At 42.1% G+C, this 72,089-nt stretch overlaps 1 protein-coding gene across 1 annotated transcript; it reads left to right on the forward strand.

The window, feature by feature from the left end:
* The first annotated feature begins 16,661 nt into the window (after window positions 1–16,661).
* On the forward strand, window positions 16,662–53,285 carry LOC111954006 (patched domain-containing protein 1). Its single transcript, XM_023973490.3, has 3 exons — window positions 16,662–17,502; window positions 19,920–20,400; window positions 51,004–53,285. Exons 1-3 carry the CDS (start codon window positions 16,903–16,905, stop codon window positions 52,683–52,685), a joined length of 2,763 nt encoding a protein of 920 aa, XP_023829258.1. The 5' UTR covers window positions 16,662–16,902; the 3' UTR covers window positions 52,686–53,285.
* The last annotated feature ends 18,804 nt before the right edge of the window (window positions 53,286–72,089 follow it).

A 72,089-nucleotide genomic window follows, 5' to 3' on the forward strand; every position in this document is an offset into this window, starting at 1 on the left:
TTTGAGGCTATATAGGGTTTGTTTACTCTGTTAATTGTAGTAAAACAAGCTTATATTTGGGGTTTTGATGGGGTACGACAGTTGAACTAAGCTTATGAGGCATTTACAGTATACGTTATATTCTTCAAGAATAAATGGGTACATATCATTCATTTATAAGTCCAAACATGTATGCAGCAACTGCATATTGCCCCTTTAGAGGAAAACAGTGTGTACTGTACTTCCAACGTATGTAAGTACAGTTGCGGCCAAATATATTGGCACACTAGCACTTTTCTACAATTATTCAATATTTCTTCTAAAATAAGTTGAAATTACATTTTCTAAATTGAATCATTTGATTTAACATTGCAGAACAAATTTTATTTTGTAAACTTCATTTTACAATATTAATTTAGAAAATAAATACTAAAGGTATTAGCAAAATTATTGGCACCCTGGAGCTAGTAAATGCAGAAAAATGCTTCTTGTAGCCAACAATGAGCTTACTGCACCTTTCTACTGGCAATTTGTCCCACTCTTCAGCAGCAAGCTTCTCTAATTCGTCAATGTTTGAGGGGTGCCCTCCACCAACTGCTGTTGTCAGATCTCGCTATAGGTTTTGGATGTGATTCAGATATGGACTATTCACTGGCCACTCCAGAACAGTCCAACGTTTCTTCTTTGAACCATTCCAGGGAGACCCAGTTTTTGGACACTGGGTTGAACATTGGACTCCAAAACACCTTGATAATCTGCTGATTTCATGATCCCTTGCGCATGCTCAAGGCCCCCAGTACCAGAGGCAGCAATGCAACCCCACAGCATTAAACCCATGATTGATTGTAGAGAGGATGTCCTTTTCATTGAATGCTTCAGTTGGTCGTCCTTAGAGTCATGTATAAAATGCCCAGTTGCCCATTATTTTGGCTACCATGGCTGGAAGAAGAGATCTCAGTGACTTTGAAAGAGGGGTCTCAAAGGAGCATAGGGTGTGTGTGTGTGTGTGTGTGTGTGTGTGTGTGTGTGTGTGTGTGTGTGTGTGTGCGCGCGCGCGTCAGTCACCAGATCTCAAACCAACTTGAACACTTATTGGAGATTCTGGAGAGGCACCTGAGACAGCGTTTTCCAACACCATCAACAAAACAGCCAATGGTGGAATTTTCTCGTGGAAGAATGAACCACAGACCACTGTCTGTGGTTCAACAAATGCTAAATCATCTCTCAACACACACCATTGTGATGTACTTTACAATATGCTTGACAAAACCAACCTCCCTCTTGAGAGTGACCGTTATCTTTCATAGAACTCCACAACAAAGGAGAACAATCTGTGCTTCAGTGTGTAAACGTGTGTACACTCTCTCTCTCTCTCTCTCTGTGTGTGTGGGGATTTTGATGAATAGTGGTGATTATTTGTGAGAGCCTTAAGAGTGGTTTACGGGATTACAGGCCATCACGGGGGTGGAAGACGATCACTGAGGCAGAAAATAACTTTCAGAAGGAGTCTCCATTTAAATAATACACAACGCAGACAAACAAGACCTTACAGGCCCAGGGTGCTACGTTGAACAAAGATCATTGTGGACAGCTAGGAACAAAATAAACCCCACTGCTGGTTTCCAACAAGAAATATAAAGCAGAAAAAAAACAATTCCATGTTTCAAATCAAAGGAAACACTTGCAACAAGGAGCTGGTCTGGTTGTCACTGAATTGGAGTCACAGCTGAAATTAGATAACTGTCCAATACTGTTAAAGAAGTCAAAAAATATATATACTGCAATAACTGCAGAATTACAACTGGCTGCCTTGAATGGCATCGGTATGCCTTGTATGTAAGAAACCTATATGCAAGACTTGCTATCATTCATTCATCCAATGCAGATCAGCATGCAACAACTCCTATTACGATATGGTTAAATTCACTCTAGAGTAAGATGGAGAACCTTTCCTTTCCCAGTTTTGTTTGTGCATTAACGTCTTCTCTGATGTTATTGTGACTATTTATTTCAGGTGCATGACTTCACTGCCATGATGGATGCCTTGCTGCACTTTTCAATGCTGTGCTTTTTTTTATGTGGACTTTGGTGAATACATCACCACATTTGATCCTTTCTCTTATAAGTGTGAGTGAAAAGAGTTGAATGAAAAGAGTCATTAGTGTGAAGCAAGGTAGGCTAGAGGATTGTGTTACACTCTTTCACAACACCATTCATCAGAAAGCTTTACACAATCAATTCATTACTTTGTTGACGTGGCGGGACTGGGATTGAGTGAATGGCGAGTTAGCTCACATTAGCCTACAGGTATTACATGACATATTTTATCATATTGCAGCAACTAGGGCGGTCTCTGCGAATTAAGCTTACACTCTATCCACTTGAGATGTTTTCCTTTCACTCATTATAACAGTAATGTGCATGTGACCATCCCACTGACTTTGATGGGAATGATTTTTAAAGGAAACACTTGTCACATATTCAAAGGCAACAAGGAACTGGTCTGGCCAGTCACTGAGGGGAACAATAGTGAATATGTTCTCGAAGGAGAGGGCATAGTGCACAATGCAATGCATAGCACACAAGGAACAAACATGACTTTATTAGCCACTGCGACCTGGACTCAGGGGTAGACGTAACATAGTAKATTTAAATCTGGGACACTGAAATGAATAAATGTTACGTATGGTATGTATTCATTTGTGGATGTCCATCATCCATTTCTTATGATATGTTACAAATTACAATTGGTATGATACTGCATGTTACGAATTACAATTGGTATGATATGTTATGGATTGCAATTCGTACAATATGTTACGAATTTGCAATATGTATGATATGTTATGAATTCCAATTTGTTGTGACTAATGTTAGCTAGGCTAAGGGGTTAGAGTTAGGAGTTAAGGTTAGGGGTTAGGGTTAATGGTTAAAATTAGGGTTAATGTTAGGGGAAGGGTTAGCTAACATGTTAAGTAGTTGCAAAGTAGTGAAAAAGTATTTGCAAAGTTGCTAATTAGCTAAAATGCTAAAGTTGTCCGTGATGAGATTTGAATACCAACTATTGGGTTTCTAGACTTAGCGTTATACATCCACCTGATCAACCACCATTCTTTCGTTTTTGCCTTAATTAACCTTCTGTCTTATCTAACCAAACATAACAGAAATTAGGAATGAGTTGCCTCTGCCTATAAAAAAAACGTCCTCTCTGGACAGCTTTAAAAAATAAAGTAAAAATATGTTTGATGTCCTCTGTGCCCATATGAATAACCCCTATGATGTAACTGGAATGATGACATAGATGTTCTTCTTTTATGTTTTTGTTTTATTATTTCACTGCCATACTGTGTTCGATCTTGTATAGCCATCTTGTCTCAAGAGGACCACAATGGAAATAAGTCCCAGACTTTATTGTGTGCTATCCTCGATGATTTTATTCATGTGCATGTATGGCTTTTAAGTTTTATGTGTGTTTGTTTTTTAAAATGGTCGAATAATAAACTAAACTAAACTAAACATTTRATACTAATTTGATAATCCCGGATTTCAGTTTACTATGTTACGTCTAGCCTATGAGACTACGCTGGTCAACAATATGTCAATGTGAATAAAAAGAAGGGAAGCACTGCAAGGGTACATCTTTGTGGATCTTTGTAGATAGCAGGTGCTCCTTGGAGGAAAAAATGTCATCAAAAGAAAGGTGGACCAAGGCACTCTTCATATAATACAAATGCCTTTATGTGTATGGCATGTTCAATGAAACATTTTTTTTTAAACTCCAACACGTTAGGGAGTACTCCCTGACAAAGGCCATGCAGCCGAACAACCTGGTCTCGTAATATTCTGTATGTAAATCCGAGAACACTCCATTTAATATGATATGTTACATTTTGTATGGTATGTATTAATTTGTGCATGTCCATCATCCATTTCGTATGATATGTTACAAAATACTATTTGTATGATATGTTATGAATTGTAATTCGTACAATATGTTACACATTTGCAGTACGTATGATATGTTATGGATTGTAGCGTACAAATAAAGCCATTTTAATTATATGAAGAGTGCCTTATCCGTATTTTCTTTTTAATACGTCAATGTGTCTTTGAATGTGTGTAGCCTAGTGGAGTTACAGCTAGAGTCATGCAAYGATGCAGAGTTCACTGGGGTACCTTCCCAGGCTTAGTCATCTCCTTCATGGATAGGCCTTTTCCCATGTATCCTGGCCGGGGACTCTACAGTGAGCATAGACCTCGTGGGGCATTTAAGCCCTGAACAGCACCTGACAGGCAGCATTGTCTCACAGGCTGCGTGCCTGTGAGACAAGGCTTAGCAAGCTCACTTAGCTAGCTAGTCTCGTAAGCTAGTTAGCTAGGTAGTCTTGTTAGCTAGTTAGCTAGCTAGTTAGCTAGTTATCTATGCTGGTTGTTAGCTTGCATAACTGATATGTGTATAATTATAAGGGACACTTCATGTTTAATGGATAATATTTACATTTACAGAGCTCCATTCCTGACAGGCTGATCAGATTAGCTTTCAGCATCAGAGCTTGATCAGATTCAATAGCAGCCTTAGAGGCTGACAAGTCAGGATGCTGCCTTGTAGGCTGTTTCATAAGCAAAGCTCCTTGAAGGCATATTAGCAGTCAAAGTGCCTTATAGGCTGATGCATATCTGATCCAGTGGGTGAGCTCTATTCCTGAAAGGCTGATCAGAGTCAATAGCAGCCTCAGAGGCTCAAAAGTCAGGATGCTGCCATTCATGGTTCAATGTCTGCCAGCTCCCTATGCCAGACTAGACAGGTCTCTACGCAGCATGCATGTAGCAGCCATTGACAGAGAGCAAGAGTGCTGTGTGCCCAGTGGCTGCCATAGAGACACACAACAACACAGTAAACGCACGTAGCCCAGTCAGCACAGGCAACCTGCCCAACCTCAACATGCCGCAGGCCCCTTAGAAGACAAGCCCACCTAGCCCCTCCTCAACCCCTTTCTCTGGGCTCAACCTCACTCTCTCCTACTCTGTAGGTCCCCCACACACCAAGGTGACTGAGTTTTTACAATCACTTAAGCAAACACCTATCTTTATTTGTACTGCTGCTACAGTAGGCTTCAACACTTTCAAACTCCCTTCAACACTCAAGCTCAAATACTTGAACACTCTCCAGCTCTTTACGCTCCCTATGGTTCCCTATGCCTGCATGTTCTATGCCTGCATGTTCTATTGGAATGGATGATTCAGGGGTACGACTGGCTACAGCTTCTTTCGACATTACTTCTCACACTGTGTCTCATTGCTTTCCAGACACCGGCAACCTGTTATTGGCTGTTTGTGAATCATTGTTCTACAAGGGGAATCACATAATACCTCTTTGGGGTCTTTATTGAAAAGAAGACATTTGGCGTTTCTCAAAATGTATACTACCGTGCTCCGGAGCACGCAAATTGGAGCATGGTTGGGTCGGAGTATGAGTCCAAATCTAAGTATGCGAAACGGAGCGACGGAGGGCACTCTCAAAAGTGTACCCCGTTTGTACATATTTTAAGCATGCATTGATTCAAGCTTCAACTGAAAGTATGCAAAGAAATATAACGCAACCACATAAAAAATTATGCAACATTTCTTTAAATAAATGGCGGCCATTATTTGAGCTAAAGCGAGAGAAAATACACTCCGACTTCAAAATAAAATGTTGCCTATTCACACCTCATACGTTAATAAATACATGTGTTAATTTTGATATGTTTACCTGCCTACGTACTGTAGATCGCAAGCCCATAATAAGTCAATTGGGCTAACTGGCTAATTACTAATACTGTTAGCCAGCCAGATAGCCACAAATAATTGTTAGCTTGCTACCCACGAAGAATTAACGTCTATCTTGAATAACATTAGTTTTAGGTGTTTTTTTCCTGTTAAACTATCTGGTTAGCTACATTATTTTTACGATTCACATATAGCTAGCTGATAGTTATTAAGTAAAACATTTATTTTGTGTGTATCTTGTTTTGTCTCTATTGCCATTGTTGTCCTGGCTGGAAGATGGTTCAGTGAATGGGGTACTGTAAGTCCATAGTTTTAAGTCAATAGGGCTAACTGGCTAGCTATCTAGCCACAAAAAAAATTGTAGCGACCCTCAAAAAATGTACAGTGGGGAGAACAAGTATTTGAAACACTGCCGATTTTGCAGGTTTTCCTACTTACAAAGCATGTAGAGGTCTGTAATTTTTATCATAGGTACACTTCAACTGTGAGTGACGGAATCTAAAACAAAAATCCAGAAAATCACATTGTATGATTTTTAAGTAATTAATTAGCATTTTATTGCATGACATAAGTATTTGATCACCTACCAACCAGTAAGAATTCCAGCTCTCACAGACCTGTTAGTTTTTCTTTAAGAAGCCCTCCTGTTCTCCACTCATTATCTGTATTAACTGCACCTGTTTGAACTCGTTACCTGTATAAAAGACACCTGTCCACACACTCAATCAAACAGACTCCAACCTCTCCACAAGGCCAAGACCAGAGAGCTGTGTAAGGACATCAGGGATAAAATTGTAGACCTGCACAAGGCTGGGATGGGCTACAGGACAATAGGCAAGCAGCTTGGGGTAGAAGGCAACAACTGTTGCCGCAATTATTAGAAAATGTAAGAAGTTAGGATGACGGTCAATCACCCTCGGTCTGGGGCTCCATGCAAGATCTCACCTCGTGGGGCATCAATGATCATGAGGAAGATGAGGGATCAGCCCAGAACTACACGGCAGGACCTGGTCAATGACCTGAAGAGACCTGGGACCACAGTCTCAAAGAAAACCATTAGTACACACTACGCCGTCATGGATTAAAATCCTGCAGCGCACGCAAGGTCCCCCTGCTCAAGCAGTGCATGTCCATGTCCGATTTTGCAGGTTTTCCTACTTACAAAGCATGTAGAGGTCTGTAAATTTTCAAAAATCCGAAAATCACATTGTATGATTTTTAAGTAATTAATTTGCATTTTATTGCATGACATAAGTATTTGATACATCAGAAAAGCAGAACTTAATATTGGTACAGAAACCTTTGTTTGCAATTACAGAGATCATACGTTTCCTGTAGTTCTTGACCAGGTTTGCGCACACTGCAGCAGGGATTTTGGCCCACTTCTCCATACAGACCTTCTCCAGATCCTTCAGGTTTCGGGCTGTCGCTGGGCAATAAGGACTTTCAGCTCCCTCCAAAGATTTTCTATTGGGTTCAGGTCTGGAGACTGGCTAGGCCACTCCAGGACCTTGAGAATGCTTCTTACGGAGCCACTCCTTAGTTGCCCTGGCTGTGTGTTTCGGGTCGTTGTCATGCTGGAAGACCCAGCCACGACCCATCTTCAATGCTCTTACTGAGGGAAGGAGGTTGTTAGCCAAGATCTCGCGATACATGGCCCCATCCATCCTCCCCTCAATACGGTGCAGTCGTCCTGTCCCCTTTGCAGAAAAGCATCCCCAAAGAATGATGTTTCCACCTCCATGCTTCATGGTTGGGATGGTGTTCTTGGGGTTGTACTCATCGTTCTTTTTCCTCCAAACACGGCGAGTGGAGTTTAGACCAAAAAGCTCTATTTTTGTCTCATCAGACCACATTACCTTCTCCCATTCCTCCTCTGGATCATCCAGATGGTCATTGGCAAACTTCAGATGGGCCTGGACATGCGCTGGCTTGAGCAGGGGGACCTTGCGTGCGCTGCAGGATTTTAATCCATGACGGCGTAGTGTGTTACTAATGGTTTTCTTTGAGACTGTGGTATTCATGTGGAATTCATTTGCCAACCCTGGTTTTCACAAGCTAAGCACTTATTTTCTATATTTCACTGTTTATATCATGGAACTAAAGTATAACGTAAAGGGTGTGTGTGTCTTAAAATGACACTCTATTCCCTGTAGGGTGCACTACTAGTCCTGACCATAAGTAGTGGGAATAAAGTGCCATTTCAGATGTACAGTGCCTTCATAAATTATTCATACTCCTTGACTTATTCCACATTTTGTTGTGTTACAGCCTGAATTCAAAATGGATTGAATAGATTTTTCTTCTCACCCATCTACACACAATACCCCATGATGAAAAAGCGAAAACATGTTTTTAGAAATGTTTGCAAATGTATTGAATATTAAATACAGAAATGTCAAATTTACATAAGTATTCACACCCCTGAATCAATACTTTGTAGAAGCACCTTAGGCAGCGATTACAGCTGTGAGTCTTTCTGCGTAAGTCTCTAAGAGCTTACCTGGACTGTACAATATTTGCATTATTCTTTCAAAAAATCTTCAAGCTCTGTCAAGTTGGTTGTTGGTCATTGCTAGACAGACATTTCCAGGTCTTGCCATAGATTTTCATGCTGATTTAAGAACTGTAACTAGGCCACTCAGGAACAATCAATGTCTTCTTGGTAAGCATCTCCAGTTTATATTTGGCCTTATGTTTCAGGTTACTGTCTTGCTGAAAGGTAAATTTGTCTCTCAGTGTCTGTTGGAAAGAAACTGAACTCGGTTATACTCTTGGATTTTGCCTGTGCTTATCTCTATTCTGTTTATTTATATCCTAAAAAACTCCCTAGTCCTTGCCAATTACAAACATACCCATAATATGATGCAGCCACCACTATGCTTGACAATATGAAGAGTGGTACTCAGTGATGTGTTGTGTTGGATTTGTCCCAAACATAGCGCTTTGTATTCAGGATATAAAMTTAATTTKTTTGCCATATTTCTTGCAGCTTGACTGAGGGACCTTGCAGATAATTGTATGTGTGGGATACAGAGAAGAGGTAGTCATTCACAAATCATGTTAAACACTATTATTGCACACAAAGCGAGTCCATGCAACTTATTATGTGACTTGTTAAGCACAGTTCTTACTCCTGAACTTGCCATAGGCTTGCCATAACAAAGGGGTTGAATACTTATTCACTCAAGACATTTCATCTTTTCATTTTAAATTAATTTGTAAAAAAAATGTATTACATTATGGGGTGACAAGCCAGTGTCACAAAATCTCAATTTAATCAATGATAAATTCAGGCTGTAAGACAACAAAATGTGAATAAAGTCAAGGGGTGTGAATACTTTCTGAAGGAACTGTATTTACTCGGGACCAGATTCGGACATTTGTCATTTATAGAAGTATGGCGACAACCCGTACATGTGCTACACAAGAACCAATGGAATTCTCTGTTCATGGACACCCCTCGCTAGCACCATTCACTAATCACCATTTTTCGAGCTTTGTTCTTTTAATCTTGTAAACGTACTTAATTGTGCTAGGTTAGCGCAACGGAGAACAGAAACTGGATAGTGGTTGCTGATCACATGAGAGTACATATTTCATGTTCTTAGGCTGTGTCTACACAGGCAGCCCAATCAATTTTAAGAGTTAAAGTGCAACCCATTTCACCAGGAGGCAAATGTAAACAGGAGGCTAGCACATAAGCCTGGAGAGAAGTACAAGAGGACATATGAACAAAAGTGGTGTTAGGGATAGGATAGGATTCTAATACCGATTTTGTTTCTTCACCTCACAATATGGTCAGATTTTTTTATGGTTGTCTCGTCATTATCGTTATTGTCTTGACTGTATTTCATTTAATATATGTATTTTTTTATTGTAAAAAAAACTTTACCAGCCATGTTCACATAAAAATACAACTGCTCTGCTCTCTATGAAACAAATATAAAAACCCTCTACCCTAATGTAGTTGGTTTCCAGCATCAAATAAAGGAGAGGATACCTACCCTATGAGTGTTCTCTGCTCTCTCAGGGAAACTAGTCGTTCCCCCTTCTCTCCCAACTGCCTTGTCCCCTCCTTCCTTGAGGGAGGGGACAATAATACAAAAGACTGGGGAGCTACAGGCTGCCAGATGGGAAGTGATGTCATTGGCAGACCTGTGCAGACTGGAGGTGGCTGTCCTCTTCCTCCACAGACTCCCCCTTCCTGTTCTAGTGGATGAATTATCAGATATGAACAAGAATAGAAACACATCAACTTTAACACAACTAAATGCCAAATTGTTTATCCATTTATGGGTCCTGCCAAAGATCAAGTTCCGCAGCTATAATCGGAAGGGGTCACTCACCGCAATGCGTTTGGACCGTGTCCTTAGAGGGCATCATGTTGTCTGGCTTATGGAGGTTAAACTGCGCCTCAGCTCCTGCATGGCCTTCCACTCGTCCAGACACATCTCCATGGCAACCTGGACCACCACCTCCCCCCTCCACCTCTGATGGTCTGTGATGAATGGGAGGGATATATAATACAAACATTACCACTACTAAAAATATAATTATACACCTGTTGCACTTTGCATCTTCCCAGTATCAATCAAGGATATTACCTCCAAAATTGTTGTGTTGTGGTGTGTGCGTGTGTTGTTCCCCCCCTCCCATCTCTGTGTGTGTGTGTGTGTGTGTGTGTGTGTGTGTGTGTGTGTGTGTGTGTGTGTGTGTGTGTGTGTGTGTGTGTGTGTGTGTGTGTGTGTGTGTGTGTGTGTTGTGTGTGTGTGTGTGTGTGTGTGTGTGTGTGTGTGTGTGTGTGTGTGTGTGTGTGTGTGTGTGAGGAGGAGAGAGAGACTCACTGATTCTCCATCTCCACTGGCTGTTGGCTGCCCTCAGGAGACCGTAACCATGCTAAACCATCCATCACATCACTAGGACTTATAATCAAAAACACATGTTTATTTTTGTAACTTAACTCCATGTGGTACTCACCCCATGGCTACAGGGTATTGAAAAGAGCCCCAGTTCAAGGGTCCACAAGCCCCATCTCTTCTTCTTACAGGAGATGCCTCTGAAAGACAGGAAAACAACTTTACATTTACCATGTGGTAAACAAGGATGACACATGACTTGTACACCAAGTGTACAAATCTCTTTTGCAAGATTGATAAGCACTCACATTCCACTGTGGTGTTCATATTCTCTCTTGCCCCTCAGGTTGAAGCTACCTGTAGTATCTATGTTTCTCTGTGCTCTTCTCCCCCCCTCTCCCCCCCGGACCCGTCCGTCAGAGTCTGCGTAATAAGCTGGCCTATGGAAAACATCAGTGGGGGTAGAGTTAATCACTATCTCACTGATGGTCCATATAATAAGACTATTTTTTTACAAGGCGATGAACAATAAAACGTTTGGCGTGAGCGCGAAAGTTTCAAGCTCATACGACAACCATTAGCCTGGGAGGTGATGAAGCAAGAAATCCATACGTCTCCACCTACTTCTGGATGGAGTACTGCTGTGGGTGCTCCTCTTGGTTGGTCCTGCATTCCCCGAGGCTGGCTCGCCTTGTGCCCCTCTTAGCCTCCTCTCACCCCTCAACTCTCATCCTGGACTCCTCCCCCTCAGGCAGAATGTTTACCACCTAAAGAACATGGAGATTGAAATGGAATAGAGTCAAATAACTTGCTGTCCATGCATCTACAGATACAGTGCCTTCAGAAAGTATTCACACCCCTCGACTTTTTCAACATTTTGTTGTGGTACAGCCTGAATTTTAAATGGATTAAGTTGAGGTTTAGTGTCACTGGCCTACACAATACCCCATAATGTCAAAGTGGAATTACCTTTTTAGAATTTCTTACGAATGAATTAAAAATGAAAAGCTGAAGTGTCTTGAGTCTAAGTATTCAACCCCTTTGTTATGGCAAGCCTAAATAAGTTCAGGAGAAAAATGTGCTTAACAGGTCACATAATAAATTGTATGTGCAATAACAGAGTTTAACATGATTTTTGAATGACTACCTCATCCCTGTACCCCACACATACAATTATCTGTAAGGTCCCTCAGTCGAGCGGTGAATTTCAAACACAAATTCAATCACAAAGACCAGGGAGGTTTTCCAATGACTCACAAAAAAGGGCATCTATTGGTAGATGGGTAAAATAAAAAAGCAGACAATGAATATCCCTTTGAGCATTGTGAAGTTATTAATTACACTTTGGATGGTGTATCAATACACCCAGTCACTACAAAGTTACAGACTTCCTTCCTAACTCAGTTGCAAGAGAGGAAAGAAACTGCTCAGGGATTTCACCATGAGGCCAATGGTGACTTTATAACAGTTACAGAGTTAAATGCTTGTGATAGGAGAAAACTGAGGATGGATCAACAACATTGTAGTTACTCCACAATACTAACCTAAATGACAGAGTGAAAAGAAGGAAGTCTGTAGAGAATAAAAATATTCCAAAACATGGCACTGAAGTTAAACTACAAAAAATGTGGCAAAGATATGAACTTTATGTCCTGATTACAAAGTGTTATGTTTGGGGCAAATCCAACACAACACATCACTGAGTACCACTCTTCATATTTTCAAGCATGGTGATGGCTCCATCATGTTATAGGTATGCTTGTCATCGGCAAGGACTAAGAAGTTTTTTAGGATAAAAAGAAACAGAATAGGGCTAAGCACAGGCAAAATCATAAAAGAACACCTGGTTCAGTCTGTTTTCCAACAGACACTGGGAGACAAATTTACATTTCAGCAGGACAATAACCTAAAACACAAGGCCAAATTATACACTGGAGATGCTTACCAAGACGACATTGAATGTTCCAGGCCTTGTTACACTTTTGACTTAAATCGTCTTGAAAATCTATGGCAAGACTTAAAAATGGCGGTTCAGCAATGATCAACAACCAAGTTGACAGAGCTTGAAGAAAATAAAAAGAATAATGTGAAAATATTGTACAGTCCTGGTGTGCAAAGCTCTTAGAGACTTACCCAGAAAGACTCACAGCTGTAATCGCTGCCAAAGGTGACTCAGGGCTGTGAATACTTATGTAAATTAGATTTTTCTGCATTTCATTTTCAATACATTTGCTAAAATCTCTAAACACATATTTTCACATCATCATTAAGGGGTATTGTATGTAGATGGGTGAGAGAGAAAAAAGATGTAATCCATTTTGAATTCAAGCTGTAACACAACAAAATGCGGATTAAGTCAAGGGGTATGAATACCTTCTGAAGGCATCTACTGTTAATGTGCCTTCTCAAATGGCTTATCACTTTGACTTTCGGTCCTCTGCTGAACTAGTCAGCCGTGTCACAATCACACCTGCATTTATTTCCTCATTGGGGGCAATTTCTCCCCCCCAAAATTCTGCATGTATCAAACACACACAAACCTCTCAATGACAGATACATATTTTATGGCTTCAGAGTACATTCAAAACTCCCAATGGGCTGTCACTGGTGGCCATTCTGAGCAGTCTAGAACTATGACTAGAACCTCATAAGAGTAAGAATAACCTGAAACCTCTTGAGCTTCCACTGTTCTACTCATAGTTTGAAACTGCAAGTGAAACAGAGTCGAAGCTCACGAGTTCAGGGTGGCCGTGTGAGGCTACTATGATTATTTTGAAAAATGAATTTGAGAGAGGTAAACATTTCTCCAACCTCATTCTTCAGCATCATGTGGCAGGGCTACCGTTATGTTTATATTAGGACTAAGGAGTGCACCATTAAGTTGAAACAATATTATGTTACACAATATCAGATGCATAACTTACTGTACTGTAATGCTGCAGAGACACCATTCCTCTTATCACAGCGTTCCTTGCTGATGGATCCCTAACATTTCCCCCGTCTTGTCTTATTAGCCAACGGTGTACAGTTCGGATCTTAGACCCTTCTTACAATTTCTTGTTATGCTTACCTTTTTTMGACTAAATTACCTTTTCAATTGCTTCCAAATTGCTATCACTGTAGTCCTATGTAAACCAATTAGCCTGGCAATTATCCTGGCAAGCATGTTCATATGTAAATATTTCAAATAATCATTGTGACGGTGAATTCTGAAAGGAGGCTGTCAGATAGTGTGATGATACTTACTTGTAGTACATGGAACCAGCAAAGTAACACTCCAGACTGTGGGACGATTGATTTGTATTTATGCTGCAGTAGTTTATGTGTCGGGGGGCTAGGGTCAGTTGGTTACCTGGAGTACTTCTCCTGTCTTATCCAGTGTCCTGTGTGAATTTAAGTATGCTCTCTCTAATTCTCTCGTTCTCTCTTTCTCTCTGAGAACCTGAGCCCTAGGACCATACGTCAGGACTACCGGGCCCATTGACGACCATTGTCTTGCTCTCAAGAGTACAAGACACTAGAGACGCATATGATGCGTGAAGTTCCAAAGATTTTGACGAGACGATGCCAATGACTGGCCGCCGGTATAACAAAGGGAAGCCTTCCACTTTATACCATGAGTTCCCAGACCTGCTTGTTTTCAACCTTTCTCATAAGCATTGGTCATATCGGCTATTGCAAAAGCAAAACTTGAGATTTATTCATCAGCTGAATTATATATCTCTGACCCAATGTTGTCCATTTCATAAGTTGGCTTTTCATAGACCAGACACTATTTAGAGAAAGTCTTGTAGGCTCATCTCATCAATTAGTTGGCAGCGTTGCCGTGGTACTCTCTTTCTTTCTCATACGGAGACGGTCTAGAGGCCCTGATGTATCCACCATATACCGTCAGGCAGTAGAGACTAGTCCTCTCAGACACCGTGTGGTGACTCCTAATACTGTCCACGAGGCTACCAGCCTGCCTCTCTGCGATATTCGCAGTCTCGAAGACTTGCTCTGCCCTGGGCGGGAGCGTATAGCGAAGGAGGCCCGCTACTCCGTCCCAGACCTGCTGTTTTCAACTCTAATGATCGGCTATGAAGCCAACTGAGATTTATTCCTGATTATTTATTGACCATGCTTTCATTTATGAACATTTTGAAAATCTTGGCTCTCTCTATATTTCTCCTTCTCTCTTTCTTTCTCTCGGAGGACCTGGCCCTAGGACCATGCGTCGGGACTGCCGCCCGTGTGACTCCTTGCTGTCCCCAGTCCGCCTGGCCTGCTGCTATTCCAGTTTCAGCTGTTCTGCCTGCGGTTATGGAACCGCCACCTGTCCCAGACCTGTTGTTTTCAACTCTTGATGATCGGCTATGAAAAGCCAACTGAAAATTATTCATGATATTATTTGACCATGCTTGTCACTTATGAACATTTTTGAAAATCTTGGCATAGTTCTGTTATAATCTCCACCCGGCACAGCCAGAAGAGGACTGGCCACCCCTCATAGCCTGGTTCCTCTCTAGGTTTCTTCCTAGGTTTGGGCCTTTCTAGGGAGTTTTTCCTAGCCACCGTGCTTCTACACCTGCATTACTAGCTGTTTGGGGTTTTAGGCTGGGTGTCTGTACAGCACTTCGAGATATTAGCTGATGTACGAAGGGCTATATAAAAATAAAATTGATTGATTGATTGATTTGATTGCCTTTATTTCTTTCATGTCACAGTCAACCATTTCACATCTATAACACAAAGAGAAAACATTAGTGAAACAAAGTAGTACATCCAATCATTGATGGAATAATGACTATAATTAATGTCAGGTAGCAGTTTTGACACCATTCATATTGATAGACATAAAAATTGTTCATGAAACAGCCAACAAGGCATCACCCTGATTTATGAGCCTCTAGGGCTGCTATTGAATCTGATCAGCCTGGCAAGAATAGAGCTCACCCACTGGATCGTATGCATCAGCCTATGAGACACTGACTGCTAATATGCCTGCGAGGAGCTTTTCTCATGAAACAGACTAGCTAGCCAAGTGAGCATGCTAAGCAGCCATTCTAGCAAGCTAGCTAACAAACACAAAAATATTGCTTATCTACAACAAATCAGTCTGATTTAATATCAGTGATATATCAGTATAAAGCTGCTTTAATTTTGAAAGATACTAGCTATATTACCTTTTTCCTTTAGGCTTCGGCTTTCTGGCTCTGTTTGAATGTGGCTTGATGGCTAGTTGTTCCTTGCACATGCGATTGGCTCTGGTCTTGGGGGCGGCATGCAGGCTGGGAGACATGCTGCCTGTCAGGCTCTGTTAAGGACTTAAACGCCCCATGAGCGAAGAGGCTGTTGCTGTCCTGGTGCTGAACTTCCGAATTCCGATTGCGTTGCTGTCCACTTCAGTTGTTCCGAATCGCCTCTATTAACTAGTTTGTTTGTTTTTTAACATCGGACGATTGACAATACTTGTTGTGAGGCATCAAAAATTCCCAACAACGCAAATACTTACAATATATAAATGCTGCATTGGTGTAGGACCTAGGCTACTGTAGAAATGTGACCCCAGACGATGACTTGAGAACCTTTGTCACTGAATCCCAACAGATAAAAGTGAGCTAGCCTACTGTAACCCAATGATGTCACTGACAGTGTTGTCCCAGGTTGGGTGGCAGATGTAAACAAGTGTCGCATTGAGAGGCAATCTAGTGTTTCTTTACTTGACTTTGAAGTAGAAATCTCCTGACGTGCAAAAAGTACTTTATCAGTAAACTCCCCATGACTTTGAAAGGCTTTGTAAAACCCGCTGTCTCCCTCTCTCAAGAGGCTAACCTAGGTTACTGGCTATTAGATTTACGCGCAACTGTATGGTTTCCCCATTCATGAGGTGGGAGTGATTTCAGGAAGTGCATTTGGCCATTGTGCCACCAGTGAATATTTCACGACTCTCATATGGCTATTGTGTGTGCTTCTACAATAAACCACCATCAGCATTACCCCGTCTTCCCCCTTAATCCCAGCACATGGTTACAGTCAAGTAGCCTACATAAATCAGGCGCCACCGATAGTGTAGTTAGAACTAGGAACACATGCACATCAGACGGCCGCGGCTTGCTGCTATTGCAGCAGGAGCAATAGGAATAGTCACTGGTCCGCGGTTAGTAAAGGAGGGGAATGGCTTGAAATGAAACAAAAAAAGCAGAGATGATAAGTATATGACAGTTCTTGTTGCAAATTGCTGCAGTGCTCTTTTTATAGGTGTAGTGTATTCTCATTCGGATTGACTAAACTGGGCAACCGAGCCTCATGTCACATGTGCTTCATAGGAAGAAGCTGGGCATCTGCAAGCTGGATCTGGAGGAGGATGCTGCGGCAAATGATACACAGAGGGCTCAAAGCTTCGTTCTACTGGCTGGGCTTATTTGTTAGTAGGCATCCGGTTTTTTTCCTCACCGTTCCCGCAGTCTTAACCATCATTTTCGGATCTACCGTACTGAGCCGATTCAAGCCCGAAACGGACATCGAGATACTGGTTGCCCCGACACACAGCTTTGCTAAAGTAGAGCGGAGTCTTGCGAACAGTCTTTTCCCCATCGACCAGTCAAAAAACAAGCTGTATTCCGACCTGCATACCCCCGGCAGATACGGGAGACTGATTCTGCTTGCCAAATCTGGAGGAAATATACTGGAGCTAGCCGACCAGGTCCTGCAGGTTCACAAGCAGGTGCAGGATTTGCGGGTTAATTACAAGGGATTCAATTACACTTTCGCTCATCTCTGTGTCCTGAGCCATCGGGATAAGCGATGCCTCTTGGATGATATAATTACGATATTCGAAGATATCCGCTTAGCCATTCTATCGAATCACACTTTTTCAAAGGTGCTCGTGACCTATCCAAATACAACATTAAAGGTAAGACGGCGAGGATTTWGTTTTATAACACAATAGTCTACAATGTTTCCGCCGGCCGCGGGCATCAATTACCGATTTAAGTATCGTATGTGGTGGCAGTTACCCTTAAAGAGAACACGACCGACGTGCTTTGCTACCCCAAACTCCGAATGACCTGGATTAGCAGTGGGACAATGTATCTGCAATGAGACCATAACCTACTGTCTGAAGCCTGCATTCATTTTTTCAATGAGCAGTGGTTGTATTCGCTCAGCCTATTATGTAGACTGCGGATGTCTTCATATATCAGGCAGGCAAGGCAAGGAAATACTCAGAATGGACTGAACAGCCAATGTAGGCTAGTTGTTAGCTGCAGGTTGTGAATTGGCTGCATGGCCCTGCACTGCTCCAATATAGAGGGAATGTGTCCCTTCTTATTTTGATGCAGTGCAGTTCTCCCTCTCCTGCACATATAGAATGYCATTGCTGATCGACTAGTATGGAGCCTGCATCCTCTTGTTCCCTGTAAGATGTTGCTATGCCTCCTAAGTGTGTGCTGTGGTGCAGCCCTCTGCAGATGTATAGCAAGGCTGTTAGGCTACCTCTGCTCATGTCATTTTAGACAGTAGGCTATAAATTAGGTTAATGTTTTAATCAGATGTTACACAATTACAACAGGTAGCCTAATTTTACAACAGGTGACCAGATCTGTTGATAATACCATGACACATTGAGCACATGTGATGAATGAGTGTGGAAAGTAGAATATTGAGTATGATCTGCCTTGAGGAAGACTCACTATAGTGGGTGACATGGCTCGTTACTGAGTTGAAAACTGTTCTGTACTAAATTAGGTCTATGCTTCACAGAGTATCTTAAATCGCAAYGCACAAATCTAGCTAGTGTTGTATATCCTCCAATAAGAGAATCTCAGGTGGGAGGTTTGCTAATCCTCCTGCACCAGGCCTAGCTGTGAGTAATGCACTGGGCCTGCTCTTTTCATTCAACCTGGGCTGTCCCTAAATCACTTCTAGATTGCACATCCTACCACTGTTCATTACTCTACATCCAAGGCCACTGTCTTCACTCACTGATTGTAGGCAGTTGCCTTATTCCCTATGGCTCTGGCCCTTGTGCTCCCCTTGACACCAACCCCCAAGTTCCCGCTTTAAGGTTAGAATAAACTGACCTTTTCCACCCCTCTTGGCAGATACTTCTACAGCGCCATTCAGTCGCCGTGTTGTGTCGCCTGCATCATTGATATTCCCCGTCTGTCTGTGCAGATTGTCTTGACATGTTTTTTGCTCTTCATTCAGTGCTTTGATGTCAGCTGGTGGCTTTATTCATTTGTTTACTAGTCTGATGCTAACCCAAGCCACAGCACTGCACTACTAATGTTAAATCCCTGGATGGTATGTCAGAATTTCATGGCTTCTGCTTGTATGAGGAGTCCTTGTGGTGTAGGGTTGATACTATGAATGTTCAGGCCCAGTGTTACTGAATATGCCATTTACATGATAATGGTAGAGAATAAATGGCAATGATATCATGCAATTCCCTATTGTGCTGACAGTGCAAGTGATATTTAATTACTATACCCCATGGAATCCCTCACTTGCTGATGTTACAATTGTACAATCAACATAAAAAWTTTCATTTAAGAGATTCAGGATTGGCTGTACAGTACAGTAGGCTACAGTACAATAGCTGCAAACATAGATCAAATCAGGCCAGCTAGGGCCCTTGTCTGAAATGAACAAACAATGCTTTATTACATTTGCATCGTTTCACTATTGGCTGACAAGTTAGCTGTTCATCCACTTGTCCAAGAGATCCATCTTCTTTGGAGGGCAGTCAAGTGGTGTCATATATCTCATCTCCACATATCAGTCACTGGAAGAATTATTGTCACTGCATCGCTATACTAGTGGAGCTCCGATCTAATAGGACACCTACAATATGCCCGTCTAAAAACAACTAGGCAGCCAGTGATTGGTTTAATGCATTTTTTATTCAACAGTGTTTAAGTAATCATACAGTACAGTGCATGTCGTCTGATTCTTTAGTCGCCGTAGTAATGGGACATTCTCAAGCATGAATCCAAGATACACAGTTCAACTTACTATAGTAGAAACAATGGGAATAGTTTGCCATACCAAGCAATAGTAAATGGGTGCTAAGTATGATATAGTATTTATCTTAACGTAAAATGTATCAAATATGGGAATTCATTCATATTGTAATGTTTGATTGGTGGGTCAGTGTTCAAATCATTTACAAGATTTAACCATAATCCACAATGAACTACAAATTACAACTGTTGCTAATATCAGGTAACAGAAACCAAACAGCATATCTCCAGCTTCGCTCTGTAGGGACTTGAGATCCGTCTCTCAGTGTGTCTGATAGTAACCTGTCTGCTGTGCTCCCTCCCCCAGGATGGRCGTGTGTCCTTCATCGGCCACCAGCTGGGTGGAGTGGCCTTCTCGCCCAACAGCCGAGACCAGCAGGTGAAGTTTGCCCGGGCCATCCAGATCACCTATTACCTTCGCAACCATGGCCCCGTGGTGCAGGACGTCATCGCAGAGAAGTGGGAGAATGCCTTCTGCACCCTCATCACACGCCTGTCCACGCTCAGCGAGGACCTGCACATCCAGTCTCTCACCTCCTTCAGCCTGTGGAGGGACTTCCACCAGACAGGAGTGCTGGCTAAAGGGGAGGTGCTGGTCAGCCTAGTGCTCCTTCTGCTGGCGGCCACCATCTCCAGCTCAATGAGGGACTGCCTGAGGGGAAAGCCCTTCCTGGGTCTGCTGGGTGTGCTCACAATAGCCATCGCCAACGTGACCTCCGCTGGCATCTTCTTCATCTCCGACGGGAAGTTTAACTCCACGCTGCTGGGGATCCCATTCTTCTCCATGGGTGAGTGTGGAGCTGCTTAGCCTTATCAGCGGAGGCCATGTTGCCTATTGGGGAGGGGATTAGGGTAATTGGCTGTTGTGTGCTTCCTCAAAGAGGGGCGCCCTGTGCTACGCTGATTGTTTTCGGTTTGTTGTGGCAGTGTGTTGTAAATTTGCAAGTGTTTGTGTGCCTGCATATGTGTGTGTCTTACAGCACATCCTTCAGGACAGCACAACAATGCTTTATATTTCTCAAATAATCAGAAAGCTTCTCATGGACACCATCTTCAGCTCCTAGCACTCGTACAATTACTGCTATCATCCTCAGAGTTTCATCAGCACTTCATCAGCACTTAAGCATTCAATCATCAATCACGTTTTAATCAATATTCTTATCATTTTTGGCCAACACACAAAATACATACCTAGGGAAGCATGCCATGGGTGAAGGGGAACGGTACCAGCGGTTACGAACAACCTTGCCATAAACATACTCACAATCCATTGTCATCACTTTGGTTTAGGCCACAGTCGCCACACCCGTCCTCCCAAGGAACCCCAGCCTGCACATACTGTAGTAGGGGGATCCCCTGAATGAAATAGACAACCATTTATAACCGTGCTACGCCCTTAATTACAACGAGGCAAACCTGGCACTTGCAGAGAGGAAAATACGTTCAAGAACAACAAATCTCAACAGTTCAAACCCGTTACATTTACAAACATCACTATCATAATTGTCCCATTGTCGGTGGAGGGTATAAACGTTTCCCAGCAGAGTTGTCCTCTAATTTCTACTCAAACTGTTCTAAGCCACAGTATCACGAGGAGATCTCCTGTGTACGTGGCTTCTGCCTTATAACCTATTTTCCCAGTCTGAAAGGTTCAGAGGTCAATCAAGCCCTGTAGGCTGAGACTACTCTAGTTTGAAGTAAATAAAGTTTAAGTAAGAAGCAGGAACAGGAGGCAAAGGCATCTTGGTGACCTCGGTTGTGTCTCATCAGGGAAGGAGAGAGAGTCAGGGAGGAATGGAGGAGGACGGACATAGGCAGGGAGGAACTTAAATACATGTGACAGGTCCTCCGAGACGACAGATGTCCACCACCCACCTCCTGGGATGACACTATAGTGTAAAGACTGTACTTGAGTCCATCCAAATCAAATCAAATCAAATTTTATTAGTCACATACACATGGTTAGCAGATGTTAATGCGAGTGTAGCGAAATGCTTGTGCTTCTAGTTCCGACAATGCAGTAATAACCAACAAGTAATCTAACCTAACAATTCCACAACTACTACCTTACACACACACACAAGTGTAAAGGGATAAAGAATATGTACATAAAGATATATGAAATTGAGTGGTGGTACAGAACGGCATGGCAGATGCAGTAGATGGTATAGAGTACGGTATATACATATGAGATGGAGTACTGTAGGGTATGTAAACATAAAGTGGCATAGTTTAAAGTGGCTAGTGGTACATGTATTACATAAAGATGGCAAGATGCAGTAGATGATATAGAGTACAGTATATACATATGAGATGGGTAATGTAGGGTATGTAAACATTATATTAAGTGGCATTGTTTAAAGTGGCTAGTGGTACATTTTTACATAATTTCCATCAATTCCCATTTTTAAAGTGGCTGGAGTTGAGTCAGTATGTTGGCAGCGGCCGCTAAATGTTAGTGGTGGCTGTTTAACAGTCTGATGGCCTTGAGATAGAAGCTGTTTTTCAGTCTCTCGGTCCCTGCTTTGATGCACCTGTACTGACCTCGCCTTCTGGATGATAGCGGGGTGAACAGGCAGTGGCTTGGGTGGTTGTTGTCCTTGATGATCTTTATGGCCTTCCGGTGACATCGGGTGGTGTAGGTGTCCTGGAGGGCAGGTAGTTTGCCCCTGGTGATGCGTTCTGCAGACCTCACTACCCTCTGGAGAGCCTTACGTTGTGGGCGGAGCAGTTGCCGTACCAGGCGGTGATACAGCCCGACAGGATGCTCTCGATTGTGCATCTGTAGAAGTTTGTGAGTGCTTTTGGTGACAAGCCGAATTTCTTCAGCCTCCTGAGGTTGAAGAGGCGCTGCTGCGCCTTCTTCACAACGCTGTCTGTGTGGGTGGACCAATTCAGTTTGTCCGTGATGTGTACACCGAGGGAACTTAAAAACTTTCCACCTTCTCCACTACTGACCCGTCGATGTGGATAGGGGGGTGCTCCCTCTGCTGTTTCCTGAAGTCCACAATCATCTCCTTTGTTTTGTTGACGTTTGAGTGTGAGGTTATTTTCCTGACACCACTCTCCGAGGGCCCTCACCTCCTCCCTGTAGGCCGTCTCGTCGTTGTTGGTAATCAAGCCTACCACTGTAGTGTCATCCGCAAACTTGATGATTGAGTTGGAGGCGTGCATGGCCACGCAGTCGTGGTGAACAGGGAGTACAGGAGAGGGCTCAGAACGCACCCTTGTGGGGCCCCAGTGTTGAGGATCAGCGGGGTGGAGATGTTGTTACCTACCCTCACCACCTGGGGGCGGCCCGTCAGGAAGTCCAGGACCCAGTTGCACAGGGCGGGTCGAGACCCAGGGTCTCGAGCTTGATGACGAGTTTGGAGGGTACTACGGTGTTAAATGCTGAGCTGTAATCGATGAACAGCATTCTCACATGGGTATTCCTCTTGTCCAGATGGGTTAGGGCAGTGTGCGTGTGGTTGCGATTGCGTCGTCTGTGGACCTATTGGGTCGGTAAGCAAATTGGAGTGGGTCTAGGGTGTCCGGTAGGGTGGAGGTGATATGGTCCTTGAACTAGTCTCTCAAAGCACTTCATGATGACGAAGTGAGTGCTACGGGGCGGTAGTCGTTTAGCTCAGTTACCTTAGCTTTCTTGGGAACAGGAACAATGGTGGCCCTCTTGAAGCATGTGGGAACAGCAGACTGGGATAAGGATTGATTGAATATGTCCGTAAAACACCAGCCGCTGGTCTGCGCATGCTCTGAGGACGCGGCTGGGAATGCGTCTGGGCCTGCAGCCTTGCAGAGGGTTAACACGTTTAAATGTTTTACTCACCTCGGTGCAGGAAGGAGGCCCGCAGGTTTTGGTAGGGGGGCCGTGTCAGTGGCACTGTATTGTCCTCAAAGCGGGCAAAAAAGTTGTTTAGCCTGTCTGGGAGCAAGACATCCTGGTCCGCGACGGGGCTGGTTTTCTTTTTTGTAATCCGTGATTGACTGTAGACCCTGCCACATACCTCTTGTGTCTGAGCTGTTTGAATTGGCCGACCTCGAAAATTTTGTCTTTCTGTGTTTAACTGTGGGAAAACTTAGCCTGTTGACTTGCCTTGGCGGAGAGAATAGCTTACACTGTTAATGTATTCGGTCATGCTTCCGGTCACCTTGCCCTGGTTAAAAGCAGTGGTTCGCGCTTTCAGTTTCACGCGAATGCTGCCGTCAATCCACGGTTTCTGGTTTGGGAATGTTTTAATCGTTGCTGTGGGTACGACATCGTCAATGCACTTCCTAATGAACTCGCTCACCGAATCAGCATATTCGTCAATATTGTTGTTGGACGCGATGCGGAACATATTCCAATCCGCGTGATCGAAGCAGTCTGTAGTTATCCTCAAAATGAATAACATAATTATCACCAGACTCAAAGTCCAAAATTATATTTTAATTCTGTAATATTAAATCTGACAAATTGTACTTGAACCAATTTCACTTTCTTAGAGAAAATCAGACCTCAACCATTCAACAATACTTTTTGAACTAGGATAAAACCTACAGGTTGGCAGTTCTCACCACGTCAGTGGACAACCGTAAGATGAGACAYCCGGACAGAGTCTTAACACAGTGCACCTTTTCATGTCTTTCCCCAACTATGTATATCTGGGATGTCATCTTAGTGAAGCCAATTACTGTAGCGCTGAGCTTGTCAGTTCTRCTCTCCCTGGGTAGCTGGAGGAAAAAAGGGAGGGGGCTTTGTACCAGGACTAATGAAACATACATGACAGACACATTGGCAGGGCACTGCCTGCCATTCTATCTCTGCTCCAAATGAGCTGTGGATATCGACCTCACCTACTGTATGCTCTACCTCACCCACACTATTTACTCTACTGCACTGTAAATGAGTACCTACTTTCTGCAGTTCTTTTAATGATTCCTCTGTGTTGGAAAATATGGAATTCTATATCCCAGAAAGAGTTGACTCACAATCCTAGAACATAAATCATATCAAGAATGTTTTTTTTTAATGGAGCAAATTTAAATATGTTGACACTGTGTATATGCTAAACAGAATGGTTCTGCAGGCAGGCAGGCACAGTGGCCTTTGTGGGAGTTGCACTCCATTTCAATGGAATTTCTCCCGTTTCATGACTACTGACCACCCTGGAAAAACTGGGCCTTAGTAAATGCCTATACCAAGTACTTGTATCTAGGGCTGTTACGGTGACTGTATTACCGCCACACCGGCAGTCACAAGTCATGACCGCAGTCAAATTCCACGTGACTGTTTAGTCATGGTAACTAGGKTTCTTCAAGCTCTGATACTGCTGATGGTCATTCGTAGCCAACCAAACTTTAAATTGCCGGGTACTCAGCACTCCATTGTCCCTCTAATCACTCTGATAGCAATGCAAATGTTTTCGAAAATCAATTCAAACACTTCATGAGAGCTCATGTTGTTCAACATTTCTATAGGCTATGCAATTGCGTGAGAAAACAGTGATGGCCTRTAAAAAGAGGATCCCATCAGCTTGTATAGGCTAGGCCTACTGTATTTATTTATCAACTTTCCTAATATTAAGCATATTGCTTTGCTTTACAACAGGAGTATAGCCTACCTGGCTGGCATGAAAATGAACCAAGGGAAAAGGTCCTCCATTTAGCTATTTAAGTGCATAGACATATTTTTTTCCAATTCCCCTGTTCCGAGACAGGTGCATGAGAATGGTCCATTCTAAATCAAACTAATTTCACACATACAGTATATTATTGTGAGGACAGACGCTGGGAGACGATGGTGACAGATGTGCGTAATGATGGGCCGCCTGGTGCCCTCGAGCGCCAGAGAAAGGGAGCAGGAGCAGGCGTGACAGTACCCCCCCCCCCTCACGCGGCGTCCCACCTGGGCGAGCCTGACGGGCTGGTTGAGGCGTGGGAGCCGGACAAGCCAGCTGAAATGTGGAAGCCCAAAGAGCCGGCTGAGGCCTGACAAACCGGCTGAGGCGTGGGAGCCCGACGAGACGGCTGAGGCATCACATGGGATGGGAGCCTGATGAGCCGACTGAGGCGTGGGAGCCCGAAGAGCCGGCTGAGGTATGACATGGGATGGGAGCCTGCCAAGCCAACCGAGGCAAGAAAAACTCGAGCCAGCTAAGGCATGGAAGCCCAACAAGCCWGCTGAGGCACCCCCGGTTCCTACGGCAAAAATTCTTACATTTCGAGCCTAGTTAGTTTAGCTATTGAAAAAGCCAGGAACCTTCCCGCTAGCCATGYTTGGCAGAGACAATGGATAGTCTGGACATGCTGGGAGATAAGTTTGGATTAGTCTGCCATGTAACATGCTTCTGTCTATAACGTGAGCTGTTCGGTATGTGTTGACAGTCCTTTCTACCGTGATGTTTTTGAAAGATATAACATAGCCATCGAGATCTACAAAAGTTGTGCTACTTTTCTCAACATTGATACCTTGAATTTAGCAGGCGCTGTCGACAGATCAGTTTGAAAAATTGAACGGGCTACTTTCTGCCCACACCACCGTCAGTGTGAACCGGAGTGACTTGTCACAATGCTGGCAAAAGAAGATGAACTGTAGCTACAAACAAAACTACAAACAAGTTAAGTTAAATTAAAGTTAAACGAGTTAAATGGTTCCAGTCTGCCGTGAAGCGTTCATCCCTTTATACGGGTGAGAGTCTGCAGTAGCTACATTTTCAGATATGTTTTTAATTTTGTCAGAAAGTTGTTATTATTGCAAGTCAAAGCATACTGTTAGCTAGCAAACGTTAGCTTGCTGGCTAGCTAGCTAACGTTACATGTATGATCTGTGCAGTAATATTATTTGGATCAGAAATCCATTTGCATTGCTAGTTATAGCCTAATGTTAGCTAGATGTGGCTTGGGGGTGGTTATAGAATTTCCTTCACATTAACCATCAATTTAGACAAGTGTGTTGGATAAGCGTCATCTAATAATTATAAAATATTTTTATCTCTACACTTTCTTTTTTGATATTGCTACTATGCAAGTAAGCACTTCACTGTACCATTTACACCTTCTGTATCCTGGGCATGTGATAAATAAACTTAGATTTGATTTGATATAGGGTGTGTTTACCACATGACCTCACATGTGAATCCTTAAAGAGATGGCTGGGGCCAATGCTTAAGAAGGTGTGAACGATTCTGAATGGGTGTAGACAAAGAGCTCTCCAGTAGGTGTACCAAACTATTCAAGGGACATTTTCGTAAGTGGTGTTACGAGTTTATCAACTTTCAAAGCAGAATTACTTTCCCATTGTTCCTCAACTGCAGTGTATGATATACAATTTTCTAGCTCTGAGTCTCTACTTTTATCCATTGTAAAAAACACAACTTCAAATTTTGCTACATAAGACCAAATCGAGGCTTTCGTTCACAAATGTAGATGTTCCAAAAGTCTGCATCAGTGGCTTGTAGGCTATGCATGGAAGCCAGGAGATGCTAAACATGTTTATGTTAATTAACGGTCAATTACTGTGAGACCGGCAGTTATTTGCTTGACAATCACCAGCTGACAATTTCATGACCGCCACAGCCCCCTTCGTATCTCATTCCCATCTTCATTTTGAAAGTGCTCCCCTGCACACGCCATGCTTCCTCTCCATAGTCCACAGTCAGATCAATCACAGTTACTGGTTCTCTACAGGAGGTCCTTTCTGATTTACAGTGTTTTGCATTTTCCTTTCTGGGCAACACCATTCTGGAGGCATTGATTTTATCCCGCAGGCTAAGATGAATAGTGACACTGGACAAGGCTGTTCACACAACGTGGTGAACAGGGCTCCTCTGGGACCCAGCCGGCCGCTGATGGACTGGAACAACTGACGATACATTCATAAATATTATTGTCATGAACGTAGGATGATTATTATGTTGTGACAACTTCATAGCCGTTGGGATTATTGCCATAGGGAATAATATATTCTTTAGGCCTTGATTAACAAGAACCAATTAATTGTGCTCAGATGAGTGTCCCGGAACAGATGTCCAATCAGAGATAGTGAAACAGTTACGAGAAACATTCTGAGAGAACCCCATGGTGAATAACTTCAGGATGAGGGGATGGTCATTTATTTAAGCAATGTATGTCAATGCAGACAGTTGATTGACATATAGTCAAGTTAGAATCATTTTAATTTCCGAGTAGCGACACGGAAGATATGTTTTGTTGGAAAAAGCCAGTCCACCAGGACCAATGAGAATGGAGAAGAAAGCAGTGGGAAATGCTATAGCTAATGTGTTTGGTTCCTAATGATCACACTGATTAATTACCATGAGTGAAAGTGGGATTTACAGAGAAGAGGGAATAACACTGTCGCATGTCTGGTTGAGGGTTGATTTTTATTAGTGTGGTGGTTATTATCATTCATGATCAAAAGGTCCATGGAATTAATGAATAGATGTCCCATATCAATACACCACTAAAGAGAGCAACCACATTTACTCATTCCACATAAACACATTAATTCCTAAGAGCAGTCGAAGCAATAGAATAATGTAGGTTTATAGGCAGCTATTTCACTTCTTGGGCTAATTTGTCAGTGCTGTTGCGTCAAAGACAAGTCATTCGTATTCAGTGCTGTGCTACTGCTGCCACCAACTTTGAGTCAGTCGCCTCATCCAGGATGAGTGTGAAACAAACAGACACTTGGTGGGTGTATCATGCTAGTATAGACAGTCCAGATAGCTCTTCCTCAGTACGTCAGCTCATRCTCAGTACGTCAGCTCATTGAMCCAACTCATTACTGTTACAGGCCTTAGACTGGGGATGACCGTGTGCTGCATGTACACACAAATGGACCTATTCCCTCGAGGACACACACAGAGAGACACAGACACACACACACATACCAGTCGTGACCCATCTTTCAGGGCATGTGGGGCAGAGATTTAAGAAACTTTTTTTTTTACCTATTGGTAGATGGGTAAACATAATAGACATCTAATATCCATTTGAGCATGGTGAAGTTATACATTATACTTTGGATGGTGTATCAATACACCCAGTCACCACAAAGATACAAGCGTCCTTCGTAACTCAGTTGCCGGGATTTCACCATGAGGCCAAATGGGACTTTAAAACAGTTATAGAGTTTAATGGTTGTGATAGGAGAAAAGTGAGGATGGAACAACAACATTGTAGTTACTCCACAATACTAATCTAATTGACAGAGTGAAAAGGAGGAAGCCTGTACAGAATAAAACATTTTAAAGAAAACTTGGTTCAGTCTGCTTTCCACCAGACACTTGGCGATTAATTCACCTTTCAGCAGGACAATAACCTAAAACACAAGGCCAAATCTACACTGGAGTTGTWTACCAAGAAGACAGTGAATYTTCCTGAGTGGCCGAATTACAGTTTTGACTTAAATCTACTTGAAAATCTATGGCAAGACCTGAAAATGGTTGACTAGCAATGATCAACAACCAATTGGACAGAGCAAAGAAAGAGTTTGGAAAATAATAATGGGCAAATGTTGCACAATCCAGGTGTGGAAAGCTCTTAGAGACTTACACAGAAAGACTCACAGCTGTAATCACTGTCAATGTAACGGTTTTCGTCGTCTGAAGAAGAGTAGTCGGACCAAAGCGCAGCGTGGTAAGTGTTCATGTTTTTTATTTACACTGAACACTAAATAAAATAACAAGAGAATAAATGAAACCGAAACAGTCCTGTAAGGTACTAAACAGAAAATAACTACCCACAAAAACCATGTGGGAAAAAGCTACCTAAGTATGGTTCCCAATCAGAGACAACGATAGACAGCTGTCCCTGATTGAGAACCATACCCGGCCAAAACAAAGAAATACAAAACATAGAAAAAAGAACATAGAATGCCCACCCAAATCACACCCTGACCAAACCAAAATAGAGACATAAAAAGCTCTCTACGGTCAGGGCGTGACAGTCAAAGGGGCTTTTTCAAAGTATTGACTCAGGGTTGTGAATAATAATGTAAATTCTAAAAACATGTTTTCACTTTGTCATTGTTGGTTGTTTTACATGTACATTTTAGACATTTAGCAGATGCTCTTATCCATAGTGACTTACAGTTAGTGCATTCACAGTTAAGGTAGCTTGGTGGGACAACCACATTTCACAGTCATAGTAAGTACATTTTTCATCAATAAAGTAGCTATCAGCAAAGTCAGAGCTAGTAATGGGGGGGGGGGGGGGGTCCTAGCTTCAGGGGGAAGTTGGTTCCACAATTGGGGTGTCAGGACAGAGGAGAGTTTGGAGTGTGTTGAGCGGAGCTGTCTTCCGCTAGGGGTGGGAGGGCCAACAGACCGGAGGTGGCAGAACGGAGTGGGGTGTAGGGTTTGAGCATAGCCTGGGAGGGGCGGTTCCTCTTGCTGCTCCGTAGGCAAGTACCATGGTCTTGTTGTGGATGCAAGCTTTGACTGGATGCCAGTGGAGTGTGTGGAGGAGCAGGGTGACATGGGAGAACTTGAGAAGGTTAAACACCAGGCAGGCTTCAACATTCTGGATAAATTGCAGGGGTTTGATGGCACAAGTGGGGAGCCCAGCCAACAGCGTGTTTCAGTAGTCCAGATAGGAGATGACAAGTGCCTTGGATTAGGCCATCATTGTAAATCAGACTTGCCTAGTTAAATAAAAGTTACATTTTTTAATTACATTTAAATATCTAACAAGTAATATCTAACAATTTCACAACATATACCAAATACACACAAATCTCAGTAAAGGAATGGAATCAACTGGTTGATGGACTGTGAATAATGGTATGTCTATCTCCCAGGAAATTACAAAAGAAAAGCTCATACTAGAAGATCTCATGTCAAGTGTTATTGAAGTGTTTTAGTTGCAGGTTCACCTGACTCATCTAAAGCCTATAATTTTAGGGTTTTGCTATATGCCACCAAGTGCTAACACTTATCACTCATCCAACTAGAGTGCATACCAATACTTTTGGATCTTTGACATCCACTTGTATTGAACATATCTTCACTAATGCTGCAGAGCTTAGCTCCAAAGAAATATCAGTTCCTATTGGCTGTAGTGACCATAACATTGTGGCAATAACAAGGAAAGCCAAAGTGCCAAAGATTGGGCCTAAAGTCATTTATAAGAGTTCATATGAAATGTTTTCTCGTGACTCTTTTGTTGAAGATGTAAAACAATGTATGTTGTTCTGATGTGTGAAGTGAATCCAGATGCAGCACTGGAAGTATTTGTAAAATTATTCATGACAATTGTTGCCAAGTATGCGCCTGTTAAGAAATTAACTGTGAGAACAGTTGGAGCCCTCTTGTATGATGATAAATATAAAAATGGTATGGTTCAAAGAAATTATGCAAACAAGTCAGGCTGCTCAGTTGATTGGTTGACATATTGTTGACTTGCTCACTAAATTGGATAAATTACATTCCCAAACCAAGATACATGTCATAAAACAATGGAAAAAGACTTTGGAGCAGGGTTTCCGTTATGAAAYTGTGGCGGGACATTTGACCGGCAGCATTTAAATTTACCAGACATTTGAGAAATGTACCGGACCCATATGCATTGGGTGRGTAACCTGATTAGGGTGTTCACCCACGGTGCTCAGAATGACAGAAATCACATTGAGATGGTGGTAATTAATCTTAACATTCAAGTCGAAGAGGCAATAATGTGTGCTTTTACCGCGCACTTTTCCTCATCCAAGAAGACGACAGCAAAATCACTAGCCTATGCATAGGCGGAGCGTGAGTTTCACGTTTGAGGAAGCACATTTTCACCATAAAAATCCTCCTTTATAATAAAGTATTCCATGCATGACATTTTCAGATTTATGTAAAATAGCCTACTATTCGTAATGTGATGAGTAGATTGGATAGTCACCATTTAGGATAGTAATACAACTCAATCCTTGTTCGCAGAAAGACCGTTCAATGCATGGCTGAGTATAGTGTGTAGAGGCTGGGATATAGGCGATATCAGATCTGTTTATTCTTTCTTAGCACTGGAAAAACACATTTCATGCAATTTTACTGCACTTTATGTGACTGGAGACATTAGCAGAATCTTTTTTAACACATCAAATTACACGGTAGCCTACTCTCCTGACATTGACAACCAATCAATAAAAACGACATTGTCRATATAATAGGGCTATGAGAAGGGGAGACACGAATAGAATATGATGTCCATCTAAACTGGAAAAGGAAATTATTGTCCAAAAACAAACTTTTAAGTGGCACTGACCCAACAATGACAAAGTGAATATGCGTGGTGCGCACTCACTGGGGACATGAGCTCGGTTGGTACCAATAAGATAGGCCATATGCCTAGTGTTGTTCACTCAATTAAAGTGAGCATTTTGATAACTAAAAGACAGATTAGAGTCTTTTCATTGTCTTCTCTTATTTTGAAATATTGCAAAATACCTGGGCCTCTCTACTTTTCACTGACAGTAGCAACTCAACACTAATCTCTTTGGTATTTGCTTCGTGCAGCCTTTCCTTCTGACTGTAGGCAATGTGATTTAAAACAATGCCATTTTTTAAGGCTAGGGGAAGCTAACGATCCTCTGTGGCCAAATCATGCTTTAGTAGCCTATTTTGAATGATTGTATTTATTTATGTATAGCCAGGAGTAGGCTAATTAGGCTATATAATTTTGGCAATTGAATTTACTTAGGGAAAGCTTAGCTTCCCCTAGCTTTATAGACGCGACGCCTATGAGCCTATGTCAATCTGCTATACCCCATAGTAGAAAAGRTGACCTATTTTATTGGTCAGCTTTTCGAGAAAGAAATATCCCAAACAYTACAATAGATCCCAAATTCATACAACCAGTAGGCCTAGGCTACATAAAAGAAAACATTAAAAATCAATGAATCTGATGCAACAGATAAACTATTATTTCTTAARATTATTAGCGCAGCAATGCGCYCAAGGCAGGCTATGAAGGAATGTGCATTTGGCTACCAGACAATGAAAGTTGAAAACCAATAGAACATGAGAGAAATAAGCTACTGGTTTCAATGGCATATGGACGTCTGTATAAATAATTGCCTCCACGGATATGGTAGGATTTTGCCTTGGCGACTTTGATGTAAGGTAAAACATGACTCATAATATGCAGCAAAACGTTCAGGTTTCAAACAATTAAGTAGCTATATGTTTTCAAAATGCATACTGCCTCTAGCATACTGCCTCCAATTACCAGTTGAGAAATCCAAATATTAGCTATTAATCAAGGCCCCAGAAATATTTTTAACACATGATTGCATTAAGAATGACTGTGCAATGACTGGGCTTATAAAAGCGCTGGCTGACAGATTTTCAGCTAGAAGGCTCTGTACATACCGAATATACACACACAGCTTCTCTAACATCAGATAGATACAGTGGGATGTCCCTCAGCGAAGTTGCCTTGGGCGTTACTCTTCTCTATGTTTTACAAATTARTAGCCACTCGTCATACACAAAGCTAGAATGACTACACCACATGACCAAAAGAATGTGCACACTTGCTCATCTAAAATCTCATTCCTAAATCATGGACATTATGGAAGTTGGTTCCCCTTTGCTGCTATAACAGCCTCCACTCTTCTGGGAAGGCTTTCCACTAGATGTTGGAACATTGCTGCAGGGACTTGCTTCCATTCAGCCACAAGAGCATTAGTTAGGTCGGGGCCCTGATGTCGGCCGATTAGGCCTGGCTCGCAGTCGGTGTTCCAATTTATCCCAAAGGTGTTCGATGGGGTTGAGGTCAGGGCTCTGTGCAGGCCAGTCAAGTTCTTCCACACTAATCTCGAAGCCATTTCTTTATGGACCTCCGTTTGTGCACGGGGGCATTGTCATACTGAAACAGGAAAGGGCCTTCCCCAAACTGTTGCCACAAAGTTGGAAGCACAGAATTGTCTAGAATGTCATTGTATGCTGTAGCGTTAAGATTTCCCTTCACTGGAACAAAGGGGCCTAGTCCGAACCATGAAAAACAGCCCGAGACCATTTTTCCTCCTCCACCAAACTTTACAGTTTGCACTATGCATTGGGGTAGGTAGCGTTCTCCTGGCATCTGACAAACCCAGATTTGTCCATTGGTCTGCCAGATGATGAAGCGTGATTCATCACTCCAGAGAATGCGTTTCCACTGCTCCAGAGTTCAATGGCGGCGAACTTTACACCACTCCAGCCGATGCTTGGCATTGTGCATGGTGATCTTAGGCTTGTGTGCGGCTGCTTGGCCATGGAAACCCATTTCAGGATGCTCCCGGCGAACAGTTATTGTGCTGACGTTGCTTCCAGAGGCAGTTTGGAACTTGGTAGTGAGTGTTGCAACCGAGGACAGGCGATTTTTACGCACTATGTGCTTCAGCCCTCGGCGGTCCTGTTTTGTGAGCTTGTGTGGCCTACCACTTCGCAGCTGAGCCGTTGTGGCTCCTAGACGCTTCCACTTCACAACAACAGCACTTACAGTTGACCGGGGCAACTCTAGCAGGGCAGAAATTTGACGAACTGACTTGTTGGAAAGGTGGTATCCTATGACTGTGCCACGTTGAAAGTCACTGAGCTCTTCAGTAAGGCTATTCTACAGCCAATATTTGTCTATGGAGATTGCATGACTGTGTGCTCAATTTTATACACCTGTCAACAATGGGTATGGCTGAAATAGCAAATCCCATTCATTTGAAGGGATGTCCACATACTTCAGTATATAGTGTATAGTGTATATACAGTATGCGGATGATTCCACACTCTACATGTCACCACCCAAGCCAGTGAGCTAACTGGAATTCTAAATAAGGAGTTACAGTCAGTATCAGAATGGGTGATTAATAATAAACTGGTCTTAAATACATCTAAAACTAAAAGTATAGTATTTGGTTCAAAACATTCTCTAAGACCTAAACCTCAGCTGGAGTTGTACATAAAGGYTGTGAGCATTGGTCAAGTTGGGGAAGCTAAACTCCTAGCTACAACAWTGGATGATCAATTATTATGGTCAAGTCATATTGACAAAGTTGTGGTGAAGATTGGGAGGGGTATGTCTGTTATTCAGGCTCTGGTCTTGTCCCATCTTGATTACTGCCCAGTAATATGGTCAAGTGCAACAAAGAATAGACCCAGCTGCAGCTGCCTCAAATAGAGGGCAGCACGCCTTGCCCTTAACTGCCCGTGCAGAACATCAACGACATGCCTGCCAGTCTTTCCTGGTTGAGGGTTGACGAGAGATGAACTGTTCTCTTCTAGTTTTCATGACAAGTATTGCTCTAATGACATTTCCAGATTGTCATAATCAAATCAAATTCAGCTCAGACAACCATACATATGCCACCAGGGACTCTTCACAGTCCCCAAGTCCAAAAGGAYTTCACGGGAACGCACAGTATTATACAGATCCTTCCATCTCCAATTACTCAGGAAAACAGCAAAATTGCCTTAAAAAAAAGATTAAACTACATTTCATGGAACGGCAGGGACTGTGAGGGGACACACACATACATACAGACACTCCAACACACACATTCTTTTGCTGTTGTTGTATTGTTTGTACTATTATTATTTCTGTTGTTGTTGTATTGTTTTTATAGTGTTCTATTAAAAAATGTGTGTGACTGTCCTTGTCTATCAGTGTATCAGAGTTTTGTTACTTGTCATGTTTTATGTTTTGTGTGGACCCCAGGAAGAATAGCGTCTGCTTTGGCAAAAGCTGGGGATCCGAATAAACCAATGAACACACTCTCTCTCTCTTTCTCTTCCACTCTCACAAACACAAACACACACACACACACACACACACACACAGAGAGAGAAAGATTCACACAAAATTAATTTATCTCGCAGAGCAAACCAAAATATATACATTTAGTGGATAGGAAAGTGTATGTGTTGAACACAACCTATTGATCTGCTCCAAGGAGAGCGAAAAATATTCAGGAAGACATTAGATACATTCTGACAGAGCTGCTTATCACTAATGTCCTCAAGCATGACATATTACATGTCATTAAGCTAGCAGCTATTTCATTTCCCATTGCCGTGTTGGACCAGAAAGCAGAGAGATTCTAACCCTAACCCTAACCCATAGGAAAGTGTATGTGTTGAACACAACCTATTGATCTGCTCCAAGGAGAGCGAAAAATATTCAGGAAGACATTAGATACATTCTGACAGAGCTGCTTATCACTAATGTCCTCAAGCATGACATATTACATGTCATTAAGCTAGCAGCTATTTCATTTCCCATTGCCGTGTTGGACCAGAAAGCAGAGAGATTTCAGGGCAATGCGGCAGCAATCTAAGTTAGAATGGCATTTCTATGTTCACCCAGGCAGAGAGAGAAACCACTCACCATGCAATATGGTTAGACGATGCATACTTTCCTCTACCTGAACTTTTGCCAATACAGTACTTGGGTCTGTATGTTTTGCCCAAATTCATTCACATCATCTATCTTAACTTTGGTTTTATGCCTGTCTAAAAACATCATAAACTCAGAGAGAGGAGCAGTTTGTCAAATGTCTCTTTTCTGTATGTTCTTACCATTTACTCCAGTTTACAGCAGTAAGAATTAGCCAGATGCTGTTTTAAGTGATCTGCTTTGTGGTAAGTGAGAAGACGAGTATTGACTGGGGAGGAAGCCACTTTATAGATGAGAATCAATGCAGTGGTATGTTAGGGTAATCCATCTTTAATTGAACTATTAGCAGGAAATGTGCTTTGACTTCACAGATCTGTTCCTTCCAGGTCTATAGTTCTATTGGCCTCTCAAGACAGATTGCCAAGTTTATAATAAGTGAAAAGCTTCCATGTTTTGTGTCTAGATGTCAATGGATAATAAAGTTATATTCTGTTCCATTCTCTTCTAGACAAATAACTGTGTTGATACTGTACGTTTTATAGTCCGTTTCASCAATTACATTTTGAGAACGTTTCGAACAAGTCATCTTAAATCCCCCATTGTTCCCACATGTCACTTGCTGTGGTAAAATCATGTAATCTCTTGTGGATATGTCTGAATAGCTCCTTTATTTGGTCATCTCAGAAGTGGAAGCTTTAAATTAAAAGCAGTAATTTAGCCAGAGACTGCTGAGCCAATCATTAAGACTCTCCACCCCATGCAGTACAGTATGACATCTTAGAGCACCAGTTTCAATAAAACTGCATCCAATAAATTGCACTTAAATTTATATGACCCAAACACTCTGCCCAATGGCCCATAACTGGACTACTTTRTTCAGTAGCTCCATAAAATGTATACAAGTGAGAAACTGTTTTGAGTGTTATGGTCCATTATCCATTATCCTAATCAGGTTTGATGCTTAGCTGATATTGTCACTGTTACTTTAATGCCATCTTATGGCCCATAGTTGCACATTTAAGGTGATTGTCTGTCTTACCATAAAATTATCAGATAGGTCATTTACACCTTAAATGTGCAACTATAGATGTCATACTACACACACACTCACTCACTCAATCACTCACTCACTCACTCACTCACTCACTCACTCACTCACTCACTCACTCACTCACTCACTCACTCACCTCACTACGCACTCACTCACTCCACTCACTCACTCACTCACCCCTCACACACTCTCACAATTCAAGTGTTTCTGGATTGCTGTATGGCTGGAATGAAATTAACGGAATCAAATGTCAATTATAAACTGGGTGGTTGAGCCCTGAATGCTGATTGGCTGACAGCCGTGTATATCAGACTGTATACCACGGGTATGACAAAACACTAATTTTACGCTCTAATTTCTGATTGCGGGGAAACAGTTTATAATAGCAATAAGGCACCTCAGGGGTTTGTGATATATGGCCAATATACCACGGCTAAGGGCTGTGTCCAGGCATTCTGCATTGCGTCGTCACTAAGAACAACCCTTGGCCGTGGTATATTGGCCATATACCACACCCCCTCGGGCCTTATTGCTTAAATAGAAACTGATATACCTTGTATTCCCTCAGGAATGTAATAACCCACTGCACAGATACTGAGATATTTTCTAATTGCACACAAATACACAGACCCAAAGCGAAGAGGGTTTCTTCTCCTCCTGTGAATTTCTAATTCAGCAGCCAGGAACACAAGGCTTAAACAATTCATGTTAAGTAGTGTTCTTCCAGGAAGAGAAACAAAATGCAAATGACTAAATTAGCTGTTCCATTCGTCTTGGAATGTTTCAGAATCCTTTTCTGCAGAACGCGACTCCTGGTGGCATTACTGGCTTTACTGGATTGATCTGGCTCATTTGTGTGCTCACATTTGTAACAATCATTTATCACCTTTAATCAAACTCAGAGACACAAGTCAGAGTAATTGATTTAGGATGATCTGGGTATGGATCAGGGTCACAGAAGTATGAAATGGATTTGATCCATCCAGAGACATAATAATATAAATGTATCTATGTTTGACAGATASATGTAGATATGCATAGACAGAGATCCCCCATTCTGCCCCATATACAGTACGTCATGTTATAGAGCAGTTCTATGTTCATCAAAAGCAGTCTGTCAGATCAATAGAACTAATTCATTGATTACAATGAGACAGTTACTATTTCTATTTTGTTCTGCCTTGTTAATTAACACCCCAGTTCAACACTATGATGAATACCATACATTTCTAATGTTGTTTCTTACTCAAATAAAGTTCCATAGCCAACTCGTGCAGTTTTGCAGGGGACCTAATTATTAGGTCAGGGGACCTAATTATTATTCCCTCTCTTCCATTTAGTTTGTTTTTATTCGTCTCCCATTTAAACTCCAACAGTAATTCATGATTTCCTTTGCATTCCTGAAGTATCATAGAACTGCATTTATCTTCCCCATCCCCACAGGGACAAACTCATGAGGACCCATCACACTCCTATRAGGAATATGAGATTCACTGCAGAAACATACAGTTTCCAGCTGAGCAAACGGACAAACAGAAAGAAACAAAAAGAGCCACAAAATAAAACAATATTCTCAGATTGTCTTTTGTATCTTGTACATTTTAGCAAAGGAATTGGGAATTGTAGATGATTGACGAACCAAATGCAGTGAAAGCTCATATCTTTATTTACCCATGGTGGCTGTGTTACAGTCAGCGGGTGACACATGTTTTCATATCTTTCATGTGTTTTCCACCATGCTGCAGGTTTAAGGAATAGACTGGTATTAGTACCTATATGTGTGTGTGTGTGTCTCACATCCTTCCACCTCTGACTATTCGCGGTGAGTTTCTCCAGATGGCTGGGCCTCCCCTCTCCATGCCTCAGGGCAGGCAGTGGGTAGATTAGGCTGTGCTGTACTATGCTGTCTGGAACCACATGTGATGCCCATGTGTAGGCTAGCTAGGTTGCCTTGTGTTTGTGTGTCTGTTATCAGGGCTTCCCTCTCTCATTTATATAGTATTGTAGGCTATACTCCTTGCATCTGTAATCCACTGCAGAGGGATTAGCTCACCTACAGAGAGAACGACTGCTGCTAACTAGGCAAGGATCTGGAAAAAATACATTTCAGAGTAGACAGCATTGGGAAATCACTATCTGTAGCTTAACGAATTCCTATTGAAAGACATGTTTCAAAAGTCTAGCAAGAGCTAGTTTGTTGCTCAGAGGGAAATAAAATGATACAAACAGATTATAAAGTTGGTCATTATCTAAACACCTGATTTTATTTTAGATTTTGTCAGGATATTGATTTGACATTAGTTTACTTCGATGTAGGTAAGCTATAATTCCGCAAAGCCACATTCTTTATTACATGCCACTACTCATCTGTCTTTTTATCAAGTTTGATACATTCTCGAAGAAAGCAGAACTATATTTCCAATGTTTGCTCTGTCACGTCACCTGTGAAAAATGTATGCGAATAAAAAATCAATGGCGTGGTGTTTTCCTCATCTGAGATTGATGTGTTTTCTGCCTGTGTGCCATTGAAGTTTAAGAGCTGTAATTTGCTTTAATGACTMGGGCCGATGCGACTCAGGCTCGGGGATGAGGCCTCCATCCTGCCAATAATTGTTCCAAGTCCTTTGTCGTGCCTGAAATGGTCCACCAGAGGCCTTTGACAAACTGCCCCCTCAAGCTCAGTGGGATGTTGTACCTGTCTGGGAGCTGCAGTGGAAATGAGGTACAACCTTTCATCTAACCGCCTCCTCCTGAGACACCGTTGGCTACTGCCGCATGGCACGCTGCTCCGATTCGGCGATCGGGGATGGCAGGTAGCCTAGCGGTTAGAGAGGCAAGCCAGCAAAGGGTTGCCAGTTCGAATCCTGCGTCCGGAAGGAAAATTCTGTCAGGAAGTGAGCTGGCAACCGGAGGGTTGCAAGTATCAAATCCTAGATACCATTGCCTGAAGTTTTGCAGTTGAGCAAGGCACTTAACCCCAATCCCCCCACAACAACAGATCTGGCTGGGCCTCCCCTCAGCAGATAAGACTGTATCACATCCGGCCGTGATTGGGAGTCCCATCGGGAGGCGCACAATTGGCCCAGCGTCGCCCAGGTTTGGCCGGGGTAGGCCGTCATTGTAAATGAGAATTTGTTCTTAACTGACTTGCCTAGTTAAATAAAGGTTAAATAAACATTTTAAAAATCCCTGGGCACCCCGTGTAGCAGCCCCTAGCACCTCTCCAAAAACCTGTATGTGTCTTTCGAAGAGGTTGGGCTAAAAGTGGAAGTCACATTTTTGAACTGACAATTGACCAATAAAGTGATCTTGTTCTTAACATGAATGTCCTCTCTCCATCCGGAACAGAACGTACAGCATCGTGAGAATGGGACGTTTAGATAATGTCTGGGATTACAACATAAAGTGCCTCTCTCCTCCTGAGAGAGCATGGCAGGTGTGCATCCCTATAGCCCAGGGAATGGCAACTTTGATGGGGGTGGGAGACAGTTTTACAGCAAATTTCCTGCAATTCTACACATTTTGCCATATGGTGGAGGCAAATGTTTGCAGTTTTTAATATGATAACTGATGATCAATGGGCCCCACCCCGGTCGGTAGTTCGACCATGCTTACTACAAGTTTCGATAGTTGGCCGCTAGACTAACTTACCAATATGAAATGTTTTTGCTGACATAGGCTAATTAAGTGACTGATGATGCACAACCAAATGTTGAAATTGATCCTTGTGTATTCTATTATTCTAACTCTCAACAGTAAATTGTATTGGTCCGCATGCCTACAAAAGGGTTGCCCATCCCTGCTGTAGCCTATTCCTCTTGACTCTAAATGTACTGAGATGGCTGTCCTGACGGTCACAATGTGTCCGACTGTATGGCTAGCGGTTGTCTGTCCCTATGGCCATAGGACAGTCATTAAAATGAGATTGTGAAGGATCAAGAGGCACTGGTTTTGCTTAATTGTTTTATTGGCAGAAGCCATGCTAGGCCTTCCACACATACTGTACTGTATGTTCTGCCAACAGTATGGCTCTACAGCCCACGAGGGACATGGATGGGAAGGCCTGTGGACTGCAAATCAACTCCTCTCTCTGAAGCTTATGCAGTTGCAAGCGTGCTGTAAGCTACAATTTGGCTTTTCGGTTTTGAACAGTCTGAGAATAACGTTCTCTGTCTAGGGGAAAGCTGATTTAGCATTGAACGGTCATGGTTTCAGACTTGTGTATTTGGTTTTTCACCTCATGTTTGATTGAGGAGTTTGGGTTCTTTCAGACGTTGCTTGTCAGACATTGTTTGCATATTGGATGTGACAGTGTCTCCTGAACTATTTGAGGTTGCTCTGCCTGATTGAAGATCACAGTCATGAATATGTTGTTTCTGAAAGTTCTCTCATCCCTTAATTTGAATTCTGTTACATTCCCTGCTTTACTTTGTTGTTTCTCGCTAGCCCTTTACACTCGTAACAGTATTCTGGTTGAAAATGGCAMATTTGGGCACTGATAAGCACCTAAATTGGAACGCAGTGGCTATAAATGACGTCAGAGCTCTGGCTCTACGCTTCACAGCGCTGTATGGGTTTTGACTGACAGACGTTCTGAACTTGAGCACCGCGTGCGACAAGAGGTTGCCCCCATCCCTCTCGGTAATTGGGCTTTCACACATTTTTTGTTGTCTGAGTAAGGGGAATGCTGGATATACATTTTTGAAAGATTAGACTTTGAGGATTATAATACATATCACTTCGATGTCATACAAGCAAGCCAAACGCCCTTGAGTCCAAATGTGCACTTCACATTTCCATATCATAAAACTCATGTCATATACAGTGTCGACAAGATAACATGGCGTCATACCCTGGATGGTTCTGAACAGAATGAGCTTATGTTTGTCTATTCTGAAGAGAATTCTCAGCGGAACGCGCACCTGAATGCACTACTTTCTATGTGCTCCAAAATGAAGATCTGTTTCTCTGAATTGCCCTGTGTAAGACTAACACTGTCAGATTGTATTTTATAGCTTAGCTAGTCATGTTGGCAATCGAACAATCGAAGCTTTCAAATGATGCCCACGTCACACAGATTGCAATTTATAATGGGCAGTTTTTGGATTGCGTAAACAACAGAAGTAACTGTGTGATGGCGTGGATGCAGCAGAGTTGTCTTCCTAACAAAACAACTACAAGTGTGCTTGTTGTAGTTCCTCAACGGCACAGCTAGGAGAGCACCTTATAGTTGAAGACTCTTCTTTGAGTCATTAAAGTGCATTGAAATTACTTAGGAACTGTGCACACTTTGGAGAGGTGTGTGGCCACTTGGAGACACCAGTAAGTCCTCTTACTCAAACCCTTGTAATTGTTTTGTCTTATGTTGCACCTACCCCACATTTTCCAGAAATATTCTCATCATATTACTGAATGTATCAGATTTTGTTATCTAATGCGGTGTAAAGTACAGTATGTGTAAAATACACATCAAATCAACAGTGTAATGTTTGGATCTTGTGTCAGGTGAACTGTTGTGTCCTCAACTTTGATCTAATAATTTCTCTATAATCTCCAAACTTTTCCCTTTCAATTGATACTATGCTTATGCATATGCTTTTCGTATTTCTTCTGTAAGAGATATTTCCATTTAGCCCTATCCATATAGGCCAATTCCCACAAGTGTAAAGGGTTTAAGTAGCCTCAAAGTAAGCCTCTAGGTAATCAAGGTGAAACTGTAATCTTCCAAGTGTGTATTCATTAAACAGTATTATATCAGTACGATCAAGTTTTTGCCCAGAGGCAGAAATGGATCGAATGCAATCCCAAAACGGTCTTGTTCTTCACTTTGTTCCTAAGTCTACCTGTACAGAATGATGAGGAACAAAAGAAGAGCTATTCCTCATGTGCTCAATTATTTATTATATTTTGCCTACAACCTGTTACTGGTGAGCTACCAAATCAAATCAAATTGTATTGGTCACACAGACATGGTTAGCAGATGTTATTGCGAGTGTAGCGAAATGCTTGTACCAGCTTCCATAGTCCTGCATTCTGTGTTTCAAACAGCGAAGACAGATACCACCATACCTCAGAGCGAGTCACTTTAAAAACAGAAAACTAGATAAATACACTGCTCAAAAAAATAAAGGGAACACTTAAACAACACAATGTAACTCCAAGTCAATCACACTTCTGTGAAATCAAACTGTCCACTTAGGAAGCAACACTGATTGACAATAAATTTCACATGCTGTTGTGCAAATGGAATAGACAAAAGGTGGAAATTATAGGCAATTAGCAAGACACCCCCAATAAAGGAGTGATTCTGCAGGTGGTGACCACAGACCACTTCTCAGTTCCTATGCTTCCTGGCTGATGTTTTGGTCACTTTTGAATGCTAGCGGTGCTATCACTCTAGTGGTAGCATGAGACGGAGTCTACAACCCACACAAGTGGCTCAGGTAGTGCATATCATCCAGGATGGCACATCAATGCGAGCGGTGGCAAGAAGGTTTGCTGTGTCTGTCAGCGTAGTGTCCAGAGCATGGAGGCGCTACCAGGAGACAGGCCAGTACATCAGGAGACGTGGAGGAGGCCGTAGGAGGGCAACAACCCAGCAACAGGACCGCTACCTCCGCCTTTGAGCAGGAGGAGCACTGCCAGAGCCCTGCAAAATGACCTCCCGCAGGCCACAAATGTGCATCAGCCAGGAAGCATAGGAACTGAGAAGTGGTCTGTGGTCACCACCTGCAGAATCACTCCTTTATTGGGGGTGTCTTGCTAATTGCCTATAATTTCCACCTTTTGTCTATTCCATTTGCACAACAGCATGTGAAATTTATTGTCAATCAGTGGACAGTTTGATTTCACAGAAGTGTGATTGACTTGGAGTTACATTGTGTTGTTTAAGTGTTCCCTTTATTTTTTTGAGCATTGTATATTATTGAGCATCTTCCTTACTGGGAGGGTGGATACCCTTCCCTCCTCTCCTTTCCCCATCCACCCTCCCTGGATACCCTTCCCTCCTCTCCTTTCCCCATCCACCCTCCCTGGATACCCTTCCCTCCTCTCCTTTCCCCATCCACCCTCCCTGGATACCCTTCCCTCCTCTCCTTTCCCCATCCACCTTCCCTGCTTATTCTTCCTGGTGCTTTCCCTCGTTTGAGTTACTGCAACACAGGCATGCGCATTGTCCTCCCTCAAGCTTCATCTTGTTCCACACACAGCAGCCCCAGTGAGCATGCAGGCATGGTGTCAGAAGGAGGCAGAGCAGCAGACTTGTATGAATCAAGCAGCCAGCAGTGCTCCTGACTTCGGCCAGCCTGGCACTACTAGAATGCAACAGTGATTCATAGATCCATGCAGGAGACAAACACATTTGTGTCCTCAAGCCTACTTATGGCCTACTTCACATTTACAGTAGCTAACGAATATTAGCAGCATCTGAGGGGAGTGATAACATACACTGTATTTATCAGAGCCGCTGCTGTTTCTGACTGATGTTGTTGTTGCATAGGACCGACCGGCTGAGTCACAAGCACCTTTTTATACTGCGCCTGCCCTTCTAATGCCTCTCTGCATGTGTATTATTTAACCCAATCATTCATTTAACTGGAGTTTAATGATACAGGACCTGTCAGGGGTTCAGTGGAGTGGAAAGTGTGTCACTTTGGTCTGTGTATGGAGGCTCATTCAGTCCCGTTTCTGTTAAGAGAGAAAGAGCGAGAGCCCAGGGATGCCCCTGATGATGATGCTGAGGATTAGCCAGAAGTCCTATAGAGTCAGATCCTGTCTGTACCTGCAGGCTATTTCCTGGGTATTAGGCCTCAGAGACTCTAGCCTACAAACTATGTCATGTAATTTCAATGTACAGTATATACCTAGTATTCATATATTCATGGTAGGCATGAATGTCTGTGCTGTACAGCTCAAATTCAAAATAGCCCTAACTATATCAATTTTTATTTTATCTGAGTGGAAACCCTGTCTCTGTCAGCCTGACTGATTTTGTATGTTGTATATGCACATAACAATATATTTATTTTAGATAGTGCTTTTCATTACAAAGAGAATCTCAAAGATGCTGTAAAAAAAAAAAAAAAAAAAATGTATTTTTCTGGCAGGTCTTTGGTGACATCAGACCAAGGCTTTGGTAACAGAGTTGTTTTCGCAGTCATTCTAGTGGAGATATTATCTGGGGATATTTTACCAGATGGGCCCAACACTATTATCCATTCCCCACCTGCAACTCATAAATCACGTTAATGTAACCCAGGGGTTTTCCAATCCTACCCAGAAATGCAATGTGTTTTCATGTCAGATATGTAGGAAATGGCGCCAGATACGCAGGAAATTAAGAATGGCGCCAGATGGGATGGTTGCCGATTTACGCGTTCCTAACCAATTGTGCTATTTTGTGTCTTTTCGCTTTGTTTGTAACTTATTTTGTTTATAATCTTGATGCTACCTTCTCTTATGACCGAAAAGAGCTTCTGGATAACAGAACAGCGATCACTCACTTCGAACTGGACAAAGATGTTTTTTTTATGAGTCTGACGCAAAGGATATGATGTTGCTCCCAGACAAGGCCCAAACCCTGTCATTTGCATGAAGAAAATAAGGAAATACAGTGGGCGGAGATCAGGGTGCCTTGTGAGTATTTGTCGGCGAGTGGGCCAAAGTGCAATCACTGGTGAATAACCTGGATCAGCTCCATTCGAGACTATCCTACCAACAGGACATTAAAAACTGTAATATCTTATGTTTCACCTGTCACGATCATCTATAGGTGAAAGAGAGGACCAAGGCGCAGCGTGATTAGAATACATTCTTCCCTTTAATAATGAAGAACACTTAACAAACAATACAAAATAACAAAACGAATGTGACTGCTATAACACTGAGTGCAAACATGCAACATCACATAGACAATAACCCGTCTAATGCCTATGGCTGCCTTAAATATGGCTCCCAATCAGAGACAATGATAGACAGCTGTCTCTGATTGAGAACCACTCAGGCAACCATAGACATACCTAGACACCTACACTGAACACAACCCCATAAACTCTACCAAAACCCCCTAGACACTACAAACACCCTCGACTAGACAAAAACACAAACATCCCCCATGTCACACCCTGACCTAACTAAAATAATAAAGAAAACAAAGATAACTAAGGCCAGGGCGTGACATCACCGAATCGTGGCTGAACAACAACACGGATAATATACAGTTGGTTGGGTTTTCCGTGCATCGGCAGGACAGAACAGCTATGTCCGGTAAGGCGAGGGGTGGGGGAGGTGGTCTATTTGTCAATAATAGCTGGTGCACAATGTCTTATATTAAGTTAGTCTTAATGTATTGCTCACCTGAGGTAGAGCATTTCATGATAAGCTGTAGACCACACTATCTACCAAGAGAGTTTTCATCTATATTTTTTGTAGCTGTCTATTTACCACCACAAACCGATGCTGGCACTAAGACCGCACTCAACAAGCTATATACAGTGGGGCAAAAAAGTATTTAGTCAGCCACCAATTGTGCAAGTTCTCCCACTTAAAAAGATGAGAGAGGCCTGTAATTTTCATCATAGGTACACTTCAACTATGACAGACAAAATGAGAAAAAAAATCCAGAAATTCACATTGTAGGATTTTTAATGAATTTATTTGCAAATTATGGTGGAAAATAAGTATTTGGTCACCTACAAACAAGCAAGATTTCTGGCTCTCACAGACCTGTAACGTCTTCTTTAAGAGGCTCCTCTGTCCTCCACTCGTTACCTGTATTAATGGCACCTGTCTGAACTTGTTATCAATATAAGACACCTGTCCACAACCTCAAACAGTCACACTCCAAACTCCACTATGGCCAAGACCAAAGAGCTGTCAAAGGACACCAGAAACAAAATTGTAGACCTGCACCAGGCTGGGAAGACTGAATCTGCAATAGGTAAGCAGCTTGGTTTGAAGAAATCAACTGTGGGAGCAATAATTAGGAAATGGAAGACATACAAGACCACTGATAATCTCCCTCGATCTGGGGCTCCACGCAAGATCTCACCCCGTGGGGTCAAAATGATCACAAGAACGGTGAGCAAAAATCCTATGATGAAAATTACAGGCCTCTCTCATCTTTTTAAGTGGGAGAACTTGCACAATTGGTGGCTGACTAAATACTTTTTTGCCCCACTGTAAAGCCATAGGCAAATAGAAAATGCTCATCCAGAAGCGGTGCTCCGAGTGTCTGGGGACTTTAATGCAGGCAAACTTAAATTTGTTTTACCTCATTTTTACCAGCATGTCACATGTGCAACCAGAGGCAAAAAACTTTAGACCGCCTTTACTCCAAACACAGAGACGCATACAAAGCTCTCCCCTGCCCTCCATTTGGAAAATCTCACCATAATTCCATCCTCCTGATTCCTGCTTACAAGCAAAAACTAAAGCAGGAAGTACCAGTTGCTCGCTCAGTACGGAAGTGGTCAGATGACGCAGATGCTACGCTACCGAACTGTTTTGCTAGCACAAACTGGAATATTTTCCGGGATTCATCCAATGGAAATGAGAAGTATACCACTTCAGTCACCGGCTTCATCAATAAGTGCATTGACGACGTCGTCCCCAAAGTGACCGTACGTACATATTCCAATCAGAAGCAATGGATTACAGGCAACATCCGCACCAAGCTAAAGGCTAGAGRTGCCACTTTCAAGGAGCTGAACACTAATCCGGGCGCTTATAAGAAATCCTGCTATGCCCTCAGACGAACAATCAAACAGGCAAAGCGTCAGTACAGGACTAAGATTGAATCCTACTACACCGGCTCTGACGCTTGTCGGATGTGGCAGGGCTTACAAACTATTAAAGAATGSAAAGGGAAACCCAGCCGCGAGCTGCCCAGTGACGCGAGCCTACCAGATGGGCTAAATGCCTTTTATGCTCGCTTCGAGACAAGCAGACCACCATAGTCCCTGTGACCAATAATGCAAAGGTAACCTGCCTAAATTACTACCTCCTTGTAGCACTCACGTCGGTAGCCATGAAGATCTTTCAAAGGCTGGTCATGGCTCACATCAACACCATCATCTGGGAAACCCTAGACCCACTTCCATTTGCATACCGCCCCAAAAGATCCACAGATGACGCAATCTTAATCGGACTCCACACTGCCCTTTCACACCTGGACAAAAGTAACAGCTATGTGAGAATGCTGTTCATTGACTACAGCTCAGCGTTCAACATCAAAGTGCCCTCAAAGCTCATCACTTAGCTAAGGACATTGGGACTAAACACCTCCCCCTGCAACTGGATCCTGGACTTCCTGACGGGCCGCCCCCAGTTGGAAAGGGTAGGCAACAACACGAGGGCCCCTCAGGGGTGCGTGCTTAGTCCCCTCCTGTACTCCCTGTTCACCCATGACTGTGTGGCCAAGCACGACTCCAGCACTATCGATGAGGCAGCCTATAGGGAGGAGGTCAAAGACCTGGTGTGGTCCCAGGACAACAACCTCTCCCTTAATGTGAGCAAGACAAAGGAGCTGATCGTAAACTACAGGAAAAGGATGGCTGAACACGCCCCCATTCACATCGACATGGCTGTAGTGGAGTGAGTCGAGAGTTTCAAGTTCCTTGGTGTCCACATCACCAAAAAACTATCATGGTCCAAACACACCAAGAAAGTCCCGAAGAGGGCATGACAACACCTTTTCCCCCTCAGGAGACTGAAAAGATTTGGCATGGGTTCCCAGATACCCAAAACGTTCTACAGCTGCACCATCGAGAGCATCCTGACCAGTTGCATCACCTCCTGGTATGGCAACTGCTCGGCATCCGACCGTAAGGCTCTACAGTGGGTAGTGCATACAGCCCAGTACATCACTGAGGCAAATCTTCCTGCCATCCAGGACCTATATACTAGGTGGTGTCAGAGGAAGGCCCAAAAAACTGTCAAACACTCCAGTCACCCAAGTCACAGACTCTTCTCTCTGCTACCTCGTGGCAAGGCCACCCGGACTATTTGCATTGACACAGTCCCTTTATTTATTTTTTAGTTAACTGCTGCATGTACTGTATGCAGCCTGAATTTCCCACACACACCTTCTAAATGAACTGACAATAACTCATTGACTTGTACCACAGCTTAGTAAATCTAAATCTAAAAAGCAAGCATTCAATCCACCTCACTCATTATTTCGGCGTAATCCTTTATAGTTAAGTATTTCTTTTTCCTTGTGTCAAATTAGTCAAAACGTATGACGCCGTTGAGAGCAAGGACCCAACCATGGAGATTTTTAAGGAAATATTTAAAACAGTGTGGAAAACATCATGTAGATGGGCCAAACCCATCACTCCCACTGAAATATTTAGGAGATGGAAAAGTGTTACATTTATTATATTGTTCAAAAGCCAACACATTCACGGCAGGCAGCTCCCAAATAGTAATATGGCTGTGACCCGTCACTACTGTGTGTGTGTGTGTGTGTGTGTGTGTGTGTGTGTGTGTGTGTGTGTGTGTGTGTGTGTGTGTGGGTGTGTGTGTGTGTGTGTGGTGTGGTTGTGTGGTGTGTGTGTGTGTGTGTGTGTGTGTGTGGGTGTGTGTGTGTGTGTGTGTGTGTGTGTGTGTGTGTGTGTGTGTGTGTGAATATGGAGCGTCTATTTCCGGTTCTTTTTATAGCTCATGAGCAATTCCACAGATTTAACTTGTGTAATTTTGCATTTAAAGGGGCAATCTGCAGTTGCTACATACATTTTTGGGATTTGTTAATTAATGATATGTACCAATTGATTTTTTAAGAATATAACTTAGAAATGTCTCATGAGCTAAGTTCAACTGTCGTACCCCATCAGAACCCCAAATATAAGCTTGTTTTGCTCCAATATTTGCTCCACAAAGAGCAGTGGGGGTAATAATGATCATATATGCATATTATATACACCTCACATGCGGCTCATAATAAGACTAAGCAATTAGCCTATTGAAATGTTTATCCGATTCCATAAAAGAAATAGGAAAATGCAAGGAGACTATGGTTGAGTTACAGTAATAGGCAATCAAGAAATGTCTGAGAATTTAATTCTAAATACAAGTGTCTTTAATTAATTTGTAAAATGAATGGATTCACATACAAGGCATAAAGATTAAGTTACAAAGCATTAACAAGCATTATTAGGCATTATTCTAAGAATGATCAGAGAGATGCCTACTAGGCCAGAGGCCTAGAAGCCTAGAAAATTAGAATTGATCATACAACCTTCCTCCATGTACTGGATACAGTATAAGAGACAGAACAAAGGCATTTAATTCCATTTATAACATCTAAAGGTGTAACCTTTTCAATCCAAAACCAACAACCATTGACCAATCAAACAATACCAAGTTTATAGTAACCTGACCACCAAGGCCCAATCTCCACAGGGTCTCACAGCATCTAAAGGCTTATGTGGGGGATGAGACCAATGTAAATAAGACAGGATTCCTTTTTATAGAGTCATTTATAGTTCATTTAGTACTTTTCTATCACACATACAGTATCCAGAGGACTGACTATTGAAACGGAGAGATACACTGTGGCCCCTCAGAGGTGGAAAGGCTGACTAGTCCTTGGGCATTGTCCGTTATGTTTCCCTTGTTGTTCCTGGACCGTCTGCCATGTATTACCAGGTAACAGAGTTTAGGGTCGAGCATACAAAAGTAAATGTAAACAAATGCTTTATAGCATCAAAACATGGTTAAAACTATCATGTTGATATCATGGATGGTTAATTCTTGCATCCATAGCTGTGTCTAAGAATTTGAAAGTGGTTACATATCTCCAGCCCCATCCATCTGCTTTTTACCGAAACAGGGGCGAATTAACGCTTTGTTATTGTTTTATCTGCTGATTGCTGCTTTAAATATTTTACTTCAGTATTACAATGCATGTGCTATATGGTATCATTTTAAAACTGATTAACAGAAATTGACTAATGTGTATTCACTGGCATTGGCATTGACAAAGTATGTGTTCCTGTCATTTCAGGTCATGGAACCAAAGGAGTGTTTGAGCTCCTGGCAGGCTGGAGAAGAACTCGAGAAAGCCTTCCCTTCAAGGAGCGCGTGGCAGACGCCTTCGCCGACGTGATGGTGTGCTATACCATGACCAGTTCCCTCTATATCATCACCTTCGGCATGGGTGCCAGCCCCTTCACCAACATTGAGTCGGTGAAGATCTTCTGCCAGAGCATGTGCGTGGCCGTCCTGGTCAACTACTTCTACGTGTTCTCCTTCTACGGTTCCTGCTTGGTGTTCGCTGGTCAGCTGGAGCAGAACCGCTACCACAGTGTGTTTTGCTGTAAGATCCCCTCAGTGGAGTACCTGGACCGTCAGCCCACCTGGTTCAAGACCATGATGAGCGACGGCCATGACCACGTCACTCACCACGAGGTCGTGCCCTACCAAAACCACTTCATCCAGCACTTCCTGAGGGAGCACTACACGGAGTGGATCACCAACACCTACGTCAAGCCCTTCGTGGTCATCCTCTACCTGATCTACGCCTCCTTCTCCTTCATGGGATGTTTACAAATCAGTGATGGATCCAACATCGTCAATCTCCTAGCCAGCAACACGCCCAGTGTGTCCTACGCCACGACCCAGCAGAAGTACTTCAGTAACTACAGCCCTGTGATCGGCTTCTACATCTATGAGCCCATCGAGTACTGGAACTCCACGGTGCAGGAGCACCTCACAACGCTGAGCCACGGCTTCAACAAGATCTCCTGGATGGATAACTACTTTCAGTATCTGAAGGTGGTGAATGTGAGCGCCTCGACCAAAAGTGATTTCATCACCATCCTGCAGGGCTCCTTCCTGCGCAGCCCGGAGTATCAGCACTTCATGGAGGACATCATTCTGTCCAAGACAGATGGAGATGAAATGGAGATCATCGCGTCCAGGATGTACCTGGTGGCGAGGACCACGGAGAAGACACGGGAGGAGGTGGTGGAACTGCTTGAGAGGCTCCGCCCCCTTTCGCTCATCAACAACATCAAGTTCATCGTCTTCAACCCCACCTTCGTCTACATGGACCGTTACAGCTCCTCCGTGGTCTCACCCATCCTCACATCGGCCTTCAGCGTGCTCACCATCCTCATCCTCACCTTCTTCCTGGTCATAAACCCTCTGGGGAACTTCTGGTTGATCCTGACCGTCACCTCCGTAGAGCTGGGGGTCCTGGGCCTCATGACCCTCTGGAATGTACATATGGACAGCATCTCTATCCTGTGCCTTATTTATACTCTCAACTTTGCCATGGATCACTGTGCACCCCACCTGTACACCTTTGTACTGGCCACGGAGCACACCAGGACCCAATGCATTAAGATCTCCCTGGAGGAGCACGGGGCGGCCATTTTGCAAAACGCCTGCTGTTTTGTTATCGGGATGTTGCCCTTGGTGTTTGTGCCTTCCAACCTGACCTACACGCTGTTCAAGTGCTCCCTCCTCACCGCAGGCTGCACAGTGCTGCACTGTTTCCTCATCCTGCCTGTGTTTCTAACGTTTTTTCCCCCATCAAAAAAAAGGCACAAGAAGAAGAAACGGGCAAAACGGAAAGAGCGGGAGAGAGAGCGGGAGATGATGGAGAGGGAGAGAGTGAGGGAGAGGGAGGAGATAGAGTGCATTGAAGTCAGGGAGAACCCTGATCATGTGACTAACGTCTGAGAAGCCGTGTGTCGGTGAGCGCGAGCAGTGAGCGGCAGCGGGACAGTCTTCAGTGATTGTTGGGTGAGGTGTTGGAAGCATGTCCTAAAGCGAGGGTGGCCATGTGTTGTAGCCCCTCAAAGGGCCAGAGGGGTCAAATCTGACCAGTCCTCAGAAGGAGGAGGGAGGGAGGGAGAGATATAGACCAGCAGCCATGACCCAGCTAGACAGCCAGCAGCCATGCTGTCTAGAGTAGAGACCAGACCAGACCAGATCAGACCCATAGATCAGCTACTACTTCAGACTGGACGGTACAGTGTATCTTATCTGCACAGTCTGCAAACGGTTCCCTCTGCTGTTCATACAGACACTTGCACACAACCAGGATGAAACTACAATATCATACATTTACTTACAGTGTAATGTGTAAGGGGATAATCTTATCTATCTTATCTTATTCTAACAATTGTAAATCTACAGTGTCGTGAGCAAAGTATGGTAGCATAAGAATGAGAGAAATGTCTACCTCCAGGATGGTGGTCAAAGTTATCTAAATTGTTTTCTACAATTTGTCATATTAAATCCTTTTATCATCTACAGACAGACAGCAGACAGAGCAGACAGACAAGACAGACAGACAAGACAGACAGACAGACAGACAGAACAGACAGACAGACAGCAGAACAGACAGACAGACAGACAGACAGACAGACAAGACAGACAGACAGACAGACAGACAGACAGACAGACAGGATGTATACATTTGAATTTGTTTGAGAGTACACAGAAAGAAAGCATACCCACAGTAGATTCCATTCTTTCCGGTTAACACTCGAGCGAACAGCTGAACTGGGCAGATGGCGTACACTGTGTCCATTATGAAGAATTATCCTGCACATTGCATTGTGTGGATACAATTGTCAAGGTTCATTTTACAGGAAGACAGATATATCTGCTTTATTTCCATTCTCACATCTGTTCTTAGCCAACAATTAGAGTAGAACTGCAGCAAGGTACATAATCTAGGGCTTCATTCAGTCTGTATCCCTGAAGTGTTACAGATTGCACCATAGAAATGTAAAGGTCATTTCAGATTGAGCTGACATATGCAGTGTTTACCGTGAATGCAGTCTCCGCTGACGCGGTAACATTGACTTTCAATTTCAATCACGCTGTAACTTCTGCTATACGGATTGAACAGATCCCTTAATAGAGTTAGGCATGTTCAGGAAATCATAGCAGATGGCTTAACTAGGAGGGAAAAGGCAACTTTGAACTAGTAAAACCAAAAGGAGGAAGTACTGCAGAGGTTGAAGATCATACTGCCTTTCTAACTGGGCTAAGATATGAGGTGTGTCGAGAAATCATCTGAACATCATGGTTGGCAAGGCATCTTCAGTGTTTAACACGTTTCAGTGTCACATGTTTCAATGTCCCATGATTAAGAGGTGATTATGGATCATCATGAACAAAATAAATGATTGGGMGGGTTGGATACGACAGGTCATAATTTAATCAGAGATACATTGTTTCTTTTTGTTTGAGTGAAAGACTATTGTGCCAAATAATTAGAGCGGGAAAAAAATATGGGTGCCGATTTGTTGGTACATGTGGATATTCTGTCAAATCAAATCATGATGTAAAAGACATCCTATTGGTTCAAACCTCAAAGTAATGCCATACATCACAATGATGCTTGTTTAAACAACCATTGGTGATGTATATTAGCATTCCAATGGCTTTCATGGACCATTGCTTGATGTACTTTAGAAATCTCCAGAGAACATCAATATTCTCCTCTAGTAGCCTCTCTACTATCCAGAATGGCCAGAGTGGAGTCCCTCTCCCCGTCGGAAAACCAAGAGCATTATCAAGCTAAGTCTGATGATGCTGGATAAGATCTCTGTAAGGGCAGACACTCTCAAGGTCAGAATGCAGGAGATAGTTATCACTGACCTCTGATACGTCACCTTAGGGTGGTTTGTGGCATGTAACAGAATGCCTCTCATGTAAAAGGATGTGGCTGTCCGTAGGTTATTCTTAATTGAAAGTTATGACCTTGAGAGGGCATTGCTGTCTTTATATGTTGCTTGAAAGGGCCAAAGTACCTCTCAAAAAGGGCAATTAAAGCTATGAGGGCAGCTGAAGCAACTTTATGTGTGTTTGGACCAAAAGTTAGAGAAGCTTACAGGAGTAAAATGGTCAGTACAATTAACCATCTTGAGAGCAACATATTGAAGTAAAGAAGCGAAAAGCAGTTTCTGCTTCTGTATGAAACAGTAGCTCGCTAGTTATCAAGATAATGCTTCACCTGCTCATGGGCTTTCACACTCCTCCTTTAGTCAAATAAATGGGATGAAAAGGGTCCTCTCCCTCATGCAAGAAATCACCCTCCTCACAAAAGACTAAAGACGGCCATTTTGTCTGAAAGTTAGCAATGAATGAATCTCTCACGTAAAAAATGATGACAAGGTAAATCCCTAATTTCATTCTCAAATCTCTTATCCGTGGTGATGATTAATCCTAAGCGTTAAAGCCTAAATAGCAAGAGAGAATCTCATAACTTTTAACCAGACATAGTTACTCCAAAGTGATGGGTATAGGTTAGCTACAAAACCTGCAACTGTTGGTGTAACTGCATTTTGTAAAAGCCATCTCATGTATGTATAGTAAGGAGGTTTGAACATTTAATATAATGGGGACAAATGCCAATTTAAATCGTTGACTTCCCAAAATGACTGTGTACGCATGGCACTGTAATGTATTGATGCATGTATTTGATTTCTATATATTTAGTCTGTGTATCCTTATTTTGCAACGCTGTGCTAACCTATGTTTGTTGTTTAAATGCATATTCTATAACATTTTGTGCAACAAAATAACAAAATGTCCTTTATGTTCAACAAAACAAAAGCCAGAGGATCATATGTGTAATATAACTGTATATGATTTTTTTTAAAGATTTTCTATGAAAAAAACTTAGATTTTTTTAAGCTGAAATGTTCTTATAAAAAAGCAATAAAGGAAAAAAGGGTTGAACACWGTAGGCCAGTAATAAACTGTGGAATGTCAACAGTAAACTGAGTAGATCAACCCGTTGCACCTCCAGTGGACCTAAATGTTTGTGGTGCATCAACAAATGTAACACGTTCTCTATGGGGAGACTGTGGATTCTGCTTGTTTTCTTTGTTTGTTTCTTTGTTTATTCCTCACTACTTGGCCATTATATTACAGGGAGATATTACAGCCTCTTTTTACTACACTGCAATTTTGTCTAGCTTGGTTGTAGTTCTTTTGTTTCTATCAGAATAGTATGCAAAACAACAAAGAATTGCAATGGTATATTCAGAACATGTCTAAGACTGAGCTAAAAGGTTTGCTGTGCTGTTATGATCCGTACTTACAAAACTACTGTTGAATATTCAGATTACAATATCATTATACATGATCCATGAACATGCTTAACCCTCCAATAACTTTCAATGGTTTTTCGCTAGACACTCATGATACAGGATAGTCGATTAGCTTTTGAAATACTCAGCTTGCTGTACTTACTGTATACAAGTCATCTCTGTTTAATGCTGTCTTTCTGAGTCTAGTATGTGTTCTATCGTGCGATTGATCATCACTTGTCTAACCACTTCACTGTCTGCCCCACTGAGAAAGTCATTACCTCCACCAATGTTTAATTTACCAAACCCCTTGCTTATGGTTTTGTCTAACTCTTAAACCAGGCTGTCTGATGCAGTGATTTGTTGATGCTTATTGTATGTGTGGTAGGTTGTAATTTTGTCAGTGAGTTTGAGTGTCAACTCACTGTTCAGATCAGAACATGGTCATTGATTGATGACATCAGTGATGAGGTCATTATCTGAGGTTTGGTATTGATGTGGTGTCTGATGCTCTGTGTCTGAATATAAAAACACAAACACTGTTAACGAGTAGCAGGTGATAGGCGACTTGTTCTTATTTCACCTCACTTTTATACGAAGGATGGGCTTCAAACCTGATGCAGTTGCCAGGAAAACAATGTAATGAGAATATGTGTGAAACAACCAATGAACATGATGACTGATTTAGAATATTGCATAGCGAAGTCAGAACAACTCAAGCAGCAGATTAACTAAAGTCTCCCCCTTGATACACCAGCATAGTTCAGTTTGCGTGTTCAGGTTTACCACAACACAACAACATACACACAGATTATGCAATTCTAAACTGTGGTTGAACAGGCATACTGTTCCCAAACCACACATCTGAAATGTCAAAACAGCAAGAACACACCCATGCCGTATTTATTGTCTGTTATCCATTTCTACAATGGTTGTAGCCCAGACAATTTCTGCTCATTAAACAATTCTGTAGTCATCCCCTTTTATGTTTGCAATTATCATACAGCATTTCAACAACACACAACAATGTCAACATTTGACTACTGCAGTAGGATTTCCCCCCTTACATTGAGAGAAGGAAAAAGAAAACTATTGCATAAGGACTTGTGTCGTTTGGTGCTAGGCCAGCTTAACTACAATGCTACCAACATAGTGAACATGCATGTAAGGCATCTTTCAGAAACTGCATGGAGACAAAGTGCTCAGTGTGAAAGATAGAAAGTCTTGGGGGAATGATTTATGAGGATGTATTTGGGAGAAGTGTCTGGATTAGGTTTGAAAATGCCAAGGTCTGAGCCCTAAGTACTGTGGCTATGTGCAGATGTAGGAACTTAATTTGAGCCAGTTTGCTACAGCAGGAACATAATCCTGCAACAGCAGGAAATGTCAATTATTTTGTGGATTATAATTAATGGACATTTTTGTAGGGGTTGATCATTTTTTTCTTCAGGTTAAGAGAAAATCAAGTCTGAAATTTGAATGTGGAAATTACAAACTTCAGAAGCCTTTTTAAACCTAAAATACACTACAAGTTTGACTTTTCCTGCATTGTATGGAGGTTTCTGTGCAACAGAGTGACCGAATTAAGATCCTACATCAGTATGTGTCATAATCTCTAAATAACATGGCTATGTGCGCGTTATAAGTTAAGGCTATGGGGGCCAGGATAGATGCACACCATTCATCTACAATGGAATTACTCTTGATTTGACAAAATGGCTTGGCTGCATTGCCTTACTTTTCAATGCTTTATGTGTCTTTTACACAAAGAAACTGTTTGGATTGTGTTGAATGTGTTGTTGATGCTGTTGTCATCAAACTGGAGTTTGATTGTGATTGTGACCYTCAAGGTTAAATGTTATGTTGGACATACATAGATAGGATACATAGAATTTAGGTCCTGAATTAATCAAGTAGCTAGTGTAAGGATGTGGTTATGACAACAACTCTTGTTTGTGTAGTTAACACACCCTAATCTATAAAATGACACTTTATTTATTTACTTTTTACTTTTTTTTAAGTGCACATGTTTTAGCTAATTCACTTATCCTATTATTGTTGTTTAAATCATGGTATATAGGGACTAAGGGGATTTCTCAATGTATAATCAACCCAAATATAATCAATGTACTGTAGTGCAAAAATGTCCTGTCACCCATTAGGTCTTCTCGTGGTTCGGAGAAACTTTACTCCCTGCCTCGGACGCAGGTTGGCATTTACTGTCAATGATCTTGCCCTGGAGGGAGCTCTTTAGACTGGTCACTAGCTGGCACAGCCACAAAGTCATAGCTTAAACCTAACCTAACCCCAACCTTAACCCTAATCTTAACAGCACTGTTAACCTTAATGCCTAACCCTAACCATAACTTAAGACCAGAAAGCAAACTTTTGTTTTCATGAAATTTTAAGATACAACCAATATTGTCTTTGCATTTGGCCCATCTAGCAGAAATCACTTAGTTCTGCCTCCAGGGCAAGATTCATGACAATCAACGTCAACCTGCGCCTCGGACCAACGTAGAGGGAAGGATGCAAGGAGGAGGGAGAAACAGGGGTGTGAAGTGAACGATTCTGTAGGAACACTGGCTAATGACACTGTAATGACCACAATGTTCCTTCCTAATCCGTAGCATAGGCAATGGAGCCTTCAGACCAGGCCATTAGTGTAGAACAATCATTTCTGACTGAATGGGCTTTCCTAGGCTCCAGTGCTGTGGTAGGTATAGTTAGGGCTGGCAGCAATCCTCTCTCTCTCTTTCCCTCTTTCCTTATCCTGTGGCAGCATGATCATATTTAAAATATTCAGATAACTAGAGAGGTAAGCCCTCATTTGAATCTCAAAAGATTTTAGTAGCTAGAGCAGGCAAGTAACTGTGATAGTCATTACAGAAGATGACTGCAAGCTGTCTGATTACTGCAGCTGCAGAATGACTCTCAACCCGCAACATATTTACTCCTAATGTTGTAGAGTTGTATCCAAACAACCAGAGTTTCCACACACTCTAGTTTTTTCACCATAGACTTTATCTGAGGGGAGAAGTTGGCAGAATGAAGGGTGGTTTGTATTATGTGTTTGGTTTGTCTGTTTACTGTTCTGTATGCTGAGAGGGATATTCTTGGCTCCTCTGCCATGTCATAATCCTGTCTTGATTCTGCTGGGGCTTATTTGTGCTGTGTCTCTGGCTCTCTTTCCCTCATCACTGGCCTGTCTATCTGTCTGCATGGGCCCGGTCTGGCTACTACAGCTTGTAGGTTGCTGATTCAATGAACTGCTCCGATCCCACACTGATGGTGGTGAAGTGCTTCTACCAAGTTATATAAGCTATCTGCAGTGATTTCTTCCCACTCACTTCCACCCTTTCTTCAAAGGGTGTCAACAGGGGTGGACTTAGTGATTTGGAGGCCCCGGGGCAGAGGATAGTCAGAGGTTTTTAGAGTAAAGATGTAATTTAATTGTAAAAATGCATGACCTTTTAATGTGCCATGAACACAACTAGTCATTATGTTTTCATTTGATTCTCAAACAAATCACTTCAAAAAGATAGGGTACAGCCAAAATAATTCAATCCTAAATAAATAGTACACTGTGCACCCGCCAACTTCACTTCAATCGCAAGTCGATGAAACTATCTCACCGGAGAAAGCATTAGAGCGAGCGAAACAGCGCCCTTCTGTCTTACTATATGTAGCCCATGTATCTGATGACATGCCATACTCTTTTTGGCCAAATAGCATCAGATACATGGTGTACACATACAGTACATGTCCTCTGCCTCGATGACGATGGCAGTATTAGCAGCAGAACCTGTCTTTTTACTAAAGAAATGTTAAAATGACATTTTCTTTCTATCTTTTTCTTTTCTCTGCCCCACCTCAACTTTTTCCACATTTTGTTACGTTACAGACATATTCTAAAATGGATCAAATTTAAAAAAAATCCTCAGCAATCTACACACAATACCCCATAATGACAGTGAAAACAGGTTTTTAGAAATGTTTGCAAGTGTATTAAAAATAAAACTATGTATTCAGACCCTTTGCTATGAGACTTGAAATTGAGCTCAGGTGCATCCTGTTTCCAGTGATCATCCTTGAGATGTTTCTACAACTTGATTGGAGTCCACCTGTGGTAAATTCAATTGATTGGACATGATTTGGAAAGGCACACACCTGTCTATATAAGGTCCCACAGTTGACAGTGCATGTCAAAGCTAAACCCAAGCCATGAGGTCAAAATAATTGTCCATAGAGCTCCGAGACAGGATTGTGTCGAGGCACAGATTTGGGGACGGGTACCAACCTTTTTTTTGCAGCATTGAAGGTTCCCAAGAACACAGTGGCCTTCATCATTCTTAAACGGAAGAAGTTTAGAACCATCAAGACTTCCTAGAGCTGGCCGCCTGGCCAAACTGAGCAATCAGGGGAGAAGGGTCTTGGTCGGGGAGGTGACCTAGAACCCGATGGTCACTCTGACAGTGCCCTATAATTCCTCTGTGGAGATGGGAGAACCTTCCACAAGGACAACCATCTCTGCAGCACTCCACCAATCAGGCCTTTATGGTAGAGTGACCAGACGGAAGCCACTCCTCAGTAAAAGACACATGACAGCCTGCTTGGAGTTTGCCAAAAGGCACCTGAAGACTCTCAGACCATGAGAAACAAGATTCTCTGGTCTGATGAAACCAAGATTGAACTCTTTGGCCTGAATGCCAAGCGTCACGTCTGGAGGAAACCTGGCACCATACCTATGATGGTGGCAGCATCATGCTGTGGGGGTGTTTTTCAGCGGCAGGGACTGGGAGACTAGTCAGGGTCGAGGCAAAGATGAACGAAGCAAAGTACAGAGAGATCCTTGATGAAAACCTGCTCCAGAGCGCTTAGGACAGGCTGGGGCGAAGGTTCACCTTCCAACAGGACAATGACCCTAAGCACACAGCCAAGACAACGCAGGAGTGGCTTTGGGACAAGTCTCTGAATGTCCTTGAGTGGCCCAGCCAGAGCCCAGAGTTGAACCCAATCGAACATCTCTGGAGAGACCTGAAAATAGCTGTGCAGCAACTCTCCCCATCCAACCTGACAGAGCTTGAGAGTATCTGCAGAGAAGAAACTCAAATACAGGTGTGCCAAGCTTGTAGCGTCATACCCAAGAAGACTCATGGCTGTAATCACTGCCAAAAGTGCTTCAACAAAGTAGAGTAAAGGGTCTGAATAGTAAATGTGATATTTCAGTTGTTTTCTTRTTTTTTTATTAGCAAAAAAATCTAAACTTGTTTTTGCTTTGTCAGTATGATGTATTGTGTGTAGATTGATGAGGGGAATAACATATATTTTAGAATAAGGCTGTAACCTAACAAATMGTGGGAAAAGTCAAGGGGTCTGAATACTTTACGAAGGCACTGTAAAGTCCAAAGTTATTAGGACAGTGACAATTGTGTTGTTGTTTTGGCGCTGCAATCCAGCACTTTGAAATGATACAATGACTATGAGGTTAAAGTGCTGTCAGCTTTAATTTGAGGATATCTTCATCAATATCAGGTGAACTGTTTAGAAATTCTAGCACTTTTGTACATAGTCCCCCCATTTTAAGAGACCAAAACTGTTGGAACAAATTCACTTGTGTATTAAAGTGGTCAAAAGTTGATTTAGTATTTGGTCTCATATTCCTAGCACACAATGATTACATCAAGCTTGCGACTCTACAAACTTGTTGGATGCATTTGCTGTTTGTTTCGGTTGTGTTGAATGAATGGTAAATATTGTATTGCGTCATTTTGGAGCTTATTTTAATGTAAATAAGAATATAACATGTTTCTAAACACTTCTACTGATATTTATTTCTTTGTAACTTTCTCACTCATCATTATTCACAATTCTTTCAGGATTATCCATAATCATGGTAGCATCCACATTAATGTAGTTTAACTGTTTAGAAACATATTCTATTCTTATTTACAATAAAAGTGACTCCAAACTGATTCAATACATTATTTACCATTCATTTGTATTGGGCACAAAATAATCTGAAACACAACCAAAACAAACAGCAAATGCATTCAACAAATGTGTAGAGTCACAAGCTTGGTGTAGTCATTGCATGCTATGAATATGGGACCAAATACTTAACTTTTGATTACTTTAATACACATACTGTATAAGTGAATTTGTCCCAATACTTTTGGTCCCCTAAAATGGGGGGACTATGTACTAAAAGTGATGATATTTCTAAACGGTTCACCCGATTATGGATGAAAATACCTTCAAATTAAAGCTGATAGTCTGCACTTTAACCTCATAGTCATTGTATTTCAAAATAACAAAACATGTGTCACAGTCCCAATACTTTTGGAGCTCACTGTATTTATGGAAATAAATAATTGATCTATTATGAACAATGTGGCCTCGTTAATCTGGGCACAGTAGCCAGGCAAAACCCCCTTCCCTCCCCATTTCTTTTGTAACTTTGAAGCTTCCCTCAGATTTTGCTGTTGCTGAACCAACATGCTGAAGCAGGATAGAATGAGAGCGATGAGCTGAGCAGCCCACGACAGTGGGCCGCTTGTCAGGGGAGCGGAGCATAGGGGGGCCTCAAGGGGAGAAATGCATATTTTTTAAATGATTACTAGTATTATTTGTTTTAATTATGACCAGATCATGAGGCCCCTTGATGATGTGTGGCCTGAAGCAGTTGCCGCTTCTGCCTAATGGTAAGTCCGCTACTGGGTGTCAATACAGCCGAACACTGTGTTTTTGGCAGAGAATGGACCGTTTAGGAGAGTACAGAGAATATAGTATGAGTGAGCCTTGTTGTGGTCAGACAATGTTCTGATTTATGTTTCACTGTGCTGTGTTGGTACTATGGCTGGATGATGACAGTGGTTAGAGTGAGTTGCATTTAAACTAATCATGAGTAACAAAGTTTTTGTTTATGACATCTCAGCGTGTGCAGTGTGTGTTTGTGTTCGTTCACCTGATATTCAAGGTCACATTCTGCACTGTGGTGGTTGAATAACTACTTTAAGAGTATAGGTGATATTTGATGTTTTTGAAAACATATGGCATTACTCTTCAACGATATATCTGCTTCAGCAAAATACTACAAATGGTCATACCACCAAATGAACAACAGTCTTCCATAAATCCAGTAATCAGCTAAATAAATGGCAGAAAATACATTTAGGACAGCATATGTTCATCTCACCTGGCGTACTGTGTAGACAAACGTTTAGATACAGTATGCAGGCGTCTGGCTGAATTGAAGGGATCCAACTCCAGGAACATCTTTACATTTAAATTGTAGCGAGGAACAGTATAATAACCTGACCAGCCAAAAATAGAACCATAGTTAATTGATTATGTAAAGGAATGTTTCAGTCTGAATTTATTAGAAGTATGCTTTTCAATGCTATGAATATTTTCAATGTAAGCTATTTTCTACTGCCTGCTATGTTGAAGCTATAAATAGTATGCATATGTGACATTTTTATACAACAGAAAAATACAATTTTCATTAAAACCTTTGTCTATGAAACACTGTCTATGAAAGACCTTGGTCTTTTTCTACTTACTGTGATTCTTTACTCTCAACCTAACTTTATTTCTCATAAACTACAAAAAAAATGTATTAATCTTTAGTATTTGTCAACAATCTTCTCCTATTACACAGCAGACAACAAGGTCCCTCACACAAATCATTTAGCTCTCATTTGATAGACCAGTTTCTGCTCTGAGTAATTAGCCCTTATTCTCTGCACACGTACTGCCTGACTCACCCTTTTGTCTTGATATCATTTTTATAACATTACAGGGCAACCAAACCGTTTCCAGAACATTTCCACATCAGTCTCTGTTCCAGACTGGAGTGCCAGTAACCCAGACAGTAACTCTGCTCTTCTGAACAATGTGTGTGTATTAAAAACCTCTTAAGGATCCGTAGGATCGGTGTCCCTATACCGGGACGGTTGTTGCTAACGTGCGCTAATGTGACTAGAATGACGTTGTAAGTAACAGCAAACTTTCCAGGACATAGATGTGTCTTATATGGGCAGAAAGCTTCAGTTCTTGTTAATCTAACTGCACTCTCCAATTTACAGTAGCTATTACAGTGAAAAAATACCATGCTATTGTTTGAAGAGAGTGTACAACAGCAAAAAACTTTTATCACAGCAGCTGGTTTGATGCATTCACCTCTGAAGGTAAATAATGTACTTACATTCAGTAATCTTGCTCTGATTTGTCATCCTGAGGGTCCCAGAGATAAAATGTAGCATAGTTTTGTTTTGATAAAATCAATTTTTATATTCAAATGTAGGGAACTGGGTTCTACAGTTTGAACCCCTGCTGTCTCTGGCCCCACACCCACCCCGCCTGGCCATACAGATGTGTGAAGGTTAGTGTTTTTTCTGTAGGGAAGCTAATTATGCATAATGTATAACATTCCTGGGAGTGTGTAAACTTACGTTTTGTATTACCATATCATTTTTGTATGTTCTTTATAGTTATATACTTGAAAATGTATCAACTGACCAATTCGTCACGTTTGGGCAGACTTGATAGAAAATATTGTGCAGTATTGCAATGCTTCACTAGATCAGTCTGAAACTTTGCACGCACACTGCTGCCATCTGGTGGCAAAAATCTAAATTGCGCCTGAACTCCTATATGATATTATGGCCTTTCTCTTGCATTTCAAAGATGATGGAACCCCAAAAAATAGAGAAAACGCATGTGTTTATGTTTGTATTATCTTTTACCAGATCTAATGTGTTATATTCGCCTACTTTAATTTCAACAAACTTCAAAGTGTTTCCTTTCAAATGGTATCAAGTATATGCATATCCTTGCTTCAGGTCATGAGCTACACACAGTTAGATTTGGGTATGTCATTTTAGGTAAAAATGTTTAAAAAGGGTCCGATCCTTAAGTTAACAGCATCGCAGAGTATGGAGGGGACTGACTGAATTCACACACGCAGACACGCACACATGCACGTACGCATACTGTTATAGGCCTTAGACTGTGGGGATAAACGTGTGCTGCATGTACACACAAATGAACCATTGCCTCCAGGACACACACACAGACACACACACACATACACTCAAACAAACCCCGGAGTCGCTGTGTCCTTGTTTGTTCCATGTGCGGTCCAAACCAACACGTCCATCTGTCAGTCTGTCCGTCCTGTGGATGTGATGACAGGCTGCGGTTGGCCCACACCTCTGATGTATTTGAACTAGCATTGCCTAAGGCGGGGAATATTTATAACTTCAATCAATTCCCAATGCATAGCACTCCTACAGTTCAGTTTGCCTCTCATTCACTGTGTGTGTAGCTACAATGAGGGCTTGGTGTAACGATAGTCATTTTCTTCCTCCTCCTCYGACGAGGAGAGGCGAGAAGGATCGGACCAATACGCAGAGTGGTTAGTTTCCATAGTGATTTAATATACAACAAAACAATATGCGATACAAAATAACAAAAATACTACCGTGACAGTCCCGTGTGGCACAACTACTGACACGGAAATCAAACACCCACAAAACACACGTGAAACCCCGGCTGCCTAAGTATGATTCTCAATCAGGGACAATGATTGACAGCTGCCTCTGATTGAGAATCATACCAGGCCGAACACACAAAATCCCAACATAAAAATCACACATCGACAACCCACCCAACTCACGCCCTGACCATACTAAATAAATACAAAAACAAGGGAAAACAGGTCAGGAACGTGACACTTGGATTAATTCATATTTAATGGCACTATAGTTTAAATCATATTTCAAATGGAATTGTGAAGGTGGGATTCAATCAAACATGCCAGATTCATTATCCAATATCTTTGTTTACAAAATCATTCCCCACACTCTTACCATTAAGCCAGTGGAAGTGCAGAGGAAATGAATGGTTTATTATCAATCCATTTATCAATAATTTTCCATGCTGAAGCATGTTATTCTTCTCTACATTTAATTAACATGGGGATCACGGCTAGAAACATTATATTAATCAACTGACAGGACCCGATATTTGAGCTACTCCACACAAACACTAGCACCCAGGTTCTCCCTTATGCATTCCAATGAACCAGATCGGCCACCAGATCCCTGCTACACCAATAAGACTGACAGCAAATAATCTCCCTGGCACATCTAGCCATACAGATGTAACAGTATTGCTTGCGTCCCTCTCCTTGCCCCACCAGGCTCCCTCTGAACTCATCGACAACAGTCACCCTCGAAACATCATTACCTATTGCTCCACAAAAGCAAGCGACGTCACCAATTAAAACACTACTAGCACACATTGCTAACTACCCTAGCCATTTCACATCGGTTACAGTCACCCCTTTGACCTTTTTCTTCTCCTTTTCCACAGGTCAGAGCCCAACTGAGTGATCTGGGTCTTGGCACCAATGTAACAATATTGCTTCTGTCCCTATCCTTGCCCCAACCTGGGCTCAAACCAGGGACACTCTGAACACATTGACCACAGTCACTCTTGAAGCATCGTTACCTATCGCTCCACTAAAGCCACAGTTCTTGCAGAGCAAGGGAAACAGCTACTTCATGGTCTTAGAGTAAATTACATCACCGATTGAAACCTTACTAGCGCACACCGCTAACTAGCTAGTCATTTCATACCGGTTACACAGAGAATAATGACAATTTCAAAATGTATTATGCTACATCTGTGCTAATTATAAAACCCCATCAGATTATAAAAACAGTGCATTTGGCTCAGCGAAAGAGAGGGGAGGCAAAAAGAGGTAGGGAGCTCTGTGGCCTGGACATTTAGTATCTCTCATCAGCTTTGCTGTTCTCTCTCTCTTTTTCTCTCTTTCTCTCTCTCTTTCAGCTCTACTCCTCACCCACTCCACTCCACCGTCTCTCAAGGAAGGAAAAATTCATGGAAAACCTGGGCTGCGTTCAGTACGTAAATTAGAACGTTCAATTGAACGGAAGCGGTGCTGAACTGAACGACCAGTTGAAAAACGGCATTCAGAATGCACTGCTGCCCTTTAAATATGTCACTCATTGCTTCAAGCAGCACCCCAACTGAACGGAGCAAAGTCTGTTCAAGAACATACAAGAACGTTTTGGGAAAACCTAGTTCAGTACAAACCCTTCCTCAACGTAGCAAACATTAAAGTGAACTGAATGAATCCCAGAATTTGATACAGCCGTGCCCCTCTGAGTTCACACAGGGCCCTGGCAATAGCAACCTTTATCCTCCCTCCATCCCTCGAGCAGAATAAATGCAAAAGTATCTCAGGTTAACAGCTAATGAATGAATGCATGTCCAGCAGTGGAGGCTCCTCGAAGGAGAAATGGGAGGACCATCCTCCTCAGGGAATATCATAAAAATAAAAATAGTGAAGCATTAAAAAAGTTCTCCTTTTTAGATACAATTATACATATCTTTTTTTACCTTTATTTAACTACACAAGTCAGTTAAGAACAAATTCTTATTTTCAATGACAGCCTTGGGTTAACTGCCTTGTTCAGGGGCAGAATGACAGATTTGTACCTTGTCAGCTCGGGGTTCTGAACTTGCAACCTTTCGGTTACTAGCCCAACGCTCTAACCACTAGGCTACCCTGCTGCCAAATCTTTTAGTAAACCACAATGTTTTGCAATGAAGGTCTACAGTAGCCTCAACAGGACTCTGTAGGGTAGCACCATGGTGTAGCCGGAGGACAGCTAGCTTCCATCCTCATCTGGGTACATTGGTTCTCACCCATTTCCATAGACTATAACACAGTAATTATGACAACTTCCAGAGGATGTCCTCAAACCTATCAAGCTTCAGAACTCTTGCAGCATGAACTGACATGTTGTCCACCCAATCGACCCAAGGATAACAAAATTAACCTAGTACTGAAAGCATAAGCTACAGCTAGCTAGCAATGCAGTGCATAACATGTGATGAGTTGTTGACTCAAAGAGAGAGAAAGACAATAGTTGAACAGTTTTGAACAAATGCAATCCTTAAAAAATTAAGGAGAAGCTTTTACTTACTTAGCTAGCAAATGCAGCTGGCTAGTTTAGCCTACTCAAACAACTGGTTCAAACAGAGAGGAATGCTATGTTAGTTAGCTGGCTGTGGCTTTTCAACACTGGATTTCTTCCAAGTCAAGGTAAGCTTTTGGTTTTATTAATTTACTGCCACCGGTGCCCGCCGGTGGAACCGCTAAACTGCTTGCTGTACGCTGTACCTCATGTTTGTAGTGGGTTTACTAACGTGTTAGTTCTAGTAGCTATGTTGACTATGACATTAGCTAATATGGTGACAACGATGTAGGCTGTGTGTAGTTGTTAGCAGTTATGGTATGAAGGTTTGGCTTGTTCACAGACAGCTGTTGTGTTGTGCAATGAAGTCCACTAGTGAAGGGAAAAGGTGAGAGGAGGATAGCACGTAGATGCAAGAAGGAATTCTTCAACGAGCGAAGTGATCGTGCTGTTTGTATGTGACTATAAAAGTGTGCTATAAAAGTGCATGTGATTCTGCCGATTCTGTTGAAAAACGTTTCTTAAACGAAAGCAAACTAAACAAAACTGGGATAAACATACCTGAATTTGTCCAATAGAAACTCTRGTTTGCAGCTGTTGGACTAATGATCACGCCTTAGATCAGGTAGATACAAGCAAGAGTGTACAAGTCGGTATTGAATGTCACTCACTGTCTGTCACCTTGTTGACTCCAATTTTTCTCTCGACCTGTGCACCTACATTGTATTCTTTCATTCGAAGGCTAGGTTGTAGCAACCTCATGATGGGATATAGGGAAAATTACAGTATCATGTAGTAGCCTAAACCTATCGATGTTACATTGAGCTGGGTGAATGGAATATCAATGACAGTCATCCAATATGCTGTAATAGAAATAAGGCCATGCTCATAGTTTTTTTAAATAAAAAAACGTTTTTTTCCTCCCTCATCTTCTTATGGCTGCAGGGGCAGTATTGAGTAACTTGGAAAAAGGTGCCCATTTCAAACGGCCTCGTACTCAATTCTTGCTCGTACAATATGCATATTATTATTACTATTGGATAGAAAACACTCTCTAGTTTCTAAAACCGTTTGAATTATTTCTCTGAGTGAAACAGAACTCATTCTGCAGCCCACTTCCTGACAGGAAGTGAGATTTCTGAAATCGAGGTCTCTGTTCTAGGGCTTGCCTATAAATGGGCATGATACGTATTYGTATACATGCATGTCATACACCTTCCCCTAGATGTCAAGAGGAAGTGAGAGAAGAAATGAAGTGATTATCTTGGTCTGAGGTGGAATAAATCCTCTTGGAATGACGTGTCCGCCATTTCCTGTTTTRTSYAAAGCGCGAAGWTGYACCTGGAATRGCCTTCTGGAAAGCTGTCGTTATAGGCGAATACTATCTCCGGCTTTGATTTTATTTGATACATGTTACAATATCATCGTAAAGTATGTTTTTTCAATATAGTTTTATTAGATTATTGAAATTTTTTCGGGACGTTAGGCGTGTTGTGTTGTCTGTGTTTGTTGACGATGAGAGCTTGGCGCACTTGGCCAGTGTGCTTGCTAATTCCAGAGGGACAAAACGATGTTCTAATCCAAACAACGGACTGTTCTGGACAAAGACCTTGTACAACATTCTGATGGAGATCACCAAAAGTAGGACCCATTTTATGATGCTATTTCATATATCTGTCGAACTGTGCTATCGCTACCGTTTGCCTTGAATCATAGCTGTTGTGTGTTAGCTATTGTAGTAAGCTAATATACGCTATTTGTGTTTCGCTGTATTGGCTGTATTCACAAGATCTTTGTCTTTCATTTGCTATACACCATATATTTTTCAGAATGTTTTATGATGAGTATTTAGGTATTTGGACGTGTGTCTGTAATACTCTGGTGCTTCGGTGCTATTTCTGACGGTAGCTGTGATGGTAGAGCAATGTAAACTGATTTATACCTCAAATATGCAATTTTTCGAACAAACATAGATTTATTGTGTAAGTATGTTATGACTGTCATCTGATGAAGTTGTTTCTTGGTTAGTTTGGTTGGATCTTGGTTAGTTAGGTTGGCTTTGTGCATGCTACCTGTGCTGTGAAAAATGTCTGTCCTTTTTTGTATTTGGTGGTGAGCTAACATAAATATACGTGGTGTTTTCGCTGTAAAACATTTAAAAAATCCGACATGTTGGCTGGATTCACAAGATGTTTATCTTTCAAATGCTGTATTGGACTTGTTAATGTGTGAAAGTTAAATATTTCAAAAAAATATATTTTGAATTTCGCGCCCTGCACTTGAGCTGGCTGTTGTCATAAGTGTACCGGTGTCGGGCTTGCAGCCTGAAGAAGTTTTTAAACGGCACCGACCGCTAGTGATGTCCTTATGCAGGCGTCTGCTGCTGAGGGGGAGCCAGCTATTCCTAGTAGCAGTGCACTGGAGATTTGGAGGTAAATGTCACTTGGCTGTTTCTACAAAACACTATATATTTCTTTATTTAACACCACATGCTTTTTCCACACCACCATGCAGAATTGAATGATGAAATCTAAAAGTTTGGAATAATTGGAATGGCAATGCATCTCATCAAGTCAGAGTGAAAAGCAGTGCTTGTGTTCAGTTACTTCAAAGCCTGGAAGGATGGCTCCCTCTATAGGGCCTGAAAGATTATTCCTTACTAAGGGAGTTTTTCGTTGTCAGTTTTTGCTATCTTGGGTCTTGTTTGGGCTTTTAAGTTGATGTATGACTAATTACTTTGTATTAAGTGCTATAAGAATACAATGTATTTGATGATTGATGATGATGAGTCAGAATGCTAAGACACAGTAGAATTGATAATACTATAAAGGTTTTTATTAAATGTGTGTACTTTTTTACAATATGGGGATTGTCTTAGTATTAACACATCAACGTTCACAAACTCAATCTGTGATAAAAATCTTAAATTGGTACATTTCTTGATGAAATCACCAGTGAGCCACAGGGAATAGGCTTTACAAAACAATAGGATCTCAAGGACCAACATTACAGCCATATTAGGAGTTTGGCTACTGCCTTGTATTCGTATTCGTAGAATGTCTTCACAAAATCATATATTCTGTGCATATTCACCCATAGTGACTCGGTCTCCATCCGCTGCAGGCCAAGTATAACAGTAGGTCACAATTACTTTAGAAGAGTTTTAATTTGGGGAGACCCAATCTTTTAATGTCACAATCTCCTCAGATCATCAGAGATCATTTAAGCATGGCATTTAAAGGGTATGATGCAAAAAAGCTATGTTTCCTAAACTAATGATGAAATTAAAAGATTTAATCTCCTCCTGAACAAGAAGGAACTCTATGGATTGTGTTGACTATCTGATTATGGTAGACCAAAGCATGAAACTCAAATTGAAGAAAATCTGCAATCTTGTACTGCATATCCATTTCTACAGCAAGATCTTGAGACTTTAGCAAATGAAATCAAATACTGTTAAGTGCTATTGTCAGCCACTAAATACGACAATAAAATGTTTGGTCCATGCTCGCTCAAAAGCATAGACATGTTGTCACGCCCTGATCTGTTTCACCTGTCCTTGTGCTTGTCTCCACCCCCTTCCAGGTGTCACTTATTATGCCTGGTGTATTTACCCCTGTGTTTCCTGTCTCTCTGTGCCAGTTTGTCTTGTTTTCCAAGTCAACCAGTGTTTTACCTAGCTCCTTTTTCCCAGTCTCTGTTTGTTCCTAGCCCTCCTGGTTTTGACCCTTGCCTGTCCTGATGCCGAATCCGCCTGCCTGACCACTCTGCCTGTCCTGACCTCGAGCCTGCCTATCGCCTAGGACTGTTTGAACTCGGACCTGATCACTGAACCCCTGCCTGTCCTGACCTCGAGCCTGCCTATCGCCTGGTACTGTTTGGACTCTGACCCGGTTTATAAACTCTCGCCTGTCCCCGACCTGCCTTTTGCCTACCCCTTTTGTTATAATAAATATCAGATCTCAACCATCTGCCTCCTGTGTCTGCATTTGGGTCTCGCCTTGTGCCCTTATAAATGT

This window comes from Salvelinus sp. IW2-2015, linkage group LG28 (assembly GCF_002910315.2).
Source record: "Salvelinus sp. IW2-2015 linkage group LG28, ASM291031v2, whole genome shotgun sequence".
In the NCBI taxonomy this organism is placed as follows: domain Eukaryota; kingdom Metazoa; phylum Chordata; class Actinopteri; order Salmoniformes; family Salmonidae; genus Salvelinus; species Salvelinus sp. IW2-2015.